The 71103-nt window shown below is 35.0% G+C and overlaps 9 protein-coding genes across 13 annotated transcripts in view; 6 read left to right on the top strand and 3 right to left on the bottom strand.

Annotated features, from left to right (window-relative positions):
- LOC132846115 (carcinoembryonic antigen-related cell adhesion molecule 5-like) overlaps positions 1-7625 on the top strand; it is a 12529-nt gene extending 4904 nt beyond the window's left edge. The window contains exons 5-10 of the mRNA XM_060870657.1: positions 40-321; positions 2639-2768; positions 3213-3250; positions 4442-4464; positions 5302-5409; positions 6784-7625. Coding sequence (XP_060726640.1) covers positions 40-321; positions 2639-2768; positions 3213-3250; positions 4442-4464; positions 5302-5409; positions 6784-6840 — 638 coding nt within the window. The 3' untranslated portion in view covers positions 6841-7625. The remainder of the gene's footprint in view (positions 1-39; positions 322-2638; positions 2769-3212; positions 3251-4441; positions 4465-5301; positions 5410-6783) is intronic.
- Positions 7626-9473: 1848 nt separating this feature from the next.
- On the top strand, positions 9474-17639 carry LOC132846116 (hemicentin-1-like). Of its 2 annotated transcripts, XM_060870658.1 has the most exons (8): positions 9483-9583; positions 10114-10137; positions 13095-13182; positions 13689-13712; positions 13997-14245; positions 14394-14672; positions 14814-15080; positions 16165-17639. In XM_060870658.1, exons 3-8 carry the CDS (start codon positions 13140-13142, stop codon positions 16266-16268), a joined length of 966 nt encoding a protein of 321 aa, XP_060726641.1. In that variant the 5' UTR covers positions 9483-9583; positions 10114-10137; positions 13095-13139; the 3' UTR covers positions 16269-17639. The 2 variants fall into 2 exon arrangements, with proteins under 2 accessions (XP_060726642.1, XP_060726641.1); XM_060870659.1 differs by lacking the exon at positions 13997-14245 and having other exon boundaries at positions 9474-9583.
- A 4346-nt stretch (positions 17640-21985) lies between these two features.
- On the top strand, positions 21986-29524 carry LOC132846114 (carcinoembryonic antigen-related cell adhesion molecule 5-like). Its single transcript, XM_060870656.1, has 9 exons — positions 21986-22126; positions 24055-24354; positions 25246-25521; positions 25678-25941; positions 26079-26354; positions 26950-27201; positions 27382-27657; positions 28105-28335; positions 28497-29524. The coding sequence occupies exons 1-9, from the start codon at positions 22027-22029 to the stop codon at positions 28589-28591; spliced, it is 2070 nt and encodes a 689-aa protein (XP_060726639.1). The 5' UTR covers positions 21986-22026; the 3' UTR covers positions 28592-29524.
- Positions 29525-33208: 3684 nt separating this feature from the next.
- pafah1b3 (platelet-activating factor acetylhydrolase, isoform Ib, gamma subunit) lies at positions 33209-38741 on the bottom strand. The gene is made up of 6 exons (XM_060870655.1): positions 38623-38741; positions 37087-37177; positions 36844-36933; positions 35449-35565; positions 35116-35238; positions 33209-34543 (listed from the first exon to the last, which is right to left on the bottom strand). Exons 2-6 carry the CDS (start codon positions 37165-37167, stop codon positions 34286-34288), a joined length of 669 nt encoding a protein of 222 aa, XP_060726638.1. The 5' UTR covers positions 37168-37177; positions 38623-38741; the 3' UTR covers positions 33209-34285.
- Positions 38742-42451: 3710 nt separating this feature from the next.
- LOC132846049 (uncharacterized) lies at positions 42452-45275 on the top strand. The gene is made up of 3 exons (XM_060870563.1): positions 42452-43737; positions 43826-43956; positions 44715-45275. Exons 1-3 carry the CDS (start codon positions 42501-42503, stop codon positions 45273-45275), a joined length of 1929 nt encoding a protein of 642 aa, XP_060726546.1. The 5' UTR covers positions 42452-42500.
- Positions 45276-45791: 516 nt separating this feature from the next.
- On the bottom strand, positions 45792-53219 carry tlr21 (toll-like receptor 21). 3 transcript variants are annotated; one of them, XM_060870644.1, is made up of 4 exons: positions 53121-53219; positions 52043-52098; positions 50465-50539; positions 45792-49150 (listed from the first exon to the last, which is right to left on the bottom strand). In XM_060870644.1, the coding sequence occupies exon 4, from the start codon at positions 49029-49031 to the stop codon at positions 46080-46082; it is 2952 nt and encodes a 983-aa protein (XP_060726627.1). In that variant the 5' UTR covers positions 49032-49150; positions 50465-50539; positions 52043-52098; positions 53121-53219; the 3' UTR covers positions 45792-46079. The 3 variants fall into 3 exon arrangements, with proteins under 3 accessions (XP_060726627.1, XP_060726628.1, XP_060726629.1); XM_060870645.1 differs by having other exon boundaries at positions 52043-52101; positions 53121-53207; XM_060870646.1 differs by lacking the exon at positions 50465-50539 and having other exon boundaries at positions 53121-53183.
- Positions 53220-53316: 97 nt separating this feature from the next.
- Positions 53317-56021, bottom strand: cnfn (cornifelin). Its single transcript, XM_060870654.1, has 4 exons — positions 55880-56021; positions 55513-55638; positions 54093-54229; positions 53317-53637 (listed from the first exon to the last, which is right to left on the bottom strand). Coding segments are annotated over exons 1-4 (354 nt in total). The 5' UTR covers positions 55881-56021; the 3' UTR covers positions 53317-53547.
- A 2652-nt stretch (positions 56022-58673) lies between these two features.
- Positions 58674-62883, top strand: cxcr3.2 (chemokine (C-X-C motif) receptor 3, tandem duplicate 2). Its single transcript, XM_060870643.1, has 2 exons — positions 58674-58830; positions 60339-62883. Exons 1-2 carry the CDS (start codon positions 58801-58803, stop codon positions 61431-61433), a joined length of 1125 nt encoding a protein of 374 aa, XP_060726626.1. The 5' UTR covers positions 58674-58800; the 3' UTR covers positions 61434-62883.
- A 6879-nt stretch (positions 62884-69762) lies between these two features.
- cxcr3.3 (chemokine (C-X-C motif) receptor 3, tandem duplicate 3) overlaps positions 69763-71103 on the top strand; it is a 4226-nt gene continuing 2885 nt past the window's right edge. Inside the window, exon 1 of one of the 2 annotated variants that reach the window (XM_060870641.1) lies at positions 69763-69925. In XM_060870641.1, the coding sequence (XP_060726624.1) occupies positions 69881-69925 (45 nt within the window). In that variant the 5' untranslated portion in view covers positions 69763-69880. Of the gene's footprint in view, positions 69926-70852 lie in introns of those variants that run through there. The other variant, XM_060870640.1, reaches the window with a different exon arrangement.

Below are 71103 nucleotides of genomic sequence, written 5' to 3'. Positions count from 1 at the left end.
GTCATGTATCTGAGTCCTGTATTACATTTTAATCCCCAGTGCCAGTCTCCAACGTTGCCATAATACCAAGTCTAAAAGAAGTTGAACTCAACAGCACTGTGAGTTTCGTCTGCTCTGCGTCCGGCTCCTCTCTTTCATTTATTTGGCTAAATGGCAGTTCTGCGGTAACGACAGGGGAGCGAGTTCAGCTAACAGACAACAATAGAAATTTGACCATTACCAGTGTGATCAGAGGTGACACAGGCCCATACGAGTGTGAAGCATACAACAGCGTCAGCAGAAAAAAGAGTCTCCCATTCAGCCTCACCATTAAGATTAATGGTGAGTTATTTCATATCAGTTTAACAATTATGCATTGCTGTAATGTGAATAGAATTGATGTGAGAATAAGTCAGATGCTAGAAAAACACACAATATTTAAGAAATTCAGGATCTAAAACAAGTTTTAATCTGGTTTATTACAAATGTAATAATTTCCTGCTATGCAATCCAAATTCCCTCAGAATTCCATGTTTTACTAGAAAAAGGACTAATGTAAATAGATAAAGAAGCCGATCTACAACTAGGAATGGATAAATTCCTTAAAAAATGATAAACTGTACAGTATTTATGCACAGCATTTCAGGTCACTAATATTTATCTTGATCTTACACTTTACATCTTTACATAAAAAACTTTTCCAAGTTATAACCCAGAAAAGTTATAGCACTTGCCACATGGCTTTCTGATCATATTCTGTTCATATGATCGGTTTAACATAGTGGACAAACTCTAATAGATCAGCATTTGAGATTCAGTCACAGGATCAATGTAACATCAACATCTACAACATCTTTTGTAAAGGAACTAATTCCACTTATTTCTTTATCACATATACTTTGTTTAAATGTAATGCATTGGTAAGAATTGGCAAATAAAGAATGGCACAAATTGCATGCATTTTGGCAATCTTGCACTTATGGCTTTAGTTCAGATAATTAAAATATACAATTGGTATTGTGGGAAAATATAATACTAGTAGTACAACAGAAATTTTTTGTGAATCATGTTGTCATTCATTTGTGCTTTGATTGTACATAGTGTGGTCAGTCCAGCAAAATTTACTTTATTCCAAAAAGCATTTTGGGAAGCAAGAATACAGAAGATGATAGATCTTGTTCTTGTTCATTACACCACGACTGTCTGACTGCCGATGATGTATGATAGCTGTGTCACCTAAAAATTTCAGCCCTAGTGTACACATATTGTAGCAATTCTTTCACTGTGATCACAGTGATCATAAACAGTCACTGGCATTCATGATAGTCTGAATCTCCTGCATAGGATTTGGAAGATTTCACCCCCAGCAGCTTTCATACCATTCTGTGTATTTTTCTTACAACCATAAAGACATTAAAGATGTCTGATATGATGTCCTATGATTGATATCAGAGGATGTAAATGTGACTGCGTATAATTATGCTGCACAAGAAGTTCCTCTTTTCTTGTTCTTTCTGCCTTTAAAGCTGAGGGGAAGCACACAATCAACATCAATAGATAAAAATCTAAAATCAGTCATTTCATAATGGAAAAAGTCCCTCTCTCAATATTTGGTGTTTGTGGTTGAAGTGGTATTGATGTGGAGTTGTGTTAAAATACATTGTATTGTTTTGTGATTGTTTTAATATTCAGTTTTAGAGGAAAAAGGTGCTTCTCAAAACACACACACACGCATGCACGCACACACACACAAACACACACAGAGCTAGGCTTTCTCTGTGTTTGTTCTTATAAGTAGACTTTTTAGAGATTATAAGCTGACCCAGTTACGTGTTAAATTAAATTTTTCCATGATTTCATCACTTAAGATCTACAGAATATGTTTTTTGCTTAATTTACCTTTCTGCTAATTCAAATGCCATTTTACACCAGAATGATTTACAACAGGTCCATGCTGTTGCATGAATTCTGCAGCTTACAAAAAGTTAGTATTGTGATATATAAATGATATATTATTATTATTATTGGTACACAGGTGTGGACAAGGTTCTTATGCTTATTTGTCAGTGTAGATAATGTACTCCAGTTTTTAAATGATGAAGTTAAGTTTATGTCATGTTTTATTCTTGCAAAAACTAAAAGTAAACTAAAATGAAATAATTGGATGTAAACCATTCTGACTGGATCAATATATAGTGTACAGTTATTTGATTGATAAAAAAAAAAAAGTACACTGAAGTTCTAACTAATTTATGAAGTATTTTTTTTCTCTTGGAAATGTGATTTAGTAAGTGTGCAAATATACAATAGCTGTTAAAATATATTAATATTTAGTTGAAGCACAAATACCAAAACAATACTTTAGAATTGTAAAATTGCTTTAAAGTATTTCCAGCTCTCTTGGTACCAGTTCTTGAAGGAGATTTTTATCCAATAACTGATTTTAAACATGTCATTGGGTCAAACTGTTTATATCATGATGTACTAATGATTGATATTTCTGCCTTTCAATAAAATCGTATTATACCATTTACTGCAATTGTTCTTCTCTAAGGTCGCTAAATTTTTGTGCATTTAAGCTTATTTTAGCTGATTTATAAGTCTGTTCTTTAATAGAGACTGGGTAAAATAATATGATGATTTGTTTGTGTTCTCATAGACTCAGGGGATGATGGAAGAGTTGTAGGTTCACTGTCTGCAGGAGCGATAGCTGGGATTGTTATTGGAGTTTTATTAGGTGTTGCTGCAATTGCTGGGTTGATTTTCTACTTGGTGAGAGACAAAAAAACGTAAGTAGACTAGTCCATAACTTTGTAATTCTTTTTGTTATTTACCTTTTCACCATTTATGAAATTTGGCTCAGTCCTATATCAGCTTTGATGCGGATCTGTAAGTTGATCAGTTCTTGTATTGGGCCATGCAAAAAAGTTGAGCCTTCTCTGATATGTAAATATCAGAGATGATGCAGATGCAGTGTTAAGTTCTGCCCCAATCTAGTGCATTGTGCATTTCTTGTCTCAGTATTTCAGTCTTTCAGCATTTACTGGTTTGATGTACAGCTTAATAAAGTAGAGCAAATGATTATTTTCATGATTATTTTCATTATTTTCAATGATTACTATCTTATAGTGTGTATAAGACAATTATTTCAATTATATTTTAAATAAATATTGTTATAAACATTTACACTTAATTAATCTGATTTATTGCAAGAAATTGTCTTTAACCTGTAGGTCAGAAACAAACTCCAGTGGAAATAGGCAGAATGGAGGTATGCAGTCTATAAATATGTTTTGAAGGAAAAGTACATAAATGTAATATTGACATGTAGAATAATGTAAAATTATATTTATAGTCTACACTTGTTCTCCACCTTAATAGCCCCAGTCATGTGAGAGCTGCAACGTGCATACAGTCATACAAATACAGTTAATGAGCTTTAATGAATGTTCATATCAATCATCAGAATATGGAAAATTGTGATTGGCTGTTTTGAGTAATTCACACGCAGTCATTAGAGCGAAGGGTCTGAAATGTGTTGTTAATAAGGGAGATAAGAGGAGAAATTTCAGACTGGTCTGAGCTAACAAGAAGTCTATAGTGACTTAAATAAACACTCTTTACAACCATAGTGAGTAGAAAAGCATCTCAATACATACAACAGATCAAACCTTGAGGTGGATCAGGTCCCACTGCTGTCAGCCAAGAACAAAACTCTGAGGTCAAGACTAGACAGTTAAAGACTGGAAAAATACCAGCTGATTTTCTTTTTTTTTTAAATTATTTTCAACTGCCCGGTTTTAATCCAGCCGGTGACCATGATAGCGTCAAATTCATGTTCTTGGCTATTAGGAGAGGAACCTGACGTAGTCTTCTGCTATTGTCACACATTTACCTCAAGGCTTGATGTTTTGTGCATGATGAGGTGCTTTTCTGCTCACCACGGTCATAAAGAGATGAGTTACTATATACTTCCATATATTACTTCCTCTATACTTACTATATACTTCCTTATTTACTTATCTACAAGTTGTTTGCACCCACAGAACTGTTGCTTACTCAGTGTTCTTTTTTTGCACCATTCTGTGTAAACTCTAGAGACTGTTGTGTGTGAAAATCCTAGGAGATCAGCAGTTTCTGAAAAACTTAGCCCATCTGGTAGTGACATCCATGTCTCAATCAAAGTCACAGAGGTCAGATCTTTTCCTCCATTCTGATGTTTGATATGAACATTAAATGAAGCTCTGATCCTGTGCATTATGCTGCTTCCACATGACTGGCTGACTAGATAACAGCATAAAAGTGCAGGTGTACACATCTTAAGGTGGACAGTGAGTGTATATGGTACACACTATGGTATTTCTTGTGCTAAACATAAATAATAAACTTTATTATTGTCTAATGACATCCTAAAATATTTTAATATTCCTTTGCATAATGATAATATTGCTTCCTTCCACAGCAACACCAAATGAAGGACAGCATGTAAGTCACTGTGTTATACTCCATATACTCGTATTTATTACTTCACCATCAAATGACTTTTGGTAGTATTTATAATACAGAAGTAATTAAAATGACAGAGAATCTTCCGGGTAGTGCAAAAAGATATCTCTTATCGTAAGCCACTGAGGACTTTGACCTGATACACCACATAGGCAGAGTTGACACTTGCCACTCTGGTAGATATGGAAACAGTGAACCTTTCCAGTAAATAATATAAGACAATAAGCTATAATAAGAAAATAAGTAATATATCTTCAAATAAAAACTGCATTTTCATGAACCAAAACTCAAGCCTGCTCACAGAACTGCTCATAATTGTTATGCTTTTGCTTTTAATTGTTATTAAAAGAAAAATTTCCATGAACTTTATGCCATTTGAACTTTTAGAGACTATTCCAAGTAGATTCTAAACCAGCAAATATTGCAAATTTTTCTGGAATGTAATAAACACAAAAATAAAGTACAGTAAATGTATGATATTATTAAAAATTAAAATAAACAGTAAAGTAAATATTGTTAGATGTACATTTTCATCTGTAGCTTAGATTGCAGTTTAATTTTATGACAGCTCTGAAACTTATTTAGCTTGTTAAGTCTGAGTCACATTAGATACAAGATGACAAAAACAGTAATTTCCATAACGTGTTTTTTGAAGGAAAGTTTTTTGTTTTTGTAATTTGCAAATGAAAAATGACTTTCATTGTTGTATTGATGCAAAAATATAAAAACAGTTCTGAAATTATTGATCAGTAAACACATACAGATACAGCCACACAAACACAATGCTGACTGATAGCTTCTATCTTTGTGTTATAGGAATTACATTATGCTGAAGTCCGCCACAATCGGAAAAATCAAGGGCAGCCGGGATTATCAGCCACAACAACGGCTCCCACACCTTCTTATGTGCCTGGGAATAATAAGGTAATATAAAAAGTTCTGTTTTGGTTGGTTAAAGTCCCAAAACACGTTGTATCACAGTTATAACAACTAATTTGGTTAATTCACTACTTGAAGTAGAGTGATACACAATACAATAATTTCTGTTTATTTTTTTCATAATCTCCCAGAGGTCAGATTTATCAATGCCTAGCCTCAGAATTAATAACAGTGGACTATTTTCACTACATAACATAAAAAATATACTAGAGGAAGTTAAAATGACAGCATGTGCAGAATATGGTTGTTTCACACGCGTTATTAACATGGTACAAAAGTATTAAAAAGTATTTCGTTTGCGCTGTTTTAATCTATTGTCAGGTTTTCACATGAAAGTAAACTTTATGATTTAAAAAAATGTTAGATGTTTTTTGTTTTAAAGCATCTATACTGTTTTGCTGTTAAAGTCTACAGCATTTCCTATTAGCGGTAATTTGATTGTCTAGCCAATTATGTTACCAACTGGAGTCAGTGCTAATTTAATCTTGCATTTGCAAAGAACACGCTGATTTAAATTAATTTAGGTAGTTAATGTTAGCAAATAAGCTAACATCAACTGACTTTGCTCATTAATCGAGCATAATGAAACTTTTTACTAAAGTAATGCCACAGGCAAGCATCCTCAGCGTCATACGATAGATAGATAGATAGATAGATAGATAGATAGATAGATAGATAGATAGATAGATAGATAGATAGATAGATAGATAGATAATGGAAATTACAGTTGTTTTGCTGTTGTTGTTGTATATTTATTATTCTTTTTAATTAAATATGTAAAGCAACTCCAGTTTGTTTGCTACCAAAACAAACTGGTACACTTTATTTGCAAGGCCTTGTAGAAAGGAAATATGTTCTGAATTACAAAATAACAAAACAGTAAGGCAGAAAATCTTAAACATTTCTAGATCAACTCAGTCAAGTATAATGAAGATGGAAAATGGAGGCAAATAGCTTCTAACTTTTTAATGGTTTGCTAGAACCAGTCATAGATGTACAAAAAAAAAATCAGAATCAGGTTTATTGCCAGGTACTGTAGGGTCTACATGTACAGGAGTTTGTCTTGGTGTGTTGGTGCATATTACTAGTTGAGAAGAAGCATAAATATAAGAAACAAAAAAAATGTGTATAAACATAAAGATTAAAAAAAACAAAAAAACAATTGGATGTAAACAAGAATAGAAACATGAATTGTATTGTAATTGAACTAACCAGGAGCACTTGTTCACTTTCAGCATTGGGAAAACTCAAGAACAGTTTTACTGACTTTATAATATACTTTAAAAGGTTTGATGATGATAAAGATAGAGATGGAAATGCTGGAAAAGATAATAAATGACACTTTATCTTCTCTTCCAGACAGCGACATCTAATCCTGCAGGGCAAATCATTTATTCTGATGTGAGGAATTTGTAGAGTGATGCGACATCATTAGATGTGGATAACACTTCTGAACGCCTCCTAAAAAAATGCACAATTCAGGAATTGTTCAAGAGCCAAATGTAGATTTTATTAACCTGCCATTGACGTGGAAGAGATAATCATCAATCCAAGATCTTAGTTAACTGATTGTTTTTCTCTGCAGATTCTGCTCAATTAGGAACAGGTATATAGATAAAGCCATTTCAGTTCTCTGAGGAACAGACCCTGACTGTGTTTATAACCTTTGGACTCTGTTACTCAGGGAACTGAATTGAGGAAGTAATAAAAGTTAGAAATTAACTGGATGTTTCAAATAAAAAGCAGTGCAATGTTTCCCGGCATAAAGCAATATAAAATCATAAATTTCATACTTTGTTCTAAAAGAAAATGCAAATATTTTTGTAATATATTTTTGTTTCATCTAGGCCTATGTCATTTTGTCCAAAATGTATATACAGTATAATCGTTTTTTTAAAGATTGTATAATAATTGTTTTAACAATGCTAGGAATTCACACAAAACCACAGAAAGTCATCTGAATTTTTATTTAAATTATTAACTCATGCTCTCGGCTCTTTATTTAACATTTAACTACACTTGCCTATATCTGTGACCAATGTTTCATTTATTGATTTATTTAATAATTTATGCTGTTTATTTTCCCTAAACTTACTTTGACTTAACAAACAATAAAGCTTATTTTGGTGTCATTCATAATCAGTTTTGAATACTTATACCTTTAAAAAAAATATTTCATATTAAATATTGTGTGAAAAATATATTTGCTGTTTTTTTTTATAATACTTTGCTGAAATGTTGTTCTAGTTGCATGTCAAGCACTATACTGTATAATACTGATGTTTGATAACATGTCATTATGTTTTTTAATGCTTATAATAATAGTATTTTATAACCTTTATAACTAAAAAAACATAGGTAGATAAACTGCCCGTACTTGTTAATGGACTGGTATCTAACCAGGGTGCATTTCTGGCCCATGGCCAGAGTTTCATTGGGTAGGTTCCAGATGCACCATGATGACCCTTGACCATAAAAAGCAGTTAACGATGATGAATAAATAACTTTTCTAAATAAAGCTTCACAAAGAACAATGAAAATGTCCTGCCATGGCTCCTGAACAAGTCCTCCTATGACACATAGTAAATAGTTTTGTAGACTTCTTAAATAAAGTCTTCTGCAACAAACTTCTATACCAATATAGTTTATTCTGGGAGTCGTCAAATGGATTAAATACAAGTCTGATAGTTTTACAGTATATTATACTCATTATGCTGCAAATGTCATTTAAATCAATTGTTAACTATATCCACTGTCATGGACAGAACATCACATTTTTCCCAACAAAATGCCCAACAAAAACCAAATGTTGTGTTTTAATAGTTTTAACGGTTGTGTTTTAATTGTGCATTTTAAGTGAATGAATCTGGATAGTAGGTCTGTAACTGGACCGGACTGAAAATAGTTTTTGGGGCATTTTCATCTAAACAAGAATAATGGTTTATAAACTTCAAATTAAAAGGTTGAGTGGTAATGAAGTATTGCCATGCAATAAAATTAACATTCACAAACCTTTTCTTGTTGGCTGCAGAATTTAAATAATATTGCATGAACAGCACTCATTACATTAAGGAATCAATATTAGGGCAATATAGGTGGTTGGACTACTGGTTGAAAGGTCATAGGTTCAAATCCCAGGTCCACCAAGCTGCAACTGCTGGGCCCCTGAGCAAGTCCCTTAACGCTCAGTTGTATAAATTGAAATAAAAATGTAAGTCATTCTGGATAAGTGTGTCTGCTAAATGCTGTAAATGTTTTATTTAACCTTTATACATGCCATTTGCTGTCTATCAGAGTAAAGGGTTATGGGAAATGGTTTTAACATCTTTACTGCATTACAACATAAAGCATTACAACATAAAGCATTCATGCACACACACACACACACACACACACACACACACAAATACTGTGTTCTTGTTTCAACCTTTTAATAATCTGTTGCTTAAGTGTTGGCGTAATTTGTGTAATTCGTTGTGCAAAAGGAAATGTGTCTCCATACAGAAAGTCTTTTCACAACTCACCAGGTACAGTGACTAAAAGAACAGAACATTATTGTGGGCCAGATTTAAATCCCCTAGATGTTATTAGTTACAATTTGTCTCAACACTATTCTGCTGTTAAAAGATATCATTTAAAATGTTTTTTTTTTTTTACGTTAGATTTAGCGCATATTAAAATAATTTACATTTCCGAGGCAGACACTATTAGCTGAGGGTTAAGAAGGTCAAACAGTGACTGGGAAAGCATATACTGTAGGTTTACAAGTCAAAGGATTGTGTAAAGGACTAAATAACATGAATGTTTGATGAAATGAACAGTAGGAACATATCGTTCCACTGCAGATTACCAGATCGTGCTTCTGTGGCCATTGCTATGTATTAATAATCTCAAGTACTAAATTCAGTTATTTCCAAATGCATATATTGTGTATTTTTTAAGTGATTAAAATAAACAATTTAAAACTAATAAAAGAATAGCCCCAATGTCCTAATACATTATGTTAGAATATATTGTGCAATCTGGGAATCTCCTAACTTCCTGTGACTTTGTGTACTTATTTTTCTGAAGGTATATCTACAATACTTCCATTCTGAGACAAAAGGAGAGCTAAAGATGCAGCTGGATGTCTGTATAAATCTGCTACTGACAATTACAGGTAAGCTTAATCGGTCCCATATATTATAATTAACAGATATACAGTAGGTGGTGTTTTCTTTTCTGTGAGGGTATTGAAATGTTCAGTAGTAAGAACTAGGTCAATTACATGAAAGGTTGCTTACTTTAATTTGTATGTACTAAAGTTTTTATTGTATAATTAAAGCATAATTGTACTTGTTTTCATATCATTATACATAATGTAGAGTATATAGTGAAAATATCTGTGTTTTATGCATCTGTGGCTGGACTGGTGTAATCTAAAAGCTACTGTGTATGATTGCTTATTTGTAGAATGTCAATAAGTTTATATATTCCTTTGGTGACTTTGCTTACAACAACGTGACGACTTTTAAATAACTTTTATAAGGTTTTGCCAAGTAAGCAGTAACCATGCCTTCATTTTAAACAATAAATTTCACTAATTTATCCGGTTATTTGGATTATTGTTGGTGTTTATGTAAGTATATCTTATTTCATCCTTAATTCAGGAAAAATACATTTTAAAAAAATTATTGTGTTTTATTTCAGGGCTTTTGCAAGTGGTTACTGCAGGTGAGTTATTCTGTTTTGTGTCTTCCATTTTTGCTGTATATTTACATACTTGTGTGTTTGTCTACCTACTTCTCTGTCTGCTTGTATGTCTCATGGCTATCGTTCTGTTCTATGGAATAAAATATGACATAATAAACATTTTTATATGAGACAGTTCATATTAAAAGGTGAGTGATAATGAATTATTGCCATGCAATGAAATAAACATTCACAAATCCCTTCTTGTGGCTGCAGAATTCCAACCCAAACATTCCTAAAATTGCATGAATAGCACTCATTACATTAAGGAGTAAGTATTAGGGCATATTAGTAAATATTAGTCACATGCCGACGGATGAACATGACATGATTTTGGACATGACACATGCCATTTGATGTCTATCAGAGCAAAGGGTTATGGGAAATTATTTTAACATCTTTACAGCATTACAACATAAAGTGTTCACACACACACACAAAAAAAACCTGTCCTTTTTTCAAACTTTTAAAAAAGTGTTGGTTTTGTAATTCGTTGTGCAAAAGGAAATGTGTCTCCATGCCGAAAGTCTTTTCACAACTCACCAGGTACAGTGACTAAAAGAACAGAACATTATTGTGGGCCAGATTTAAATCCCCTAGATGTTATTAGTTACAATTTGTCTCAACACTAATCTTCTGTTAAAAGATATCATTTAAAATGTTGTTGTTGTTTTTTTTTTACGTTAGATTTAGCGCATATTAAAATAATTTGCATTTCCGAGGCAGACACTATTAGCTGAGGGTTAAGAAGGTCAAACAGTGACTGGGAAAGCATATACTGTAGGTTTACAAGTCAAAGGATTGTGTAAAGGACTAAATAACATGAATGTTTGATGAAATGAACAGTAGGAACATATCGTTCCACTGCAGATTACCAGATCATGCTTCTGTGGCCATTGCTATGTATTAATAATCTCAAGTACTAAATTCAGTTATTTCCAAATGCATATATTGTGTATTTTTAAGTGATTAAAATAACAATTTAAAAAATAATACAAGAATAGCCCCAATGTCCTAATACATTATGTTAGAATATATCAGAGATGGGGGACTCGAGTCATACGACTTGACTCGAGTCAGACTTAAGTCGCAAATTTGAGACTTGAGACTTGCTTGACAAATATTAAAAAAAGACTCGACTTGACTTTGACTTGACATTCAAGACTTGAGACTTACGTTAAATGACTCGAAATAACTTGTTTTTCTTTTGTTTTTGTTTTTAATCTGTTTTTGAACGCACGCAAGAGCGTAATCTAATCACGTGACGCAGCAGGCAAGCAGAGGGAGCGCGCGCACTAACTAATAAACCTTAACAGTCGTGACGAAACATGGAAGGCGCTACACCAAAAATAATTTCGGGTACCGGGATTTTGGGGATCCAGTCCCCTTATTCGGTTTAACCACTATTTGGATATTTGTGATGGACAGGACTCCCTGTAGTTTTGGGCTGTGAACAGACACACCCTCCCCTCTTTGTTCAAGGTAGCGGTAAGAGTTATGGCCATCCCTGCATCAAGTGCACCTGTTGAACGTGTATAGCTCACAATTGAGTGACAAAGTTCTATCAAATTAAATTTTTTGCAAGCGCACTGTAGTGTAAATGGTTGGTCACTGTTTATGTGAAAATGTCAGCTTTTTTGCAATAGCACTTATAATGAAAAGCGTATGGATCGTTTATGGGGATGCACACACACACACACACACACACACACACATATATATATATAAACCCTAAGTATAAATATAAAAATAAAAAACTTCAGAGTTGCAAGCAGCCATATTCTTGTCTCGCATGCACACGCACACACATTCAATTTAAAGGGATAGTTCACCGAAAAATTAAAATTCTTTCATCATTTTCTCACCCTCATGATGTTACAAACCTGTATAAATTTCTTTGTTCTGATGAACACGGAGGAAGATATTTTAAGGAGTGTTTGTAACCAAACCATTCATGAGTCCCATTCACTTCCATAGTATTCTTTTCTCCCACTATGGAAGTGAATGGGGCTCGTGAATGGTTTGGTTACAAACAGTCCTCAAAATATCTTCCTCCGTGTTCATCAATACAAAGTAATTTATACAGGTTTGTAACATCATGAGGGTGAGAAAATGATGACAGAATTTTAATTTTTAGGTGAACTATCCCTTTAATATTAATAAATTACACTCACTCCAATCATCTCTCTCTCTCTCTCTCTCTCTCTCTCTCTCTCTCTCTCTCTCTCTCTCCAATAGTTAATTCACTTCAAGGTTTGTGGGATGAAATAATTGACGTGATTGATTGTTGTTATTCTGTTGTTAAAAAGGAAGGATCTAATTTAAGGATGTGTTCATGTCCCATTAAAAGGGAATGCCTGAACAAAAAAATGCCATTTGGTTGCATAGAAACCATTGTACTTTTTTATATATACTTTTCCATGGTCTTTTGCCATGTTTGAGGCATATTGAAACTTTTCATGCTTTTATGTTGCCGTTATTTCAGTTACATTTACATCTTAGGTTTTGTTGTTTTGATTTTTATTCATTTTTAGATTTTTATTCTATTCACAACTCTTGCAACTCTTGCAACTTTTTTGTTGCAAATAAAACTCTTGTAGAGTTTTAAATACTGTAAATACCATAAATACTGTAGATTTAACTTTGTTTAATATATACATTTAGTTAAATCATCAAACATATGTATGACTTGCCAGTGACTTGCTTGACTCAAGCTACGACTTGACTTGAATTGCTTGACATAAAGCAGTGACTTGACTTGACTTGACTTGACTTGACTCTCACAAAAATTGACTCGGACTTGCTTGAGACTTGAAGGTTAAGACTTGAGACTTACTTGTGACTTGCACATGTGTGACTTACTCCCACCTCTGGAATATATTGTGCAATCTGGGAATCTACTGGCTTCCAGTGATTTTTGTGTACTTATTTTTCTGAAGATATATCTACAATACTTCCATTTTGAAACAAAAAGAAAGCTAAAGATGCAGCTGGATGTCTGTATAAATCTGCTACTGACAATTACAGGTAAGCTTAATCTGTCCCATATATTATAATTAACAGATATACAGTAGGTGGTGTTTTCTTTTCTGTGAGGGTATTGAAATGTTCAGTAGTAAAAACTAGGTCATTTACATGAAAGGTTGCTTACTTTAATTTGTATGTACTAAAGCATAATTTGTATGTTTTCATATCATTATACATAATGTAGAGTATATAATGAAAATATCTGTGTTTTATGCATCTGTGGCTGGACTGGTGTAATCTAAAAGCTACTGTATATGATTGCTTATTTGTAGAACGTCAATAAGTTTATATATTCCTTTGGTGACTTTGCTTACAACAACGTGACGACTTTTAAATAACTTTTATAAGGTTTTGCCAAGTAAGCAATAACCATGCCTTCATTTTAAACAATAAATTTCACTAATTTATCCAGTTATGTGGATTATTGTTGGTGTTTATGTAAGTATATCTTATTTCATCCTTAATTCAGGAAAAATACATTTTAAAAAAATTGTGTTTTATTTCAGGGCTTGTGCAAGTGGTTACTGCAGGTGAGTTAATCTGTTTTGTGTCTTCCATTTTTGCTGTATATTTACATACTTGTGTGTTTGTCTACCTACTTATCTGTCTGCTTGTATGTCTCATGGCTATCATTCTGTTTTATGGAATAAAATATGTCATAATAAACTGTATAAACATTTCTATATGAGACAATGATAAATTCACACACTTTTAGAATTAAAAGACCCTTTTCAGAAAGACACGAAGCTAGATCTGGGTGTATATTCTTTGTTTAATAGGTTCTGAGTTCCATGATATATTTTTCTTTTCCTAGCTAAACCACAGATGGTAAGGATCTCAGGTCCTGATGAGGTGGTAGCTGGAGTGAGTACCATCTATGAGTGTTCTGCATTCTGCAGTCGTACCTGCTATTATACCTGGAATGTGAAAGAACAGTCATTTCCTGGAAGCAAACTTACCCTGACTGAAAATGGTGTAGACAATTTCATTTCAATAACATGCACAGTGACAGATGAAGACAATAAGCACTTTGTCAGTGAGGTCAGATCAGTCACAGTGATAAGTAAGTTCATCCTGCTGTCCAGAGTAATCCAATTTCTCTGAATACTTTCATGAGCTTTAATTCAATTCAGTTAAATAACAGTTGACGAACAGTTTTTCATACGCAAGTGTCATCTTTGATTTAGTGATTGTCCTTTGAACTCTTACAGATCCCATTTCTGTGAAGCCATCAACTGATCAGTCAGTACTTCACCAGCAGCCTAAAGTGGGACGGTCATTTCGTTTAACATGTGATGGGGCCTCCCTACCAGTCACTATAACCTGGCTTAAAGATAGTGCACCTCTTACATTAGACTCCAGGATGAGCCTATCCCCAGACAATCTGACTCTGTCTTTTAGCATTTTGAAAGAGTCAGATAGTGGCCAATATCAGTGCAAGGTCCTTAATGGAAGTGCCAGTGTAATAAGCAAGGCATACTGGATTTATCGTAAGTCATTTATTGTATATGTCAAATATTTCCTTATTGTTCCAGTAAAGTCCTGTCATCTAAGATTCAGATAATCAGATCAACATACCTAACCTTTAGAAAAACATATGACCTGATGTTTCACATGACCTCCTTCTGCAGTTGGATATGTTATCATTACCCTGACTGGGACAAACCATGCAGAAGTAGGCATGCAAAGTGAGTACACCTGTGAGGCACAGTGTGGGATGGATTGCACAGTGCAGTGGGCTTTGCATGCAGGCTTTCCAAGAGGAAGATTTATTGCTGAGGGTCCCAGGATTCTCTGGACCCCTTCTGACATCGGACAAACGCAGGTCTTCACTTGCATCACTCTGAACCCGGGAGCAGGAAATATTGGACAGGTCTCCAAAACTGTAACTGTTGTAGGTGAGTAGTTTCCTGTAACAGGACGCTGGGGCCATCTAGTGGTTAAGAGGCAGTACATTATTTCCACACTTTACAGACTGAGTTACATTAGAACTGTTTTTTAAACTATTATTATTATATATATATATATATATATATATATATATATATATATATATATATATATATATATAAAATTAACAAATATAGTGAATATATAGCATGTAAAGTCATGTAATTAAGACACCCCATTGAAAGTCTGTGTTTTTTTTTTTTTTTTAATCATATCGGCATTTTATCTTTATTTTAACAATAATGGAAGATTCAAGTAATATAACTAAACAAATAAAACCAAAGAAAGGTATTTTTATAATTATCTGTAAAATTTTATTTAAAAAACAATCTAAATTGATGTGAGGAAAAAGTAATGACACCCCCACATTTATTTGTACTTAAATTGGATAAAATTAAATACAGGTGCATCACATCAAGTGCAAATTATTTGAACATTGTTACAGAATATTTTGAAGAAAGCTTGTCTTATTTAAATCTCAGACATTTAGATTACTCTTAATTGTTGAAGTGGGAGGTTTTACCATGGTGAGATCCAAATAGCTCTCTGAGGCCTTTAGAAAGAAGTTTGTTGATGCTTATGAGTCTGATAAAAGATATAAAAAGATGTCAAAAGAATTTCTAAACTTTTTTCCAGTTGATATCAGAAACTGGTAGATGGGGAAAGGGGGAAACACTAGCTATTAGGGCGTAGGGTGTGCTAACTTTTTCCTTAGTTGAAATACTCATTTTGTTGATTTCTTTTGTTTAATAAGTGAAAAGTGATTTTTTTTGTTGTTGTTGTTGTTTACAAGAAATAACCGCTTTCTTCTACAGGTAAAAAAACAGATCAGAAATGGACTTGTTGACATTTCCTAATAAAGAACTTAATATTTAATGGAGCGTCTTAATTGTTTCACATGACTGTATATATTTAAACCCCGTTATCAAGCACGCCACTTGGTATATGTTAGGTTCATTAAGTTTTAGATGGATTTTAGTATTGGCAAGCTTTTAATGTTGTGATTAGTAAACAGTATTTTGCTCTTTGCAGAGGCACGGCCACACCCCAAGCCCAGTAATGCTGTATCAACCAAATCCAGTGTAACTGTGGTGAGCAGTGCAACTCTGCTGATGCTGGTTTCTGCTTGTGTTTGAGGATCATCACAGAAGCAGAAGCTATACACACAGGCCAAGTTGCTTTTATTCTGGGTAGAGTAACTTGAGTTTGGTTCACCAAAGTCTTTACAACACATTTGATTGAACTTACTTTGTACTGACATGTACTGTATATTTAAACATAAAACAGGTAAGACTTATTTTCTGGTAAAGCCTAAATGTCTTTGTTTATTTTAGAGATGTTCATAGAATGTTCATATTACTAAACAACTAAGTGGCCTACACGTTCATAGAAACCTTCTTCCAGTTAGATCCCTAAAGAACAAAGGCAAGATGTTACAATGAAAAAACTCCTTGAGTCAACATGAGGAATTAACCTTGAGAAGATTCAAGCTTTTAAGAGACAACAACAATCATTAAATATTTATAAATCATTATTATTCTGAAACTGTACTGTATACTGTAAAGTCAAATGGTATTATATTAGTTAAAAGTATCTTGAAAGGAGTATATTGTGAATAGATTCCTAGGAAGAAAACAGGACAAACCCTATAATCACAACAACAGTGTTTATGTACAAGTCGGCATTATACAGGTGACATCATCATGACATTTGGGCACAAATTTGCTTGCACCCTGACCATCTTTTTGGTCACACACACAAAAAATTCTTTTTGGACTGACAAACTATATTTTTGGACTGATACTTCATGATACTTTAAAATAAGTCATTATTTACTGATTGAAAATAAAATTTTTTTAAAAAGAATTGTCAAACATAAGAGAAATTGCCACATCTAATGGAACAAACTCAATCAACATGGCTAAACATATGGTAGAAATCCTAGGAATGCATATGACTGATAGAACTAAATGTATTTTGGTGCATACATAAATTAACAATCCTGTACAGTTCAACAGGGGCTATGTTTTTAATCCAAATCTGACAACACTATGAGTTGAGTATGAGTATACTTGTGAGCCACAACCAAATATACAAACACATGTTCTGTTCCCCCTCCTCCTACCACACACTCTTGCACAAAGAAATAGTACAATCATGCAAAATGACGTTAAAAAAAAACACACCCTTTAAACAATAGGGTCATCAATCAGAGCAGTCTTCATCCTTAGCAGATAACACAGGAAAAGAAAACACACCCAGAGAGAAAACTTATTTACGCAGCTGACACTGAGAGGTTTCAGTAACAGGTTTCGATGTTCAAGTGCACTTGAAAGAACTGAGTCTTCCATCAATTAACCTTCATGATTGTTTGTAAATAATAAAAGTTTCAAAAATGTATACAATGTCTTAACATAGTCTTAACAGTAACAATCTAAATGCAAATAATGGTATATAAAAATTCTATCTATAAATAGTTGAAAAAATAAAGGTTACTGAACACATCATACAGTTTTTTTGTGTGTGTTTTTTTGCACAGAACAGGCAGTGACAATGTTTGCTCTGTATTGCATGATAGGATTGTCTCCCTCTGGGTGCCCTTTATTCACACATTCTCTTTGATCCTCTATCAGTGATATGCAGTTGTAACTCTGCTCACCCAATGTTAGGTTTGTCTCCTGTTATATGTGTGTGCTGCCTAGGAACAAATGCACACACGTATACTGGTAAATACCGGTTAATAATTGACAGCTTTACTGCTCTGAGGCTCCATTTTGGTTTCATTACTGTGTGCTCTCAACAGCGTCTCTAATAAAAATAAAATATATATGATGTTGTTACACAGGAATGCATTACATATAAAATAGTCCACATGTGCTAAGGGAATGGTAAATATGGTAGTTTTCCCTGAAGATAACATGTGCGACTATTTTGTTCTGTTGTTTTCTAGTTCTAGTGAGGATGGGTTTAATATCCACTAAACATTACAATGTCTTAATTGACATCATGTAAAAAAAATAAAATAAAAAAAAATATGTATACACACACACACACAAGAAAGAGCATGCCAAAAACATCAACAAATCAACAAACATCTGTGAATATTAAAAGTGGAAAATGAAAAATCATTAAGCTCTACAGTGAACTTTATAAATTCATATTCTTCTTCTTCTTCTTCTTCTTCTTCTTCTTCTTCTTCTTCTTCTTATTATTATTATTATTATTATTATTATTATTATTATTATTATTATTATTATAAATGAATAAATAATTCAAAATTTTAGAAAATGAGAAAACCCAAATTGAAAACAAACAAGGTTTAATCTGTCCATTCTTCCAGACATAGTGTATAGAGTGACTTCAGATATTTTGGAACAGTATCTGATTTTCTTTCATGACTAAGGTGTTTACCAATTACTACAATGGATCCTCCAACACATGATCAGTTTAGAAAACCCTCAGGGTGATGTGGATGTTTACAGTGTATTCTAAATAAGCAAAATATAATTTTTAATATCAGCTCCAAATAATATCTCCAAATTCTGTCTCTATGGAGATAAATAAGCATGGTCATAATTAAAACTTACTACTTTTATTGATTTAACTTATTATTACTATTAACATTACTATCAAATGCAAGACTACAAAGTAATCATTTGTGTACATTGTAAGTGATTGTTTTTTTGTGTTAATTAATTTTTATTGATTATTCAGTTGTTAACAAACAATCAACAGCAATGCGTTGGGGATCGGGTTGTGGTGGGGAGGCGTCAATTAACCAAACTAATCACTACATTAAATCTTCAACAAAATCTATAACTGTCCAGTTATTAATTGTTCAAGATGGGCCATGGATCTTAAATTTCTGAATAATATGTGCAACTGTAGGAACATCTAGCTGCTTGGAGATGGTCTTATAGCCTTTACCTTTATCATGCTTGACTATAATTTTCTTTCTAATCTCCTGAGACAACTCTTTCCTTCGCTTCCTCTGGTCCATGTTGAGTGTGGTACACACCATGTCACCAGACAACACAGTGACTACCTGGAGCCCTATACAATATATACTGTAGGCCCACTGACTGATTACAATTTAAGATTGTAGACACCTTTGATGCTATTTAGTGGACACACCTTGAATTAACATGTCCCTTTGGTCACATTATTTTCAGTCTTTTCTAGGGGTACCATCATTTTTGTCTAGGCCTTTTCCATGAGTTTATTTTTTTAAATAATTCTGTTGAAGCATGGTTGAAAAGCAATGTCTGACTTTCATTGGTTAACATTCATAGAATTTTGATTTATTATTACTTTTGTCAGATTAAAGTTTTTTCTGTGACCATTGTGAGTTTTTCTTTCATTGACCGAAGGGTACCAACAATTTTGTCCACGTGTGTAAATTATCATTCAGAGTATGAACATTTTTTTTTTTACCAGAAAGGAGAAACAAGGGCTTTAGAGCCTGTTAATAGGTCATTGTTGTGATTCAATAATGTTTGTATAGCGCTTTAACACTGGAGCATTTTTACAGAAATCTAGTTTCCTGATTTTAGTTCCCTGATTTTAATTTTACTTTTATAGTTTTATCTCTAATGAAAAGTCAGAGGCAACAGTGGTAAGGACAAACTCCCTAAGAAGACATGAGGAGGAATCCCTGAGAGGAAGCTGACAGAAAAGGGAAGCCATTCTCACCTTAGTCACACCAGATTATAAATATTTGTAATTATAAATCATTTCCATATAAATAATTATAATTAGTGCTATAATAAATAATTCCCTTCTATAAATATGGGCTGTATTGTGCAATTGTTCAACTGGCAAAGTGGAGTACATTTTATTAGGTTGTCTCTGCAATCTTATCTGAAGATTAGTAATATAGAAACTGCCAAGCCTTTCCACAGATTCCAATAAACACCTACGCTGTTAGAAAAGCAGGCTGAAAATTTTAGTCATTGCTTTCAGTGGGGAAATCTGTCTTTGTTCATATCTTGATAACCAACATACACACTGAACTTGGTGTAAAACATGTCAAATAAAGCACTCTGCAAATTTACAGAAGCTTAGACTGTACAGCACAACAATATAGACTTTAGAGATACTTTTGTTTGAAGTATTTGTCACCTGAAAATGACCCACATGAAAAGCCGAAATGGGGGCACGATGGCTTAGTGGTTAGCACGTTCGCCTCACACCTCCAGGGTTGGGGGTTCGATTCCCGCCTCCTCCTTGTGTGTGTGGAGTTTGCATGTTCTCCCTGTGCCTCGGGGGTTTCCTCCGGGTACTCCGGTTTCCTCCCCCGGTCCAAAGACATGCATGGTAGGTTGATTGGCATCTCTGGAAAATTGTCCGTAGTGTGTGATTGCATGAGTGAATGAGAATGTGTGTGTGCCCTGTGATGGGTTGGCACTCTGTCCAGGGTGTATCCTGCCTTGATGCCCGATGACGCCTGAGATAGGCACAGGCTCCCCGTGACCCGATGTAGTTCGGATAAGCGGTAGAAGAATGAATGAATGAATGAATGAATGAATGAATGAATGAATGAAAAGCCGAAACATCACTGAGATCAATGAGATTACTCTGGATCGTGCCACACAGATGCCGTATAGATGGCTGTCGATGTTATTCCTTAGTCCTGCATCAGGACTGAATTTCTAAGAACAATTTGCTCTCAAGTCTCCATTGGTGACTGGAATGGAGTTTCATTATATAAATCAGTTAATAACTTTAGTTTCATACAATAGAATTTAGTTAAGTGTGTAATGAATTCGGAAATAACTATGATGCTCATACTCATAAGTCAGCTTATAAAGTCATAGATTTCTGGTTAAAAAAATACAACTTAGTGTTCAGTTAGAGAAGGGAAATGGTTTATAATCACATTATATCATACCTTTTGAGTCTGGTTGCTTTCAAGATTTCTTTCTATCATCTCAGGAAGTTTTTCTTCACCAACATCACCTCTCGATTGTACACAAGGCATAAAATTTATCCATTTTAACTTTCTATTCATAATTTATATTTTTCTGTAAAGCTGCTTGCCAATGATAAACTTGCTATACGAATAAATCTGAAATAAATTGAAATCGGATAAAATTTACATTTTGGAAAATCATTCTGTCAGTTTTCAAATAAGTGCAAATAGTGTCAACATTGCATTAAATATATATACTAAGTATATATATATACAAGTATTTACACACAGTAAGAAGAAATGTAAGATATACTACCTTTGATTATTTTGGCATCCTCATAAATAAGTTAAATAGAATAAGCAGCTTATTATATTTTTGTATGTTTTTTCACTTTAAATAATCCTTAAAAATGAGCATTATAATGAAAATGAATAACACATTTACTAAATAACTGCTGGTTAAACAAATAATGATGATGTAATGTTTTCTTAAACAATATTTTTATAAATAAATTGTAAACAAATAAATAAAGCTGGAAGTTGAAGTTTGAGCCTAAAAAGCCATGCTGGTAAGTGTGTGCGGTGTTCTTTGATGGACTGGTGTCTAAGCCCGAGTGTATTTTTGTCTTACCTCAGTAGTTTAAACTTCAAACCCCTACTTAGACCTAGACTCAGTAGCTATTAAGGTTAGATATTAAATAGTCAGAACAAAAGCTGGCCAGAAACTATAGAGGCTACAAAACCAATGGCTCCTCTCATGCAAATAGACAATTGTCATATCATGTCAGTTCTGATATTTTTCTTATGAACATCATGAGAGGTTGTATTTATTTTATTACATTTTATGTGTGTGTGTGGGGGGTGTGTGTGTGTGTGTGTGTGTGTGTGTGTGTTCCTTTGTTATTATGCAAATATTTGCTGATGTCATATCTGCATATGGTGGGAGCAGTTTAACACCACTAAACTCTGACTCACAGCATCATATGAACCTGAACGAAGCAAGTAAGGAACCTTTTCACCTTTTCAAAATGGAGTCTAATTTATTCTGTTGCTTCACCATTATCATCACAAGCTACATAACAGGTATTTCTAGCATTAATATTCAAATATGTATTACTTCTTTTCTAATCATTATGTATTCTTTTTTTAAATGTTTGTTGATTATATAAAGGGGATGTTTTATTAATTTTTTACATTTTTTTCTTGAACAGAATTATAATGATTTTTGTATTACAGCAATTTTTTTCAAAGTAATTTTGAAAAGTACTTTAATTTATTAAAGTAATTTCTTTTCCTATTAGTAATTCTGAAGTTATTTTGTGCTGCTATAAATCTCATATAGAATAGAACATGAAATTTTATGAGTATAAAGTGCTAAAGTTCTATTTGTGCTGTTTCTTAGACAATATATTCACCATCATTAAAAGTCAGGAATTAGAAACATTACAGAGAACAAAAAAATAAATATATAAATTCACTGGACATGATAAAAAGTGTAAATTATTAAAGGCATAATAGTTTGAGAGGAAATATATTTAATTAATTTAAAATATATTTAATTTAATATATTTAATGTTTAACAACGGTTAACATTATTTTTAATTAGTTCAGTATTCAATAAGTATTGAATTCGGCCATAAAGTTGCATAAAGAAGTTCCACTCTATTGATTTATATGCATTTCTCTGTAAATTGGCAGACTAAATGTTTCTGTAGACTTTTAAGACTATTGCTACCATCAGGAGTTATGATCAGTAAGGTTTAGTGAGTCTGTTCTAGAAGCTGCCAATTTAGCCCAAGCCATGACACTACCACCACCATGTTTCACAGATGAGCTTTTGTATCATCAGCACATCCTTACATTGTCCACACACTGATCTTTCTACACTTTGTAGTACGGCCTCTATATTTCTGCTCTCAAAGTCTTCTTTGAACAGTGGATTGTGGTACCTTCACCCTGGCCCTGTGGAGGGTTATGTCACTTACTTTGTTTTTTTTTTTTTTGTAACAGCTACTTGACTGATATGCTTGTTGTCTGTTGCTCAGTACACCAAAAGCTTCATTCTTTTTCATGACATCCCAAATTTCTCCCATAGACTCTCTGTGATCTTCATGATGGCTTACCCTTTTTAACTACAAAAGCAGGATTGGGCAGGCTCAACAGCTAATCAAGAGACAGAAAGAAAAATGTGACTCTAGCTATGTTTCCATCCACTTTCAGCCATTTACTGATAAAATGGTGCTTGACATGATGGCATTATTAAAAAAAGAATTTGCTGAATAGGTTTTGTTGCATCACAAAAGAAATCTGCCCTTGAGCTGTTTCCATGAATAATTTTGTGTATATTGCAAACTGTGCACCTTTTGCACCCCAATGATAGTTTAATTTATTAAATAATTTCAGATTGTAGAAACTAACAAAGCACAACGTCAAAAATGAACATTTTATCATCTTATAGGGTTCAGAGTAGGTCCCCTTATGAGACAAAGTGCATGGGTCTGGGAGGGTCACACAGTATGGGAGCTAGTGGTAAAAAGACAATTCACAGAAAATCTCTGGCTGCAACATTTGAAATGTTGCACCATCTCAGGTTGTTTCAAACCACCTGTTCATTATGGAACAAAATGGAGGCCATTTAAAGTATAACAGAATTTATGCACTAACCGTACACAAAAAATTAAATTTTAGTGAGCTATAAACTAATCAGTAAAGAGAACAATGCACTAAAAAAGTCCTTGGATGAAAACATGTGAGAATGTAAACAAAACAAATTGGAGTGAAAGACTGTTAATATGCTGTGAGAGTAAAAAGCCTGGTTACAAACCTACAATAGAAAATCTTCCATAGCAAGTATCTTGTGGTATAGAAAATAGAAAATTGCATAGAAAATGTTCAAATTTTCTATGCAGTAGTTTTAAATATCCACCAGAAACAATTGCTGCAAACCTGGGATACAACATTACTACTATTTTAACCAACAATATACAGTACTTAAATATGTCCTTTTTCAGGTGTTGCCTCTCAGACCCTGACAGCATCTGCAAATCCTCTGGTTGTTGGAGGAAATGTCACTCTTACTCTAAAACCTCTGACGAACATCACTGCTGGAAGTTGGTTATTTGATGGGAACATCCTGTTGTTCTGGTACCCAGATAAATTTATAGTGAGTGACAGTCACAAAGGGCGAATATCTTTCAACTTGTCCACAAGTCAGATCACTCTGTATTCAGCACAAGTGAGTGATTCTGGACCGTATGTACTGCAAGGCATGAACCCAATTGTAAAAGCAGAACTTATGCTGTCTGTTCAGGGTGAGTTTCCAAACACACACAACCAAACACATTTCAATAATAGTTTTAATATGCTATACTAGGGAAATGTTAAAAAGGAGGGGGGCTTATTTATCTTTTGGTTTATCTTATACAAAACAAAATTACTTTGTTAGACTGCATGTTCTGTTTCAACACAACAGTGTTGCCCACCTGAAGTTAAGCACAATGTAATGACTCCCCTGGGCTAATAAATCCAATTTATCTCATTGATTAATCATCAAGTTAGTTATATTTGGGAAATAAAGGAACATGATTGTACTGCACACCTGAATGAACAAACTTAGCAAATAGCACAGGGAAGGGTGAGGTTCTGTGTTTATGGGTTCTCTTATAGGAAATCCAACATTACTCATAGTCACATCCTGTATACACTTGGTGTGCTCTATTTGCCCAGACATATCAGATATCTAAAGGTGTATAAATGTATACCAGGAAAGATTGTAAAAAAAATTTTTAAATATGTTTAATTTTAGTTATTTTGAGGGCAATTGGTGAAAAATTAAATTTCAATTCAATCTTATTTGAAATGCACTTTAGACAATAGACATTGTCACAAAGCAGTTTACAATAATATATAAATTCAGGATATAAACTATAAATTCTAAATTTATATGTATCCCTAATGAGCAAACCAGAGGTGGCTAAGGAAAACTCCCTGTCATGAGGAAGAAATCTAGAGAGGAAACAGACTTAAAAAGGAGCCCTTGCTGGGTGACTCTGGTTTGTGTGATGAAGTCTGTCTTGTTTAAGTTATCAACTGATGGAGTGCAAAACTGTTCATGGCAAATAGCAGTTGTATTATATTGATGTTCAACATAGGACGTAAATGGTAGTTTAAAACTAAAAATGTATTTTTTTTCTTACCTTCAGTGCCAATCACAAATGTGTCTCTAACAGTAAGTAAGACACAACTGGTGGAGTTTAATGACAGTGTTGTGTTCACCTGCACTGCCAATGGCACGCCATTAGCGTTCACATGGTATAACGACAGCTCTGAGGTCACAGCAGCTAATGTTGAAATCTATCCTAATGGAAGTGGTCTCATTATTAGCAATGTAACAAGATATGACAGTGGACCTTTTCGCTGTTTCGTGGCGAATGGCATCAGTAATGGAACAAGCAGGTCAATTTCCCTCGATGTCAACTGTGAGTATAGCATTGATTTAAAATGTTTGGTCCATGTCTACAAACAATCATTACTTAACACTACAAATGCACTTGTGTGTTAAAAGTGAGTTTTATTCTTTCCGTATTCAATGGTTTCATTGTTGAATAAATGTAACTAATATTGTATCCCCTTAGATGGTCCCAGCAACCTGACACTGACAGTTCTTCCAAACATGATGAACTACATTTCAGGATCAAACATCACTTTGTCCTGTTCTGGTGAATCTAAACCTGCAGCATTATTCCATTGGTCCTACAATAGTGTTTCTCTTAATATAAACAGCTCAACCTTCAAGCTTACCAATGCTACTCGTAACCAGACAGGAATTTATGCCTGCATTGCACAAAACTCAGTGACTCTCAGATATGCATCCATCACCAGAACCATCATCATCATTGGTGAGATTAGTTTATTAGTAGAGAATTTTTCTTTTTTACAAGCCGATTTTCCACATTTCAGCAGATGGAAATGTTAGCCTTGCAGGAAGGATTTCACCTATAATGTAGAGTAACATCTTTCTTACTTTTTTATTTAGACCCACTATCTGCAGCTCTGGTAGTGCCTGTTGGTGAGCCACCAATATTAAACAATTCATTTGCACTGACCTGTGACATCACTGGACAGTTGGACTCTGTTTATTGGATAAAGGACGGCATTCACCTGGTTCCTGACAGCAGGCTTTCTCTCTCCAACCAAAATAAGACACTCACATTTAATAATCTCATCCTCTCTGATAATGGAAAATATCAGTGTGTAGCAAATAACGCTGTAAGCAATGTGACCAGCATGGCCTATTATCTAACAGTTAATTGTAAGTTTCATTACACGTCTTTAACATTTTCAATCATTATCTGAGGGAACATGTAAAATAATTACTACTGAATTATAACACATGTCCAGTTGTATTATGTCTGTATCAGATTTAGTAGATTTACAGCTACTAGATATATGCTCACTTGACACTTTATAAGGAACATCTGTACACCTTATTCATTCACTTATTCAATTAGTTTATCATGTTGTAGCAGAGCAGTCTACACAATCATGTAGATACAGGTCGTGATTGTGTAGACTGCTCTCCTAGACTGCTCTCCTGTTCACATCAAATGAGGGAGAAAAATGATTTCATTGGTTATGACAGTGACATGATTGTTGGTGATAGATGTGTTGGTTTAAGTAATTCAGAAACTGCTCATCTTTACTTTACTTTGCTTTAATTCATAAGTTAAATGTACTTAGAATTAATGCTCTGATGTAGTACTGACGTGAAATCATTTGAATTAATTTCTCTTGTTTATTGCCCATATAATAAACAACAGATTTGCATGTGCCATAATAAAGTTTAGGTTAATGTATTCAAGATAGTTTGGTTTATATGTGACTTTTCTTTCTTCTTAACTCTTCAGATGGTCCCTGGTCCACTAGGATTTATGGCCCAGCCATAGCTGAAGTAGGTTCTAATGTGACACTAAATTGCTCTGCTTCCTCTCAACCTGCCAGTCAATACAGCTGGTTTTTCCAAGGTTCTAAAGTGGCAGAGGGCTCTGTGTATCAGGCTTACTCTCTTTCACTAAACAGCAGTGGACAATACACTTGCCTGGCCCACAATAACATCACAGGAGGAAACAGCAGCACTACATGGAACTTAACTGTCATTGGTAGGTCTTGACCTCTAGGTTCCTGACCCTTGGTATTCTATCATAAGTTGTCATTTCAACAGTAGAAAAACAGAAACTCTACCACTACATTTTTGTGTGAATTTAGATGTTTTATTTTATTTCTATGGTCTTTCTAATTAGATTGCTATAAAAAACTGTACTGTGTTGTTTTGTCTTCAGTGGGTATTTCCTCAGTGGTGGTGACTCCCAGTACTCTCATCCCTCTGGCCTCTAAGGATATGCAGCTCTTCTGTAACGTAACTGGCTCCTTTAACAGCATCCAGTGGCTAAAAGACAACCAGCCTCTTAATACAACAGCTGCAAAATCCATTTATATGAATGACACCACCATAGATTTCCACCCTCTGCAGATCACTGACGATGGATTGTATAAGTGTGTTGCCACAGATGCTTTTCGACCACATGTTAGCCTGCCGTATAGTTTATTAGTTAATTGTAAGTGACTTGTGCTTCTATCATGGTGAATCATATGTTCTCTGATTATCATGTTCTACTATAAAGAAACTCATTTCTGGACACTAACAGGAGTTAATCTTTTTTAATGTAATTACGCGGTACATGTCACAAAACCAGTCAAATGATGAATTCTGAATTCTAGCCAGTAATATATTTTCAAAACTTTGCATGACTGCATAATCAACTAAAAATCTTCCTAGCAATGTGATTTATTTTATGATCATCATTTCTAATGATTTCATTATATGTGATAGCAGAATGAGTATAAATCTAATTGACTGGTTGTAATCAGATACAGGATAATAGATGTTTAGATTTGATCTAAAATGTTTAGATTTGATGCTGTGAAGCATCATTCTTCAAGCTATGGCTATAGTTTATTGAACAAAAATTAATTACTGAATACAAGATTTTTGTGTTGAATAGATGGGCCATTGGACGTGACTATAACAGCTGATATCAAGGCTGCCACTATCTTATTGTGCAATGCAAAGTCTCAACCACCAAGTGTTTACAACTGGTTCCTCAACAACACTGTCCTTAAAGAGGATGCTGTTTTAGTTTTACCTCTTTTGCCTCCTCTGGGTTATAACTACACATGTGTGGCCATAAACCCTCTGACCAATGACACAATGTCTGCCTCCTATATTATTTCAGGTGAGCAAAGCATTTCCACAATCAAATTGCTGATCTTTAGTAGATATATAGAGAAGTTTAGATAAGTTTAAATAAAAGATGTGAAAATGTCTTGTAGTTTACTGTCATAATTTATTATCAAAAATTTTAAACGTGTACTGATGACTTATGTTCCTTTCCAGAACGCAATGCAGCGGTTCCATTCCAGACTAGCATGTTGTTGACTGCTTTGTGTGCTCTAGTTCTTCCTGTATTTATGTTGATGAAGCCCTTCTGAGCTGCTAATTAAAGCCTGCTACCTGAGTCTATCATCTTAATTTTGTATTACTTTTTTGTTTTCATGAAGCATCATAATATTAAAAATATTGAACTTTGAATTATTTAACAAGTCACATGTTCTCTTTAGTCAAGCAGTGAGCTTGCGAGAGTAGAGGATGCCGAGGATAGATTTAGGTGGAAACCGATGATTCGCTGTGGTGACCCCTAACGGGAAAAGCCAAAAAGCGAGCTCTGGGGTGTGATGGTTGTTTTGTTACAGGCACAAATAACGAAAGACAATCAGATGACTAAGGGCTGTTCTTACTGACACCACATACAGTACCAAAATGACAAGCCTATTCATGTCTCAGTTTATTGCAACACCAATCAACCATCAACCATGCTCTGTTTTTACCTGTGTCAGTGGAGCACATTAATTTTGACAGGACAGGAAAAAAAAACAGTTGTCAGAATGATCTACTTACACAGTACTTCTTATTTTCATTATTTACTGCCATTTTTGCACAGATTATACTAACGCTACTTGTTAGACTTGTCCCTTACAGTACATTTGATAGACAAATAATTAAACCATTGCCCTGTTCTTCTTCAACCCTTTAAAATTCCTCATTATGTACTCCTCATACTAATACTTTATTTATTGCTACCTTTTAACAAATATGAATCATTAACACTTTCAATTTCAAAAATTATTTTGTTTTTTGGTTAATTGAGACTATGCATCAAAGATAATACCCAGAGAATAAACAATACTGATTTATAAGTTTTAATGAGATTTGATTGGATTACATAGTGATAAAGCACAGCTAATGTATAATTTCATTAAAGAAATGTCATCAGAAGGCACTTTGTGAAAACTGTATCTATATTCTACAATCTGTATACTTGTAAATCTGTGTAATATAATGTAGAAAATAAATGATTCATGGTATTGCCAGCATCTTTCTTTTCTAAATGTTATGTCTTAGGATATATCAAAGACTTTTTAGAGAAGAAAATGCTAAATATTGATGCTATTTGATTCAAACTGGGATACTAATGGTTTGGGGCCTATTCTTATATTTCAAAATGAAATTCTTGCATTTTGTGTGTTTGTTAATGCCTTTCTTTGAGCACAGGACCTTGTCCTCCCGACTGAGTCCATCTAAGGAAGGATGAAGAGCATCAGTATTGATAACAGATGACAACAACAAAATTAGAGAGTGAGAGAGAGAGAGAGAGAGAGAGAGAGAGAGAGAGACTTACTGGCCATTTTGCATTGACAGCCTTTCTGTGCCGTACTTTTACCTAAAGACAAATGGAAATAGTTCAATTTGTGCTGAATTTCTGCATTACGAAAATACAACCATAGCTGGAAACCATTTTAAAGCTCCAGCCAGGGGTCCAGCTAAATTAATATCAGCATGTAAAGTTTACATTTTATTAAAACGTTTATTTGTATCTTTCAAGTATCTTTTGGACTTTTAGCATTTGACATCCTTTGGACTTTTTAGCATTTAAATGCTGTTACTGCTGTTGTAAAAACATACTGAAAAATAATTTCAACTAGTGATATCTCAGTTTATAATGACACAGAAGTAATTAATATAAGTTCATTAAAATGTAATAATTCACTTACAATGCTAAATTTCATTTATACAATGCTAATGTTTTAATGGTATGGGATGAGCATGCTTTAAAGAGTGCTCTTTAAAAAAGAAAAGCCAAACAAGACAATTGGGGTAATAGTCCCCAATTTTGTATTATAAAGGAGATTTTATTATAATTAAAATATAGTGTACAACTCCTCAGATTGTGTGCACTATTTCACATTCTTCTCTGGTCCATTTTCTTCTTCTTTTCCTTAGAAACCAGTTTCACTCACCCTGGCAAAGACAGGATCCAGCTTGCTGCTTCATGGGTTTGTTTTGACTTTTAACATCAGCGGGTCTTCTTGCTTTTCCTGAACTGGCTGCCACTGCTATATGCACAAAGTAAAAAAAAACTCCATCAGTAAACCCCTTTCACCTGCCACTACTCCTGAGAAAACTGATTATAAATCCTTTTTTTTTTTTTGGTATTCCATGAAGGCAGTAAAATGCATACCAAGCAAAAAGATTTGTCTAGCACACTCACTTATTGCCCATTTTATTATGAACACTTGTACCCATTCACATATATGCAGATGTACAAGACTTAATTATGTGGTAGCAGCTCAGTGCATAGAATTGTCCAAATTCAAGTCAAGATCGTCAGTTAATGTTCACATCAATCAGCAGGACAAAGAAAAATTGTGACAAACCATGGCATGATTATTTATACTAGGTGGGCTGGTTAGAGAATTTCAAACACACATGAACACACACACACACACACACACACACACACACAAACACTCACTTTCTACCGCTTATCTGAACTACCTCGGGTCACGGGGAGCCTGTGCCTATCTCAGGCATCATTGGGCATCAAGGCAGGATACACCGTGGATGGAGTGCCAACCCATCACAGGGCACACACACTCTCATTCACTCACGCAATCACACACTACGGACAATTTTCCAGAGATGCCAACCGGAATACCCGGAGGAAACCCCCGAGGCACGGGGAGAACATGCAAACTCCACACAATTATATATAATAATTATATATATATACATATGTATATGCATATATATATATATATATATATATATATATATATATATATATATATATATATATATACACACACATATGTATATATATATATATTATTTATTTATTTATTTATTTATTCATTCATCTTTTGGTTACTGTAAGAAATTTTAATTCAACACAACCACAGGCTATTAATGAAATGACTGAATGTAACAAACTTACAGCTTGTGTCTGATACTTGCGAGTCAATAACCTCTGTGAAGACAAAAAAAGCAAAGAGCACAATCGGAGCAGATGAGCAAACGTTTCTTTTTTTTGTGATCAACAAGGTACATTATCCTATGTAATTTATATCATATACAGTAGTTATAGTGTATAAGACACAAGTACAGTACCTTGGCAAATAACACTGAAGCCCACCATGGCAGTGAAGACCAATAGAAACATCACAGATTTCATCTTCTCTCAAAAATGTTCACTTTCAACTTTTAACTTTTAGGTACTTTTTGCTAAAGACTGCAATCTACTGTGTGTTAAAGTAAAGCAGTTCAGTATTTATACACAGAAGCTATTGGTGTCTGCTTTCATGCACCATGCCTGGGCACGCTGTAAGAGAAGCCAAATCAAAGCTGACATGTGGACAATAGGTCCATATTATATTTACATGAGAATGCCAAGTTCTTTCCTTTTCTAATTCCATTTCATTTTTTATTTTTATGCTGGCTTGAAATGAAAGTGGTCTTGTTTGTCTTTGTCGTTCATCATTCCCAAAACTTTAATCATGTAAAAGATTAGAAACACAACACCATTGCAGACAGAGTTCTGTCTTCCATAACCTGGAAAAAGCCTCAAATTGTAAGCATTTTTTTTGTTCAACATCATTTATCGGAACATGATATCTTTGGAATCACATCATAATTCACCTCACAAAAAAAAAGAAAGCATTGAACATCACCAGCCATGAACATTCTTTAACAGTTGATGTATAAGAAAAAAGACCCTTTTGTAACTCTACATGCCCAGCATTTAGCACTTGGTTTGACATGTTGAGATGTACAGATATACTAGAATTCCAAGCACATCACATCAATCTTCTTCCATTTGGGGATTTGATATTCTGGATGTGCTACAATAAAGATGTCTTGTTCTATCATGCCTTTGGCTCTGTCAGTGACAGTAAAGTCCATCTATAACTGTAATCCACTGTTTCCTCATAATAATCCAAAAGGTTCATCATAACAATTGACACTCGCCACTGACCCAATTGTTCTGCGACTATCTAACCTTTGAGCATCAAAACCAACTATGACTCATGGCATGGATTACACAAGATGTTGGACACAAACATTTTGATTCATCAGACCAGGCTACAGATTTTCTAGTCTTCAGCTGTTAATCTTTGGTGAGTTTGGTGTCCCCTGCAGCCTCAGCATTCTGTTCTTGGCTGAAAGAAGTGGAACCTGACGTGGTCTCAAGTTTTGAATTGTGTTGTGCATTCTGAGATGCTTTTCTGCTCAGCACAGTCGTACAGAGTAATCTAAGTTACTGTATGTTTTCTAATCAGCTTAACCATTTTCTGTTGACCTCTCTCATAAACAAGACGTTTGTCCACAGAACTGCTGCTTATTCTGTGTTTTTCTTTATTGCACCATTCTGAGGAAATTCTACAGACTGGTGTGTGTGAAAATCTCAAGAGATCATCAGTTAGATGTTCACAGAAACACAGAAACCTTCCCATCGGTTCCAACAATCATACCATGGACAAAATCACTGTAATAATACTCCATATTCTGTTTGATGTGAACATTATGAAAACGTGCCACATGATAAGCTAATTATACAATTACAAAAAGTTGCTGTTCTTGACATTGTAGCTTTGTAATGCATTTACATGTATCTCCATGAAAGTTCAAGTAGAAGTAGTAGTAGTATACTGCTATAACATTATGGCCAAAAAAGGAACAGTCTGCATTTATGCATTAATTAAGACACCCAGTTGGTTGAATCCATGGTTTTAATACAGCAATTTAAGAGAGAAGGCATTTACATATTGCAGTGTTAAGTCGCAGATTTGGCCAGAATTATTGAAGGAAGCTCTTGAGATTTTTGTTCTTCACAGGCCAGCAGGTTTGAACAGTGACCAAAGGATTCTTTACGAAAAAGGCAGAAAAAGCAAGATGACACTACATTCTCATCAAGAAGCATTGATCATAAATGTGTCACAGTATAGTGTTTAACATTTCCATTGCTCTTATGCATTTGATCTATTTGATCTCCTGAGCAGAATGTGACTTTTCTGTAGTTGTAACAGGTCTGCCAGGGCAAGAAAAACCAAGCAGTTAAACAGAGGTAATGCAGTTTCTTTCACAGACAGGAGTCAGAGAACTGTACTGTCAGGTGGCAGGGGTTATGTACGCATGTCAAATGTATGTTTTACTATAGTAAACTTTGCAGAAAAGAAATTATATACATGTTCCAACTCAAACATACAGCTAGGAGACAGATACTAACTAATGCTTTCTATGCATTTACGACAAACCAACATAAACATTGTACAAAACAAAGAAATCATAAGTGCTTTCAGAAAAAAAAAGTTCAATATACGTGTACTTAAAATTCTTATGTTGTGTGAGCAGAGGTTCACTGTGAGGTCTTAAACTGAATGGCTGCTTTTATTCATTGCTTTGACTTAACTATGACTCATTTGAAACCCAACCCGCTGCTTTTTGTTAACTGTTCAGTGTCCACAAACTTTCCGTATACGTGAGCTAACATCTTTTCCTGGAAAAATTTTTTTGATTTTGCTTGGGATCAACAAAAATAACCAAGTGGCAGTTTTTGTGGTAGTTTCAGCATCAAACTATAGTGAACACAATGATCAGATTATTTGCATAATGTATTAACTGAAATCAATGTATAGTATGTATGTGTTAGTGTACTATATCTAGTGTAAATTGTGACACGTTGGTCCGTAACAGTATTAATGCAAGTGCATGTATTTTGCCGTTGATAATTTCTTTATGTAGGATACATGTCTACAATAATGTATGAAGACTTATTTGCTTTTGTGCACTCAAGGTGCGTGTGTACCTAGCAGAGCTTTAATGCGTGTGTAAATCGGCTGGCACACTTTCTGATAGGCTTGTGCTGTTAGGTGGAGATAATCGTATAGGTCCTGATGAGATATGGAGCCATCTGACTGAACGAAACCAGGATCCACGTCCAGAAAGGAGGCATAGGAGAGAGATGCCAGCTCAGCCTGCACCAAGGTGTTCACTTGTGCGTTACGCTCACGTAGTGGGTTCGGACTCTTCCCTCTCGGCAAAACACCCTAATAAAGATGACGTACAAAAAGAAAGATCAAAATACCAACTTAGAAATTACCTTTTTACCATCTTAACTGTGACAAATAGGTGTCCCCTTAAGGGCACAGCTGCACAGTGGTAAATGTTGGCAGTGTTCTATCTTGATCTTATGTGTATGTGTGTAGAGTTTCTTCTCTGTGTGTCCAACTTCAGTTTCTTCCCACCTCCCAAAAACAGTGCTACGTTGCCCCTAGGTGTGAATTTGTGTGTAAATAGATGTGCGTGTGTGGGGGATGTGTGCAATATGAATCAGCTCTATTTACTGAAAACAGTGAAGATTATAAATTACACAAGAGACTGCACCAGTCAACAACAAAATAAGTTAGAACATGTTTTATCACGTAAATTAAATGTATGTCAAATAAAATAAAAATATGCCTCTATTTTAAGTATTGTAAAATCTACATCTTAAATGTATTTAGTTCTTCAGATACAGCATTGATTAATTATATAACAATCCAACTACACCTACAGTATAGCTGTAGTTCATTATGTTAAGATGCAGAATGTGATGTAGATATTAAAAGAATAAACTGACCAGTACAAGAACGTGAGTTTGAGGAAGGTGATTGTTGATCACGTTAGCAATGGCCACGATGCCTCCACAGATCTGCTCAGGGGTGTGACCGTGATTATTCGTGCCCACCCACAACACTACCACCTAGATGGAGAGGAGAAAAAAAACAAATATTTCTGTGAAACATTTGTGTCTACCACATTCTGGCACATTGAACATAAATATGTGGTATATTAGTGTTTGTTAGAAGTGTGTTTTAATGTATTTAATTATGTAAGTTTAATCACTATGACTCAGCAAAAATGTCTGGCTACAATGAGCAACCTCGGCAATGTTGCATCTGTGAGGCTGTACCTTGGGGCAGATTTGGTCCAGTTCTCCATTAGTGAGTCTCCACAGGACATGCTGTGTTGCATCACCACCAATCCCAAAATTCAGAGAATGGAGTGGGGAGAAGAGCTTTCTCCACACCTTTCAACAGCACACACATTCATGCACAATATGAATGAAAGGATGAATGAAAACAACACTATATGTGTTGTAACCACTATATGTGTGGTGTATTCTCTTTAGTTAAACTATATTATACCATATAACAGTCAGCGCATTAAAATGACAGCTATACTTTCCTTTTTCGTGTCCTGTCTCTTGTTTCCATGTGGAAGTCCCTCATTTTGAACCATACTATGTCATTAAAAAGAGAATGAACAAGCAGCCGAGTGCTCTTTGACCTATTCTTGTCTACATTTCTGATTTGAGCAGCCATTGCACGTTATGGTTTCTGTGTCCAGCTTCCTGTATTAATCACTATTATTGTATCCACAACCTCTTCTTAAATGGCATAGACACTTTTGTTTCTGCACATAACATTAACAGTAAATCACTGTTAACTCTGTTCCATTAAAAAATGAAATGCAAGTGGGACGATAATGATCATAAAAAAAAAGCCCTAAAATCTGCCCATATTTCAACACTGAGAAGACCCAAAGTACACTTATGTAGTCCTCAGCCTTAGATTAATGCAATTCTATATTCCTAGTATGATCGGTCAAACCCTAAATAAGCTGTCAGTCATCACAAAAATCCCTTTACACACACTTTAACAAACACTCTGGATTCCTGACACTTCTCATGTAAAATACCTCTTTAAAATAGCTCAGCATGATCTCAGCTTTCATTACTTGCAATTATGTTAAGTATTTTTAACAATATTTATTATCAAATATGCACATACTGATATCTGCAAAGGAAATATTGCAGATGATATCAAATGGCTTTGCAATCTATTACAGCATGCATACACTGAAAACTTACTCAGTGACCACAGCATTACCCCTGGCCAAACATTTTGAGGTGATATTTAAAAATAAATATATATAGGGCACACACGTACTAAAGTGTTAAAAATCCCCTACTGTACCAGAGCACTAAATAAATGTGACCCAGCATAAATATTCTGGTATACTCTGTTAATACCTGGTACTGATAATGGTACTTACTATTCATTGAATGATAAAAATATGTTACTGGATTACAGGTTTGAGTCTAAACATCATCAAAAAGACCCATTATACAGTATTATAAACCACAACAGTAAAATTTCATGTTCCATTTCTTTATTATAGTATGCCATCATATCGGCATCAAACCACTACAAACAAAATGTTCATGAATAAGCAAATGTGCACGTTTTACATTCTTAATTACAATTGTTCGTCTGTGTAACTGAGTCAAAAGAATAAATCATACCTCAAACTCATGCATAAGTTGGACAAGAGAGTCTCCAACAAAGAGCACGTCCGGTTCCTTTCCTTTACTGTCAGACACAAAACGATTGTGCTGTACAGAGAAATAGAAGTGCATCATTTTTAAACGTAAAACATCATTAAATAAAATGAAAACCAGTCTGCTTTAGAACAGAAAGTCCATAGTGTACAATTCACTGAATATGTATGGTTTTATGTAAGTGGAATGTATAATATGCAAACTGACCAGTGATATCCATCGTCCATCACCGTGTATGTCCTCACAGGGGGTGGGGGTGGCTGCAGGATTGCTGTCTCCGCTGCTCATTACTATTATTCTACAAGTCAATACATTACAAAGGCACATTACAAAGGAGTGTTATGTTTTTCATGTGTAATATCCATTGTCTATATATTGACATTGCATCTGATCAATTAAATGTACTACTTAACTTATCAACTGTATGGACTGCACAGACCTACACCAAATTCACACCATTCCAATATACATCCATGAAACTGTTCACAATGCTGTTTTGCACACTGTTTTTTGCTCTTTGCACATGCTGTCTCACATTTCAGTCGTTTGCTTTAAATTATGTCTTGTAACTGCTGCTATAATACTGTGTTCACTCCAGGATTTCTGCACACACAATACTGTTTGAACATATGGTATTAACACTGGTCGGCACTGTTTTTGTAAAATATGTCTTTTGTGAAATGTCTTGTATTTTTTTTGTATTTTGCACTGTCTTGTCTTGCACTGTTTACACCAGGTTGCACAGATGCACTTTATGTATCTAGGACTAACTTACTACGTCCTTAGCTCTGTCCTTGTTTTATGTAGCACCGTGATCCTGGAGAAACATTGTCTCATTTCACCATGTACTGCAACAGCTATCTATGGTTGAAATGACAATAAAAGCTTCCTGACGAGACCTTTTTTTTAAATAAAAGGAAAAAAAATCAAAACTCTATGAACAAATAAAAAAATAAAGATTATATGTCCATACTTTGCCCTTATAACTACTACCAAAGCTGGTCAGCAGGTCTTTACAGTTTAATATATGACATTAATTTGTTTAGGCAACTTCTTGAACGTTGTTTAATGATATGTATCTAATCGGGTGTTATCTTTATATCTTTGGTTAAAAGAAATCTCGTCGCATTTATAAATGAGTTTTCATGTGATCATGAACACCTCTACACCATTAACTATTTCATTTTTCCTTATTGAGACACAGACACAGCCTTAAAGCTTTGCCCTGTTCAGTATGAGACTATATCAGTTTTCTAAACGATAAAAGAAGACATTCAGCTTTTAATCACTGCTTTAATTTAGTCCTAATTCCGTGATTAAAGCAGTATACAGTTAATATCAGTATCGCTTGTCTTGTCCATCCTGGGCGTATAACATCAAGCTAAATGTGTTGTGTCTGTTTGCAGGGACATGTTGCCTCTGTGCTGTAGCTGATGGGATGCAAATTTTAGTTAATTAGGACGTTTTAAATCACAAATGATAACAAGCTAATGAAGAAGACTGTAATTGAAATGAAGGCTTTGCAATATGGGCGTTAATAATATACAAATGAGACGTCTAGAGATTTCCAGATGTTTATGTAAATATATAGGCCTTTCATTCTGGAAATGTTTTTCCTTTCGGTTCATATAATCACCTTTTTTCAGCGTTTTGAGCAATGACAAAATTGTAAGACATTTTGTCCGAATTTACCATGAAGGAAAAGAGCAACTAAATAAATAAACAAACAGGAATTGTTCTTACCTATCGCTTGCTTCCGCAAACTAGCGACGCGCCAAATACAGGAAATGACGTAGCAACCAAGTTTATCAAGACGTGAGCAGCAGAACTCTGAGCGTCTACACAGAAACAGATGTTAGGGTCCTTTATGTTAGCATGGACTATCTATTAAACATGAAAATGGATTAAATTCTAATATTAGCAGAGTAGAAAATAATTATATTTGCATTGCATTGTTAATGAACCCGGACCTGATCCCAGATCAGCGTTGATTCTCCGTCATAAGCGCTCTTTATAAACCTTATATTGTGACTGCACTTTTAGTTAAATAACTGTTAGTTAAATATCACATCACGCATCTGTAAAACCCCCTATATAATTAATTAATTATACATAGACCAAAACAGATAGACAGATAGATAGATAGATAGATAGATAGATTGATTGATTGATTGATTGATTGATTGATTGATTTACAGGTCTATCTATCTTTTACAGGTCAAATGTGCGCTGCCTTGGTTAATAATAATAATAATAATAATAATAATAATAATAATAATAATAATAATAATAATAATAATAATAATAGTAATAATATTACTACTAATAATAATTTAATAACATAATGATAATAATAGGGGGGCATGGTGGCTTAGTGATTAGCACGTTCGCCTCACACCTCCAGGGTTGGGGGTTTGATTCCCGCCTCCACCTTGTGTGTGTGTGGAGTTTGCATGTTCTCCTCGTGCCTCGGGGGTTTCCTCCGGGTACTCCGGTTTCCTCCCCCGGTCCAAAGACATGCATGGTAGGTTGATTGGCATCTCTGGAAAATTGTCCGTAGTGTGTGAGTGCGTGAGTGAATGAGAGTGTGTGTGTGCGTGCCCTGCGATGGGTTGGCACTCCGTCCAGGGTGTATCCTGCCTTGATGCCCTATGACGCCTGAGATAGGCACAGGCTCCCCGTGACCCAAGGTAGTTCGGATAAGCGGTAGAAAATGAGTGAGAGTGAGTGATAATAATAATAATAATAATAATAATAATAATAATAATAATAATAATAATAATATGTTCTAGTGAATTATATAGATTCTCAGGGCTCTCAAGTCATTCATTTCGGTCTTTTGTCACGCTCTCCCACCACACATTGTATTTGTCACGCAGAAAAACTTACTATTTATCATATATTTAATATACGCAACAACCAATGAAAAAAAGGCATATCCTGGAATTGTACAGCATCATCCTCGTTCACCCGCAGAGAAAACCACTGGAGCTGTTACCTGTTATAATGTTACAACAAATTCACAACTTGCTTGATACAAACAATAACATTTTGACTGCTGTTAGAGAATGTTTCCCCAAAAATCAGTTTTACAGCCTGTTTACAGCCAGTGGTTCTCAACCTGGGGGCCCCGAGATGCTGCCAGGGGGCCCCAGTTTTATGACATTTTATAAAATAATGAATTTATCCTAAATTCTGTGTAATTAAATCTCAGAAAAATAAGGCTACTAATCAACAGCACTACATTGTATAATTTAATATGTTTCATGGGTATGGATGAACTGTATACAAGGCAGGCACATCGAAATAGTTTGAGAACCACTGGTCTAGGCCTAGTCTTATTTTTTTTTTATCACACGATATCTGACATTTTATGACCGGTTTAATTGCTTCTACATTCTAATGCTGATGCCGAGAGGGTATTTTTGATGGTCGGTTTGAACAAAACCTCAACACAAAAGTGCTTGTCTCTGGACGGGACATTGTCCTCAATCATGACCCTAAAAATTGCTGGGCTTGAGCCGAACTGTTTTAAATGGGAGCAACATTACATACGATAAAGGAGTCCAAAAAGGCAACAGACACTTACAATAAACAACACCAGTCATACTCTCTCTCTCTCTCTCTCTCTCTCTCTCTCACACACACAAACACACACACACACACACACACACACACACACAAACACAAATTAATAAATGGAAATTGAATAAATACTTTGTATTTGGTTAAAATGTGTTAAGTGATAATTACCAAACACAACAACACCCCCATTGCTGTATTTGGGTCGGGGGTTGGAGATGTCACTCTTGCCTGTCTTCAAAACCTGAGAGCCCTGTATGTAGGTGATCTAAAAAATGTTCCTCTAAAAGTGACACACATGGTATTTCACACACACACACACACACACACACACACACACACACACACACACACACACACACACACACACGGAAGAAAAAGTATTATATATTATATGTATTATATATATATACACACATTTTTTTCCCAGTATTCCATTTCCAATGTTTTGCCTCGTGGTTTGTCAGTTTCCTTTTTATTTTACGTTCCACATGAGAACGATTCTGCTGTGGCAAAATCTGGCCACCAGATGGCGCTATGTGCAAAAGATGCAGGTAATGGTATTTGCATTAAAATTACAGCATTCTAATGGTCTGGTAAATCCGACGCCTATATTTGTTGTTTATTTAACAGCTTCATCGTTGTTTGTTGATTTGTTTCAGCCGCTCTGTGAATAATTAAAAGCCTACTACTGTTTAGTTCAGTTTGTTTTAGACCTCATTTATCAAAGGATCCGTGAAACTTGCAGAGTAAAATAAAGGACGGGTTTCAACTTATTTTGAACGGAGATCATGTTTAATTTAGCCAGCATACCTATATGACGTCCTAATCGATGGGAAATGACTAACTAGCATTACTTTATTAACTAGTACTCTGGCTATATGAGACTTAAGGCTTACAGACAGTATAATGTGAACATAAATATATACAAAAACATATCTATTACTGGATCCCTTTTCCAGAATTGTATATACCGCTATCATTATACAAACAAAAGATCCTAAAATCCGAAGTAAACAATGTTTTGATTTTGAACACCTTGTTGCCAGGTAACAGGTTGTTCAGGTTAATTGCATGTAGACGTTAACTCAAATCAGACAGCAGGCTGGTTTACGACATTAAATCATACAACTGGCTCGAGAAGAGACTTTACCGGAGGTAGGATCACACATATTGACGACAAAAAGGATTGTTATCAAAACGCATTTATTAACTGGATGTTAGAAGCAAAGCTATTAAGACTGCAAGCTAGCTAGTTAGCCTAGCTTAATAACGACTAGCGCCCGAATATCAACACTGAACGTTTTATTGAAAGTCGGTTCCTGGCTATTAATATTGACTAATGCTGTGAAAACAGAAGAGTAAACGTCAATTTACAGAATGTAAGAGTAAAAAAGAGAACAGTTTTAGAATGAGAATGAAATTATGTATGGAATATTTTCATTCTAGTTCAGTAGAAGTAAAAGAAGCAGCACCAGCTGAACAGGTGGTCCATGATTGGTGGTTAAATAAGCGATTGGTATCAGTTACTTATTTATTACATATATTACATAAAAACAATGAATGTATTATTAATGAAACCTACACATCGAGTCGATGAGAAGTTAACTGAAAATAAATGAGATGTTAATGAGATGTTTTCTGTTTTCAAATAAGTTCCAATGGAATTGTTGAATTGAATTAAAGTGAATTAATGTTGCCTTAATGTAATGTAATAGGTGCATATACAATGAGTCCATATAGAAATGTAAATTATGGAGGAAAATGTGGTTGGTAATGGGGTGCATCATTATGTTACTTTTTTGAGTCACCTTTGTGTTCAGGTTAAACATGTTTTGTTTAAATGATCTCTTAGTCCAGCTAATTTATTTTTATTTGTGTGTATTTAACTAGCATGCCTACTATGATACATCATAACAGATAAACATTGTCTGACAACCAGAATTTCCCAAACAACAGCAATGGAAAGGCCAAGGTGAAACTCTGCTCATTGCCACAGTTCAGTTTGTATTAAAAATAAAACAAAGGAGCTTTACAGCATGCCTCATAAGACGAAACGTCTTAAAACCATCAAACAAAGAAACCAAATTCGAAGGCAGAACAGCACCAGATCTAACCAGCACCATCAACACTGTGAAAGACGAAGCAAAGACAAAAGACCATGTAGTGATTGTCAGGATTGCAGTTGCTCACTCAAACGTTCCATAAAAGAAAAGCCATTTGCTAAGCCATTTCCTACACAGAAGCCAAGCATTATCACTGAAGGTCGTCTTACATCTATCAGAGGCCTCTTCAGCCATGAGGTCAGGTCTGTGGACATTGAAAGACTGATAGAGGAAAAGAAAAATCAAAAGCACACAGAAAAGCGTGAAACACAAGCCACTGCAAGTAATTCCCCTTCTCCTTCCTGTGTAATTCCCCATTCAACACCCCCTGCTGTGATTGCTGAAACAAGTGAGAACGGCATTTCTGCATGTACAAATAAAGAGGAAATACATAATTTACAGACTAATTTAGAAGAGACTGACCCTATGACTATGCACGGTGAAGATGAAAATCACAGGTATAACCAGACATCAAAAGCTACTGATAATACTGCCAGGTCTGCAAGCCCATCGGGTCAGAAAGGAATTCAAGAAGCTGTGATTTTGTCTTCATCAGAAAGTGATAGTGCACATAAGTCTTTTCCAACATCCTTCAAAGTCACCCCAAATGGCCATAAAGCCACACCTAAAAAGAAAAGCGCACACATTCAAAAGCAAACAAAGAAGACAATTGCTTTAATGGATGTGCAACCTGATTTTGTAAATTCTGAAAGACTTTGCATCCCTGTGGATGCGCCACAATTTAATCCTAGTCCTCCAATCGTCCCATTTTCTTCACCCACACTGGATCGGAAAATAAGGGCATTGAGAGATGAAAGTCTGCACAGTAAACCTGGTTTTTCATCCAACGATGAAGCGGTGAGTAGAATCGCAGCTCGGCTCTGTCGTGAGCTAAGCCCTTTTCCAATTCAGCGCTGCTGCCCTCTGCTGACAGACTGCAGTGAAGTGCTCCTGCAACACCTGCATGAACGACATGGGTCTCAGCTGCATCACAACCTGCACAGGCTTCAGTCACTCCTCAGTGTCGAGGGGTTACATTCCTCACAACCTGCAAAGAAAGTGTGGCCCAGAAACGATATGCAAAAATATTTAGACAACACACATCTGTATTTCAGCTATACAAGAAAACATGAAGATGATCAACCGAAAGAGATAATGGAACTTCAGACAGGTATGTCACCTTTGCAGTAAGTGGTCATATTACATTTAGTATATACACATAATGTTTATATTACAGTGTTTTTTATTGTCTGTGCTAGATAATCGCTTGCAAAATGAGGGCTATTGTGAGAATGTGGACATGGGAGCAGCCAATAAGAGGCAAAGGAAACAAGCCTGGGGGATATACTCACCTCAGAATTTTGTCACAAAACAACCATGCAAAGATACGGTATGCCTTTGTTGTTACAGACTCGCACAGCGCATACAGAGACAAACAACATGCTCTTTTACTACCAACACACAGAAATAAAAGCAACTGCTACTGGCTACAGTTGAAACGTTCATGTCTATTAATAAAATTGATACAAGGTTTGTAAAATGTAAGCTATAAGGTTTGTGAAATGCATCATATCACAAGATTTTGATAGCATAACAAGGATGATGGTGCAAACTGGGGCAAAATGCACACACACACATTTCAACACAGCTGCATTCATGATTTCTGAGTGTCTGGAATCTGTAATGATGTAATGGGTTCATTCTATGTTTCCGCCGAATACTAAGCATACAAAAAAAAGCTGATCATCATGCTTCTGCATTTGTCTGCAAAATGGACTGAAAATTATCATCCAAAAACGAAATTAATATATACATAAATATATAATATAAATAAATTAATAGCTTTATATTAAAGCTATTAATATAAGCTTTTTGTACTATATTTCTTACTATATCTATAAATAAAATCGAATTAAATTGAAGTGAATCGAAATGTCTTTGTGAAACTTAAACCTATTGGCAAATTTATACCAGCCTCACTTACTACTATTATTGTTACTATTATATTATTTCACTTAAAGACTTAGTATTGTACATATACACATTTCAAGTACAACAAAAGGGTCTAAAATAAAGTTGGTATGAATTGTAACACAATACTGCTACAGGGAAGTAGTAGTTCATTAGCTTTGTTTTCTCTGCCTTTAGATAAGCCAGTGGAATTTAACAGCACCGTCTCAAGAGTCTCTTACAGCAAAGCAGCACTCCAAATCCCAGACATTCTCCCTGCACCAGGCCTTCAGTAGGTCTCAAACTTCAACACCAATGTCTTGCACAGGCCAGATTTTGTACCCCTTTTTCCTGGAGCCTCAAAAGCAAGTACAATTAAGCAGTAGTGAAAACAGGAGACACAACACTGCACTGCCACTGCTAGAACAGTGGAGAAATGACCCTGATTTAAATTTTCTGTTCCAAGACGAGAATTCAACGAGAACCCATACATTATTAGATCCTCTAACAGAGCTGAAAAATCATTCTCCTGACCCCAACATTGAGAATGTCAATGAGAGAATGCATTTTGGTGCTTCCAGTACTGTTTCAGCGTTCTTTCCTCCCGAAGGTTTTTGTTATGAACCTTACTATCGATTTCCACATCCATCCAACTCCTTTAACAGGTCTGAAATCTCTAGTATGAGTCTTTACACTCAGCCAGATGTTGAAAAGAGGGGTCTGGGTCTATCCTTGCACTCAACCAATCCTTATTTATAGCATTGGCCATAAGCTAAGTTACATATAGCTATATATTTTATATATACTGTAGCATTTATTGGGATGCAGTAACTTTGAGTATCATCATTAGATGTTTAAATAAAAGTAAAAGATACGTATGGAAAAACATGTAATAGTGAAAATGTTCACTTTTCTTTACAAATGTGTACTTCAACTCTGTAATTTGAGCTTTGGGCCAAACCAGATGACTCCACTATATGTCTTAACTGTATTGCAAAATTAATTTGCTCAGATGCATATCTGTAAACCTGACAGATGATTCCTGGTCATTTCAGTTTGATTGACATGTCACAATTTTGTATTATTGTGATATGGACAGCATAAAAGAATGGATGAACACACAGAGTAACATGTGATGTATAGAATTTGTTTTCTGTAGGTTCTTATGGCAGTACATCAGCTTCTTGTTTGGGTTTTTGATAGACCAGTGTACATGTGCAATAACAATGCATAATATAACATGAAGTTATAGTCAAATTTAAACAAGAATGCAGATTTGCAATAAAGCGTCATTTTATTTACATCTTTGTTTCTTACAAAATCTTTTTGTGGTTTCTTTTTACTTATTTTTTGTCTGACTTATCTTATTTAAAAGGATTTATGGTATTTTCATTCTGTTCATTGTTAATTCTCTTACCAGTACATAGTGAAGAAAACAATCATTAAAAGAAAATGTTATTAATAAAGAAATTGATGCCATCTATCTGCAGACTTATATAGGCTTATTTTCATTAATAATTTCCTCAGAAGTTAAGAGATAAGACATGAATCACAAATCTGTTGTTAGGGCATTAGGTAATATGGATCATCAACCATTTGTGGCTGGTTCTTGATATGTTCTCTTTCCTCTGCTCTTGCATGCTGCTCTTTCTGAACATTCTCCTCCATCTGTTCTTCATCTTGACCTCTACAGTTGCTGCTTCTTAAAGCTCTCTTAAGCTGCTTCCAGAACAGCCCCTTTGCCTTGGCAGGATCTGTGCATTTGAGTCCTGGCCACTGCAGATAAGTCTTTTTCAGCATAACCTTTCTCATACGGTGATAGGCAGAGAGCTGTCGCTCATGGATGGACTCCAAAAAGACCAGTAAGAGCACGTCCTGCATCTCATCAAAAAGTCGGTAGCTGGCCAATTGGATCTCAAGGGAGCACCACTCACTACGGAGGAAGTTTTGGCTGACCACACACACTGTTTTGCGGCTGTTGTAAACCGCTGCCACAATGTTATCGACTATGTTGCGTCCTGGCTCAAAGTCCCTATGGTGGAGGCAAACTCGGAATCCACTCCCTTCAAGGTTTGGGAGAAGCTCCTCCATCACCCATTCCAAATCTGCCGAGTTGTAGGAGATAAAAGCATCGTACGTGCATTTCTCTTCCTCTTCCCTAATTCGACGCCACTGCTCCCCAAACCAAGAGCGGAAGACGTAGTAACCATATTTAAATTTCCAGTAGAGCTTAACATAAAGTAGTGGCATTAATGTTAGTAGCAGTGTTACAACATAAGTGGAGGCAAAGCAATACACTGCAATATCCGAACATACATTGGTTTGAAAGTTGTAAAAGTTTGAATTATTGACACCTGGACAGGTCAGGTTGTAAAGATATATAAGCTGGACTCTTTGGTTGGTTTTTGCCCAATTCTGGAGCTCGCTATTGGGACAATTGCAACTGAGGGGAGTATTTCTAACATCTAGATACTGTAGATTAGTTAGATTTTTCAGCAAGTCCACGTCCAAAGTCTGCATGGCATTGTGGTTGAGATGCAATACTTTCAGTCCTGTAAGGTTGCCAAACACCTCTTTTGAGAATGAATCAATGCCCATGTTCTCAACCATTAATATCTCTAGCTTGCGAAGATTTTTAAAAACTCCTGGCTTGAGTTGAGTTATGCCAACACACGAGTCATCTAATGTTAAAAATTTTAAGTTTGTTAGGTCATCAAATGTGTCAGTGCTGAGAAAAGAGATATGATTGTTACTTAGGTAAAGACTTTTCAGGGATGTGAGACCACGAAAAAATGCATGAGGTAATAAGTTGATGCCATATGGCATCTGTCGATCTAACTTTAAGTCAGTCAGCTTTGTTAAATTAACAAATGGAGAGTGTACATGTTCTTTATTGTAATGGATGACATTGCCATGTAAATCTAACACATGCAATGTGCGATGCAGGCTTCCAATCAGCTGACCATCAATTTTTGCTAGACGATTGCGGTCCAAGTAAAGATTGTTCAAGCTGTCTAGCCCTACAAATGCTAGAGGCATTAATTGTGTTATCTTGTTCCCCCCTAAATCTAAAATGCTCAACTGACTGAGGGAGTAGAATGTGTTGTTGAATATGACAGAAATTTGGTTATTGCGTAAATTTAGTGTCCGAAGACTTTGAAGGTCCTCAAAGCTCTCATTATAGATATCAGACAGAAGGTTGTTGTCCAAGCGAAGTGTAATGAGGTCTTTAAGTCCAGTGAGTGCTTTGCGATCCAAGTACGCAATTATGTTTATATTCAGTTGAAGAGTTGTCAGATTTGGTGTATGACTGAAGGCAAAGGAATTCACTTTAAGAATGCGATTGTAGCGGTAGCTCAGTTCCTTCAAGTGGAGAAATTTCTTGCCATTGTTGCAACTTAAAAGCTCTGAAAAGTGGTTATGTTCAATTCTGAGTCTCGCAAGATGTTTTTGTCTTTCAAGGAATTGGAAACAGCCTATGGTTTTCAGCTGATTGATTGAAAGGTCCAAAATATCAGTGATCGTGGGACAGTCAGATAATGTTAAGATCTTCAGATCTTTTAGCTCATTGTTCTGAAGGATCATTTTTTTAATATGTTTGTTTGGATAGTATGACAGTTGTTTGCACAGTGAAATCATTTGGGGCTCTGTTAATCCCAAACCTGAGAAGTCTACGTGCCACGGACTCACATTAGTATGATTAAGGAGTGTTATGATAGAAATGTTGGTGAATTGCAGACGTAGGTATGTCAGACTGCTCAGGTTTAGACCAAAGAAAGCTTGGGCAGACAGACCTCTATTGTGAGAGAGATCCAGAACTTTAACGTTACTTAGAAAGTCATTTCTGCATTCAAGTGTGGTCAGCTCATTATTACCAAGATAAACATGGGAAAGTGACTGTGGCAAGTTGGCTGAGTGTAGCAAAGTGATAAGTCTGTTGGAGGAAATGTCCAGTTTCTTCAGAACTTTTAGGTTTGATATGGAATTCACCACTGCTGAGAAGTCCTTTAACTGGTTCTTTCGTAGATCTAGAATCTCTAATTTTGACAAACTAGAAAACAGTTCAGATGATATATTTGTCAATCTGTTGTTAGCCAGGAGCAAAGTGCTGAGGTTCTGGACGCCTTGGAAAATGGACGAATCCAGATAAACTATGTCATTGCTGGACAGATTCAGTGTGTGAAGATAGTGTAGCTTAGCAAAGGCTTCTTTATGAATGTGCTTAATGTGATTGTTGTTGAGTAGCAGAACTTTGAGCTGTGACTGTTTACTGAAGCTACCTGAATCAATACTGACAAGTGTGCAGTAAGAGATTGAAACGTTTGTAGCAGAATCATCTGGAATGTCAACCAAAATGTTCACAATTGTCTGAGCTAGGCGTCTAGTGCAAGTGAAGGTTGTATTGTTTGAGCCAGCGGTTTCTATACAATTCATGAAACTGTAGCTCATGCTCAACTGAAACACTGAAATGATTATCGTCACTGAGATCAGTGCTTGGTTCCTGTATCGTGCCATAACTTGTAGAGCTGTGAATGTCCCAAAAGCTGTTCAATAACAGATTTTCAGGTCTTTTTTGGTATGGTATTTTTTAGAATATAGAAGGCTTGGACTCTCTTATGGTTAGCCATATTTGTCTGGAAAGAAAGTAGAAAGAAAAGCTGTTAGATGTTCAACAACAACAACGGTCAGTTTTTACTTTCAAACATCTTTTTGACTATTTCGTTCCTGAAAGTTATACCTGAAAAAAGCTAAAAAATAAATAAGAAAGAAAACAAAAGTACATAGACATAGATACAACAAATAATAATAAATAAATATATATGCTTATGTGTTATGACGAAGACACTATAGCTATGTTTGTCAGCTGTAATAAAATTTGAATCCTTCTTTCTATAAACAGTATAATTTATTCATTATAAGTCATTTCCATTTGCTGTTCTTTCTTAAAAGGTTATATTAGAAGCTTATCTTGGCTGAAACACAGGGAGGCACAAGTTACTAAGAATTAAATATTATAGTACTTCTAGTGTAGATAGTTGTCTAAAGAACATTGAAGAAGCATGGGATCCAATATTAGATAGATTACTGGCTAAATATCAGTCTTCTTGCAAGAAAAAGATTTTTCAGAGATGCCAAAACAGTTTTATAAAATCATTTGACTTTAAAATCAGAATAGTAGTGGTATTATTATTATTATTATTATTATTATTATTATTATTATTATTATTATTATTATCATTATTATTATTATTATCCCCAAAGAATTATGTTTAGGTAGGGTTGTAAAGTAAAATATATATTTTGCAGGTTTAACCTGTCCTGCTATTTGCAATTCCTGAAATTGTATTAAACTCTTAATGCCAAATTAAGTTAAATGTTTAGTAACAGTCTTATTAACTGTAAGGGGCAAATGTTAAAAATGTAAATTAATTCAAAGACACTTCAAGGGCTCAAATAACCACCCCAAGCCATCTATTGCTGTGACTATTGCTGCCGCATTTCCAGACATAAGATTTTTAATCAATTTGCTGAAATGTTGCTTCAGCAGTTTTCTTTGCCTGCTATTGATGCAGGTTCCTGTTTTTGGCTGACAGAAGTGGAAGCTGATGTTGAAATCTGATGATTTATTTTAACCCTCCCATCCCGGCAGGGTGGGTGAAATTAAGTGGGGGTTGCAGCAGTTTCTGAATACTCCTAAAACTACTGGCTGGTACCAGCAACCATGCCACAGTCAAACTCAAATAATTAGGTTTTTTCTCCACTCTAATGCTTGATGTGGTCCAAAAAGGCCTAAGCCATGCTTACAAAGAAAACAATAAAACCAAACCAAGTGGCATTTATTTAAATGAAGATACCGTTAGATACCATTTCATATAAAGCATGTCTCAAAAAATAGATGATATGTTGACAGAGACAAAATAAAGACAAAGAATTATTTGTACGCTTACAATTCTTTTGGTCTTCACAGTTAATCCATGGTTAATTTGATGGCCTGCACCATGTTGTTACTCTGCTTGGGGGACCTGTATGAAATTGAAAATAATTTAACACATACATCCACTATGAATTATTTTGGGACCAGCTGATTGAAAGTAATTGCAAATATGTGTCTCGTAGCATCTGTTTGCACAAAGAAGGGCACTCTATTCTCCAGATAAGCAAATAGAAGGCCAAAGGTTAATGAAAACTGACAGTACAGGCAGAACCATAAAGGCACCAGTACCAACATCTGAGTTTACTTTTTCTACAGTGATGCTGATGGGATTCTGTTCATTGATGGCATTAAGAATGCAGAATTATTCATGCTCTAGAGTATCTATGGGATTATATGAAGAATAAATTAGCAGATTGTCAGCAGATAGTTTGCTGGAACTGCTCCTTGGACCTGTTTGATCCATCCGGATGTCCTACTTCCGGATGGATCAAACCTACGAGTTCTTATAACTTTATCACCACTCACTGCTGCTGAGGATGAACAAGTTGATATGGAGCTCGCAGCTTGAATAACAAGTTGACTGTGGATGATATCACTTAGAAACCAGGAAGATGTTTTTATTTTTCTTAACTGCAGTTGATATAGTTAATTTTGTAATAATGGCTTAGGACTTCAAGTTATAATATAGCTTTTGTACTGAAAATGTCATAAACTGTTTTTTATACAAGTGCATGAATTGCACTTTTCGACCATGAAGTACAATTATAGAAGCGAATTATTTATAATCGCACCATCTGTTACCACAAAGCTGAGCTTTTTTTTAATTTGGTTCCTCACAATTCTCTTCCTCCTCACCACTGTCACCTCTGACTTTCTCACAAGGAATAAATTGATATATTTATGAATTTAAAAAAAGCCATTTATTTCTACAAAGTTGCTTTGTGTCCATTGTTAAAATTGGTTATACTAATAAAATTGAATCAAATGAACTAGAAGGTTTGTAAGTTGAAACCTCCATTTCACCTGTTAAAGAAACTGGCTGAGTTCATGCTCTGCTCAACTTGAGTGTTTAACTAAACACTAAAACACTGTAACCGTGATTTTTCGCAAAGCCAATACTGAGCATAAATTTTGTTTACAAAATTATGCCAGCAGTTACTTTTATATCTTTAAAAATTAACTATGGTTTGGGAAAAAAATGAAAAAGATGTCATTACTTGACATTGTCAAAAGAGCACATTCAGAAGGTGAACAAACACAAGCAGTCCTCAGCCATTCTTTGCAGGAATATCCAAGTGAGGATGCTTAAACACACAGTTAACGAATAATCAATAATCAGTGCTATTCACTTTGAATTTACATTCACCATGCACTATATTTAGCACCAAGCACTAAATTACAGTCACCCGTACATTTAAACATTAATGCAATTATCTAATCAGTCAAACATGCTGCAGCAGTGCAGTGCATATAATCGTGTAGATATGGGTCATGGTGAGAAGAAAAGCTTGAAGAGTTTGCGCTACAACAGCAGAAGACTAATCTGTCAATCAAAAACAGAAAACTGAGGCTGCAGTGGGCACAGACTCACCAAAGTGGATGGATGAAGACTGGAAAAATGTAGCCTGGTCTGATGAATCTGGATTTCTGCTGAGGAACACAGATGATATGGTCAGAATTTGCAGAAACGGCATGAATTCATGGACCATCCTGCCTTATGTCAGCAGTCAAGGCTGTAGGTAGGTGGTTTAATGGTGGGTAGGTGGTATAATGGTGTGGGAAAGGTTTTCTTGCGACACTTTGTCCGGTTAATACCAATCGATCTTCACCTGAGTGCAACATGATTATTTGAGCTTTTTTGCTAATCATGCGCTTCGCTTCATGTCTACAATTTATCTACTAATGGCTACTTTCAGCATAATAAAGCACCCTGTCTCAAATCAAAAGGCTGGTCTCATGAACATAACAATGAGTTCAGTGATATTGAGTCACCTTCCCATTCACCGGATCTGATGCCAGTAGATCACCTTTGGGATGTGGAATAACAGGAGATTTGCAGCATGAAAATTAAAAAAAAGTTTTAATATCTGATGAATTTAATGATGAAGTAATTTCAATATGATGCAGAAACCCAAACGAACATTTCCAACATCTTGTGGAATACATGTCTTGAAGAAATGAAACTTATAAGAGCAACGGAAAGCTCTGACCAGATTTAATGTCCTAATATTCTAGTTTTCTATCAAACCTTAATAAAACTAGTACTCCTAATAAAGTGAATGAATTTTAAATATAGTCTATATTCATGTTTGATAGTTTGCCTACTTGGTTTTGCTTTTTTTTTTCCTCAAAACATGTGAGTATACCTCTAACCTTAGGTTGCTTGTAAAATTTAATTAAATATATTCATGCCTTCTTAATGCTGGATTTGTAGATACTCATCAAGTGGTAATCAAGATACTTGAAAATGATAAACAATTTATTCTTTACATAAAGCTGTTTAGCTAAAAACTTGTTTCAGCTTAAAAATGATCTGGCACTTCAAATGAAAGTGAATTATGCTGATGGTCGCAGTGATAAAATGAAAAACAATTAAAATGTCTCTCACGGTAAGAAATCTGCTGGCTAATTTAGTACAAACCTTTGCGTATTATATTTGTACACCTTACCTTTTTTAAGATGTTGCTGCATAAATCTTTGAGAAGTGAATAGGACTCTGTCTGCATTAGCGTTTCTGACTCTCTTTGTCTTTTCTTCAGGAAAAGACCACAATTACTTTCAGCAGAACAGAAAGAGGAAGCAAGATGAATGTTCACAACTGGAAACTTTGCACTGTGATTAAACCACACTCAAAGCACTGACAAATGCACTTCAAAACAAATGTTTTATTGAAATAGATATTCAAAATGAATAATAATAATAAGAATAATAAGAATAATAAGAATAAATGTATGTTTATTATTATATTGCCTAAAAATAACATTGTACAAGGCAATGTACAATACAGCACTCCTATATCTATAAATTAACATGTGGAAGAAGAGGTTTTGTCGTCAGGAAGCCACCAGTCATCCTATCTCTGCCTTTCTGGATTCCTCAGCCCCTCATCTTCTGTTCTCGAGCCATCTGACAGAGACCACATAACGGGCAGCAGGACATGATCAGCCAGTCATCACAGATGGACCCCTGTGTAAATATGTACAGTACAGCCAATCACATACTGCATACACTCTTATACTGCCTGTACTGTTGTATTAATCTGTATTAGATACCATTCAAACTTGATGTGTAAAAGTAAATTTTAGAACATTTTTAGTCAAACAACAAAATATACATAAGATTTCATTTATGTGTGTACAAATATGCAATATGTGCTTAAAACCATTCTGAAAATTCATGACTATTTTTTTGTGAAAAATTTATAACCCTTGGAAAAATTACTTGTGGTTTATTTATTTATTTATTTATTTATTTATTTATTTATTTATTTATATTCCTTGCACATAATGCACTATAAAGTGATTATTAACAATACACTTGGACAAAGGACAAACTAAAAATTGCAATTTCTGAAAATTTCTGCCTCATAACATTTAAGTTTTTTTTAAGTGAGCACATCTGTTTATTACAGATAAACTTACATGGATGCGGTATTTGTCACGAATACTGGTTCGTAACGCAATCATGGCTCCAGGAAGAAAGGGTAGACAGCAGGTATCACCATGGTCCTGTGCCACCTTACAGCCAAGGATGCAGGGGATAAATGCACCACAAAGACCTGTAAAGAGTCAGACATACATTGCAGCCATTCTTGTACAGGGAATAAATAATCACCTTGAAATTCTAGTCTTACATTGTATATGACCTACCACTTCTGATTATATACAGTTTTACAATGAACTGTAAATATCACTTCATTTGGAAAATTTTCCATTTAAAAGACGCATACTGAACATCCTTCATTTATTAAATCTGAATTAGTCATCATTTAATTCAAACATAATTTGTTTGAGGCTCTTTGCAAAAATTCTTGGTTATATCCACACATCTAAAATTTAACCCTTATATGTTGTTTGGGTCTGTGGGACCCATATTCATAAATATCAATAGTTTTGGAAAAACTTTGCTACCTTGTAAATTTGTTGATTGTTTTCCAGTCATAACTTGATTAAATTTGATTTTCTTTTTTTTTATTACATTTTATTAAAAAACAACTTGTGATGTAAAAATTGTGATGTAATAAAGGTAAAGGGCAAATATTGACCATATATGCTATTTATATTGCATGTAATTGGGATGAAGTAAACATCTGTATAGCATTTTAACATAAAATTTTTGATTGTGTTGAATTAAAAACCCAAAAATGCAGCGGATCCACCAGACCCACGAACACTGGCTGAGTAACAAAAATACGAACACCATACAAGGGTTAAAAGCAGGCAGAATTTAAACCTGATGTTGTTAGAAGTTCTTAATAAACAATCACACATTCCCCAGCTATTAGTAAGGACAGTATCCACAGTTCCATGAAACAGGATCTGAGTTCAGAGTAACACATCAGCCATAATAATGCTAACCTCACTGTTTGCCAGTATTACCAGTAATACTTACTATTGCCACCTATATTAATAGTAATAATTAATATTCAGTAAGCCCTTTTTCCAAGAGGGGTATAATGAATCTAAAGTCTAGCACAGGAACGCCATGGATAGGAAGCTAGCCCAATGCTAGGCACCATGCACACACTCACATTTATACCTAGGGGCAATGTAGAGTAGCTAGTCCAACAACCATCATGTTTTTGAGAGATGGGAGGAAACCCACACAGGCACAATATGTGAAACACACAAACACACAAACACACACACACACACAATATCCTAAGCTGAAAATCAAACCAGGAACCCTGGGGTTCAGCTGAGATGGCAGCTTCCCTCTGCAACACCATGTTGCCCATTAATAATGTTAATACTGTTATAAATAAAAACAACTGCATGCAAAAACAAATTAATTCCTCCCTCTTTCTAATTTACACATATAGACAGACATAAGCCCACTTACATATGCCACAGTCATCACAGCAATCACAGAGGTTGGAGCTCCAGTCAGAGGAACCAGTGGAAACAGTATAACTGGTGACTGACACCTGAGGCTGTGTGTTGACCACTTCAGTTTGATATGTCATCACTGCCACAAACACACATAAATTATAAAAATGCTAATGTCTAAAATGCTATGGTACTCACTAAGCGTCAATAGTTATGATGTGATAGGTTTATTTAGAGACATACCCAATGCATAATACTTAAACCAGGGTCTAAGTTATCTGATAAATGTTCTATAATACCTAATATCAGTTAATGAACTCTGGTGATGTACTTCAAACCTCAAAATATCTCAAATATTTTTGTTATATTAGGAAACTTACTCTTGATCCGTGTCAGGTTGTAGATCTCGGTGAACGTGGGAGCTTACAGCCAGCAGTGCAAATGGGTGGAGAAAAGAGATCCTTACCGTTTATACTAATAATGATGTCACAGTCTGGTTCGCAGTGCTAAGGCAACCTGTTACCTTGATAAGAAGTACTGGGTGGGTGTACTCACCTGCATTGTTAAAAAACAAAACACTGTTTGATTTTGGGGCGAGTTAGGTTTCTGTTTATTTTTCATGAATATAGTATATACAGTATGTGTAGAACATTTCTGGTGCTTATGTGTGCATATGGAGGTGGTTTTTACATTAAAGGGTATTGAATAATTCAGATTCTGTAACCTCTGACACACTTTTACAAACAATATTATTCGCTTTAACGTCTATGTTGAGACGTTATATGAGACTATGTCTATATATATATATATATATATATATATATATATATATATATATATATATATATATATATATTTATATATGTGTGTGTGTGTGTATGTATATGTTATATATGTATGTATTCGTGCGTGTTTGTGTGTTTTCCCCAGATGTTACATACTGCTTTCTTTATTGAAAATCTATTAGAATTTTCTTCTATTATATTATAAATCTATTGCAACACAGATTTCTAACCTCTATTGCAAGACAAATTCATCATGAATACTGTATTTTTACCCTAACCCTAACCGCATCACTCACAGCTTGCTAAGATGTATAAGAACAAACACTTCATTTTTCATTATCTTTTCTGCCATTTTATTGACAGTCTGCGTGTTCTTCTCATACATGTTGTAACCAGTTCAACAGAATACACGCTAGTTTTGTCGAATGGTTTCAAAGTATATAAGGAATCACAAGACCAGCCTCTTAAATACGTCCAAGCAGGGCAGGTCCATGTTCTCCCTATACTGTATCAATCGTTTACTTTAGGGATAAACAGATGTGTAATTCAGGTTAAGTACATAAGTAATGGATAAATAAATTATCTATACTGTATAATCCAACATGCACAAAACAGGAATGACCTACTGTATATAGCAACCACACTAATACACAATACACCTTTGTTTAAAGAATAAAATTAGTCACATGTGATCCTTGTATGCCTGAGGTGCAAAATAGAGCACATGGACAAAAGTATATGATTTGTATAAATGAGTAATAAGAAGGGCTTATCAGTGAAGTGACTTTTTAGATGTTTGACTTTATTATTTACTTACCAAGGCATGTCACCTAGTGTTCACTTAGGATATCAGTTATGTTTTTTTTCATACTCTGAATGCAGTAATGGCATTATAAAGTTCTGAAGCATATCTCAACACATCATTTGATAACCATAAAATGCTTTTATTCTTTTGGAGCGGTTTGAACAGTGCACTGACAGGAAGGGCTGTTTTATTGTTCAACACTGTGACCACCCCAAAAATGTAATACTACAGTACTGTATATCCACAGACAAAACATACCAGTTTAGTTGAAATAATGTTTCTGAGGAAATCATGCTGAGGATTCTGTTCTGCTCTCACATCCCATTTGCACTATGTGCTCATTTTCATGAAATCGCTTTCATTTGTTTTACAAAAGAGTAAGTTCTATATAGTAAACCTGTCCAGCACTACTGCTAAATCCCACTACTGTGGCTTATACGTCTTATTATGTAGGCTTACATACATAATTTACTTTTTCTTGAATTGAATTTTGCTCCTTTCTAATGTTAGTTATTCACCTAACAACAAAAACAATTAGACATAAATACAGCAAAAACTGTAATGACTTTTGCTTAGAAAAACAACAACAGTGAATTAAATATGGTATCCTGTAATATGAAAAACAAAATTACATTGTTCTATATATGTTCTTGTTGATTAGCTTGTCCATAACTAATAAAGAAACCAGTCACTAGACTACACGTTTAAACAGTTGTGCAAGCAGTCGCTAGAACACAATCAGAAGCACTTCTGCAACATGTTACTGCAAGAGCATGTACTAAGGTCAAAATTACACATTTCTGAGTAACTGCAGTTGAAATGCATCCATTTTATATTAGTAAAGCAACAGTGCCACTCTGTGCTATATGAAGACACTACAGAAATGAAATCTTGAGATTAAGAAGTTGCATGGGCTGATTTCACTAAATTTGAAAATAAATCTAAAATGATTTTGAGCAGTTAAAAATATACAATCATACAGTTATTTGGAAAGACTTGCATACCAAATATGAACTGATAAGACATGTCATTTGCCAAGCAAACACAAATCAGGAAGAAGAAAAAAGTCACTGCTATTACCTAATGGCACAGCAGAGCTTGTGGCCAGACGTGTAAACGTGCAGCTTCAGTTAAGCAATCTTCTAAGCCATCCTTTTTCTGTCTGCGACTTCAGCTTTTTCACTTCTCCTGTCCGCAGATGTTTCTGGCAATTCTGAAGCCAATAGTCGTGAAACGTGCTTCAACAACCTCTTTTTACAGTTTACAAATTCATGCAATCATTTTCTCTCTCATTTGACATTATGACTTTACTACACTGATACAACAGTCATCCCTTGTTCATTTCTCTGTCACTTTTTAACAGACAACAAATTACATTTACAAAGTAAAAAAATCTATCTACTGTGTCTATCTATCTTTATGTCTGTTTGTCTGTTTGTACATACAAACATTTTATTTTTCCATATTTGGTTGCTTTGCAAACGATTTGTTGTTGTTTTGCTATAACCTTTCTCTTTATGTGTTCTTGTATCAATTTCCCATCAATATGTGTGGCAAAAACCACTTCCCTTTGTAATGTTTATGCATTTCGTAAGGATTCTGCCGTAGTCCTCACTTCCTTTTACTCTATATCACTCTATCTTTCTGTGTAATATGTGCTGAACAGACAGCAGATACAGTGAGACCACTTTTGAGACTTGAATGTTTAGACATGGTGGCAATTACAACTCTTGCAGACGACGTAAGTTCAATTGTAAATTGTCATTATTTTACATTAATATATTTATTCTTATTAGGGTAAATTGTAGATCGCTCGTTGGTGTTTGGATTTGTTCATTGGTATTTGTATAGTCTGTGAATTGCAAATCGAACATATTTGACTTGACCAGATTTGATTTAAAATGGTTTAGTTAAAATTAAAATTAATATTGCATTATTTATAGCAAATGCAGGGAACTCCCTACTCCCTGTAGTTTCAGGGAAAGCACACAGGGAGGGATATTTCTTGAAAGCACATGTGTGGGGAAAAAAAAAAAAACTGTAGATTTTCATCATTCCTAATAAAAATATAGGTTTAATGGCAAACAGCAGAGGGAGGTTTATTGGTATAGATGAGAAAACATGATAAAATAATGGTGATTTACATAATTTTACATACATATATATATGTATGCATCACAATGATATATATTATTTTATTTTTTTATTTACATTTATAGCATTTGTCATTAACCGAGGTATGAAGATTGTCACTATAAGTGAAACATTTTAGTATTAAAGCTACGTCACATCTCTAATCAAATTCTTACATCTGGTCCCAGTCTTCTGATTACTAATGAAACTGGAACTGGTTGTAAATATATAAGACTCAGTGTTGTGGAAGCTGTTTTAACTTAACTATCTGTTACTTAATTATATTTTCCTGTAAAGCAGCTTTGATACAACATCCAGATGTACAGATAGAATTAAATTGAATTGAACTGGATAAATTCTGAAGGTACTTTATCAACCTGAAAAAAAAAAAACTGTAATATTCCACAGCAAAGAGATATCGGTTTCTAACTGAAATGTCTGGCAAGTTAAGATAACAGAATTGCTAGTTGTAGTAAGCTACACCCTGATAACACTGATAACTAAATACATATTGAGTTCTGACCAAACACTGTTGGGTTAGAATAATATTTTTTACAGGAATATATATTCTGGAATGAGTTCCATATTTATTTTTTTTAGAACTTGTGCAAATAATATTTTTTTAAAAAAAAAAAAAAAAAAAAAAAAAAAGATTCTCAAGTTATTCTCGTTACCATTAAATGAAAAAAAAAAAACAATCCACAAATTTAAATATTTCTGTTCATTACGCATAAGATTTGATGTAGGACACACTTAAAAACTAGCTATTGTCATGTTACAATATGCAGGTAATAATATCATTTCAAATCTATTGCAAGCCTTACAAAAAATTATCTTAGTGGCTTCCTCATTTCTTAATGATAATGGAAAATCCCATCTAATTCTAAAATGAGATGATATGATCTCAGGGCCAGGGATGAAAACTAGGACAATCATGCCAAAATATTAAAGATTTTCATATATCTGCTCATCAAGGCAAACAAAACGTTCACCTTTTTGTTATTATAAGGCACATTAATAAACCAGCCAGACATGTGTAAAGTATGTGGTCTACATTTTCAACTATTATATTCATGATATAAAAATAACCCTAATCTTGATGTGTTTGTGTTTTAGAGTTACTCGTCAGATTATGTGGACTATAATGACACAGATGATAGTGCATCACCCTGCGAAATAGAAAGGACATTGGATTTCTTTGATCTGTTTGCACCTGTAGCCTACACTGTGATCTTCATTCCGGCTGTGCTGGGAAACGTGCTAGTGCTGTTTGTAATCCGCCGCTATCGTCAGTCCCGCCACAATCCCTGCAGCTTCTCATTGACCGACACGTTCCTGCTCCACCTGGCCATCTCTGACCTTCTTCTAGCCTTTACACTGCCCTTATTTGCTACCCAATGGATCACTGGGTGGGTGTTCACAGTAGGCATGTGTAAGTTGTCAGGTGCACTCTTTTCACTGAATATCTACTGTGGAATACTCTTCCTTGCCTGCATCAGCTTTGATCGCTACTTGGCCATAGTCCATGCCGTCCATACCAGCTGGAGGCACAATACGTGCCTGGCTCAGGTTGTCTGTGTTGTGATCTGGATCTGCTGCATCGGTCTTTCTGCCATTGATTTCCATTTCCGAAATGTTACAGTGCTACCCGGCTTTACTGTTCAAGTGTGCCATGTACAATTCAACCAAGACACTTCTGAACAATGGCAGATTAGCATGCAGCTCCTTGGCTTGTTGCTAGGCTTTGGCCTCCCACTGCTGATAATGCTCTATTGCTACTTACGCATTTTCCATGCATTATGCTACAAAAGCACACGCAGGCAGAAGCGACGCTCTCTCAGGCTCATTATCTCCCTAGTGGCTGTATTTCTGATTTGCTGGGCACCGTTCAACATCTTCAAGATGATTGACAGTCTGTTGACACTGAAAATACTGAGCCCCAGCTGCACACTAAACTATGTGCTTGATGTCAGCATCCTAGTGACAGAAACCATGGGACTGGCTCACAGCGCCCTCAACCCACTCCTATATGGCTTTGTTGGAGTCAAGTTCCGCCGTGAGCTTTTCCAAATGTTCAAATCAGCTCTGAGTTCTTCCTGGTGCTTCAGGATGTCCGGTCGTGTGCAGAGTCATGGAATGAGTCGCAGGCCTACAGGGTCCTTCAGCTCTGTGGACAGTGAGAACACCTCCTTCTTCTCAGTTGTGGCATAAGTTAAATGATTTCTGGGGATTTCTTTGTTGTTTTGCTTGTTTTCATTTCATTTAAGAGCAAAAAAATACATATTATTTGTAAAACAAAACTTATTTTCATAAACCAAATATTATATTATAAATTTGTTATATAAACAAGTTTGGCATTTTCCACATTTTTAAATAGTTTAACTTTTCATCCTTTAAACCTTTATCTTAATTAAAAAGAGATATATATTTCATGTTTCGTGTTTTACTGATAGTTAAATATGTATAAATACAACTGCTAAATAATATTGTCTTAAGCAGGAAGTGAAACAATTTCAAGACTTTCATTTGAATTTTCTGTATTTTTTGAATTTTTTGTTTAGCTAAGCATGTTTCCAATAATCTCATATAGAAGCTTAGTCATCAGTTCTGTATATAGGTTTTGTTTTATTTGAACAGGCGCTTGTACATTTCCCTGGTTCTTAACTCCTTAAGTACAATATGAATTTTAAAGCTGGTGTCTGCCATTTTCTGCACAGGAAGTGCATGTAGGCCTATTTCTATGTTCTACTTTCTGTTTTTCCTGTTAGGGGTCACCACAGCAAATCATTCTCTATTCAACTATTCAAATCAACTCTATTTTCAGCGTCCTCTACTCACGCACGAATTAGCGTCATGTCCTCTTTCAACACATCTATATATCTCCTCTTTGGTCTTCCTCTTGACCTCTTACCTGGCAGCTTCATCTCCACCATCCTTCTACCAATATAACCATCTCCCTCGTCTGTACATGTCCAAACCATCTCAATCTAGCCTCTCTGACCTTGTCCCCAAAACAGCCAACCTGAGCTGTCCCTCTGATGTGCTCATTCATAATTCTGTCCATCCTCGTCACTCCTAAAGAGAACCTCAACATCCTCATCTCTGCTACCTCCATCTCTGCTACAGACTCTAACCCATACAGCATAGCTGGTCTCACTACTGTCTTCTACACCTTTTCTTTTCTTTGATTCTTGCTTCTGTCACGCAACACTATTTTCTGACACTCTTCTTTCTCCACCAACTCTAACCCGCTTGCACTCACCTCTTCACCTCACTTCCTGTCACACTTGATGGTTGACCCCAAATAACTTCTGCATGTTCTTGACCTCAGCCCTCTGTAACGTCACTGTATTGTTCACTTCCCTCCCTCTCGTTCAAACATATGTACAGTATGTAGACCTATTTGTATGTTTTTCCATATGTTATTTTCTATGATATATTTTTCCAGAAGAACAAGTTTGATTAATTATTTTTGCGGTAAGGCACACACGAATAAGCTTTGGAGCTTTGACTTTTTTTTTTTCCATAAAAGAAAGCATGGGTTGAATTCCATTATAAATCATGGGTTGAAAATTCTTGAATTTCTACTGTCTGAAAGTCTTTGATGAATGTAAGGTTTGAACAGTTATATTAAATAAAATAATCAGTGTTTAAACATAAAGTGTCTTAGTAAGATGTTGTGATTTTTATCCTCATTTGTAGAAATATGCTATTGCCTGTTGGTATTAATGGAGAAACTTTTTATAGCATGATTTGCTCTGTTTCATGGCACTAGCTATAGGCAGAGCAGGCAATTGCCTACGGCCTCGAGCTTGGAGACGGGGCCTCCATAACAAACCTATAAACTACTTCACCAATCAAGACTGGCAGTGTAAGACTAGGCTTTTTGTTCATTGGATATAAAATAACTGTCACTCACCTGAAGAGGAATCAGTTTATATCAATTAACAGTTAATATAGTTTTCTAATAATAAAGTCCTGCTGATTTAGTCAGTGTGTCTATGTAAGTAATTTCTAATAAAATTATAATCTTAAACTTACAAAAGTTATATTTTTATTGTAATGAGAGAAACATTATCAAAACAAATTATTACAGTGTAGCCTAGATAATGACATTACTTGTCAAACACTACCTGTTGTAGGATTGCTGATGAGGTTTTTAAAAAGAAGTGGCAAGACAGAAAAACAACAGGGCAAAGAGAGAGATGAGCAAGAGAGTAGCCTTGAGGTAGAGAATGAACAGGTCAAAGAAAGTGAAGAGAGAGTGATTATGAGGAAGACCAAGTACAGGGCAAAGAGATTGTTGGACCAGAGATTGTTTATGAGGAACTCAGAAAAGAGAGTGAAGGGCCAGAGAGTAGTAGGAAACAGTAATGAAATGAGTAATGAGTAAACAGTAGTAGGAAACAGTAATGAAAGGCTAGAAGTCAGATGTAATGTCAGAGAGAGTTATTTATTTTCAAAAAACACATGGACGAGCCTTTACACACAGTCAGTTTTATAGAAAAATGCCTAATGGTGAAAGAGACAAAATATCATGGTTGTCATATTCAGAGGTGAATGATACAGACTTTTGCTACAGCTGCAAACATTTCTCTACCCAAGTAGTTAAGCTCATTAAAGAAGGATTAAAAGACCTTGGAAGAACATTCACACCATCTTGCACAGCCATGAGCATATAAGCACTATGCAGAAGTGAAAGAGTTACAAATTAAAGTCGGTTAAACCATAGAACAGCAACAGATGACCATTTTGGAGGTAGAAAGACAAAGATGGCGAAATGTTCTCACAATGCTGTTAGAAATGATACAGTCTCTTCAATTCAATTCAATTCAATTCAAGTTTATTTGTATAGCGCTTTTTACAACTGACATTGTCTCAAAGCAGCTTTACAGAACATAAACATAGAACAAAAGTTTATTATAAAAAAATAATATAAAGATTAATAGAATACAAAATTCAAGATTAATATTAGATAGATTTAGTTCACAATATATATGTATATATCCCCAATGAGCAAGTCTGAGGTGACTCAGGCAGCAGTGGCAAGGAAAATCTCCCTTAGTTGGTAAGGAAGAAACCTTGAGAGGAACCAGACTCAAAGGGGAACCCATCCTCATATAGGTGACACTGGAGGGTGTGATTATAAATATACAGTCAAACAGATGTTGTATAGATGCAAAAGATCACATGGAGTTCACATCTTTTAGTATAGCAGAGTCTAACTGTAGCTAGTAGATCTCTAGATGCCTCAGGATTCGCTGGGTCGGCCTCATGTCAGTGGTCCAAAATCTTCATCGCACGGAAGACGATCAGAGCTGGTACAATTTCTGGATGCCTTTGGATGGGTAGAAAGAGAGAAGCAGTGGAGAGGGATTAACATATCTGCTGTTCATAATATTTGCAAGTCTGATATAATAGTGCACAGTATTATGGGATGTATTATGTGTACGCCTGACTAAACAGATGAGTTTTTAATCTACATTTAAACTGGGAAAGTGTGTCTGAGCACTGAACACTATCACTAGTCTCTTGCTGAGAGGAATCTTGAATTTAGAGAATCCAATGACAAACTCTATGTTTCTGAGCTTCTGGAAAAATTTGATCCAGTCATGCAGGAGCACTTGGCTAAAATCAAAGATGGAAGTACACACACTACTTGGGTAAAGACATACAAAATGAGCTATTGAATTTCATAAGTAGTCAACTGACCAAAGAAATAGTTGCAAAAATCCACAGGAACAGATATCTATCATTGTACGCATTGTGGAACTACAGCCAGAGCCAGAAATAAATGAATATTTTCTGGGATTCTTGGTTTTGGAACAGACAACTGCCAAATATCTGTTAAGTGTGACTTTATGGATTGTTGAGGTGAGTCATATGACAATGGTTCTAACATGAATGGCAGAAGCAAGGTGTACAATTCAGGCTGCTTGAAACTAACACAAGAGCGCTGTTTGTCCCGTGTGGGGCAAACACATTAAACATGGTTCTGGCAGATGCTGCAAGAGCTTCAAAGGATGCCATTAGATTCTTTGGACATCTGCAAAAACTATTCAGCTTTTTTTCAGGATCTACTCAGAGGTGGTCTGTTTTGTAAAAATATGTGGACCTCAATTTTAAGTCATGGAGTGTCACAAGGTGATCACAAGATTACAAATTGTTCAAGCTGTCAGGTTCCAGGTTACCCAAATCAGGGAAGCACTCATAGAAGTATGGCAGAGTTTGTCTGACCCTGTTTTTAAAGTGGAGGCCCACGCTCTTGCTGTATTATTAGGGTTTTATCGCTGTTTGATTTGCTCTACCTGGTTCTGACACTTGTCAACCAGGTCAATAAGCTGCTCCAGTAATCCTCTATGCAACTGGTTGTTGCTTCAAACCTGATTACTTCCACCTAAACAGCACTCTCACAGAATAGGGCCTCTGACTTTATTGCAGCACAAGCAAATGCAAAAAATCTCTGTGAGGAAATGAACACTGTGGCAGTTCTCAAACTGAAGAGACCATGTAAAACCAGGAAGCAGCTCTCTTATGAGGCTGCTGATGAGCCTCTGATTTAGCCACTACGAAACCTGGAAGTGACATTTTTAACACAGTTAAAACACACGTTTGGTATCAAATGTCAGGCACACGTTTGGTATCATTTTAAATTTTAAGGATGTTGCAACCATGTCAAGAGGTACAGTGAGGAAACACTGTGAAGACATTGAGAAAACACTCAGCAAGGAAAGACATGCAGATATCTCAGGAATAGAAAAGGCAGAAGAAATCCTCAAACTTCAACCATTACCATTAAAAAAACACAGCCATGGAGCTTCTGAGATTTCTTCAGAAGCAACTGCAGCAGATATGTCTAAATCTCTGGATTGCGCTCAGAATTGCAATTACCTTGCCAGTAACTGTAGCAGCTGCCGAGAGAAGTTTCTCACAACTGAAGCTTGTAAAAAATTACCTGGCCATGGCCAAGAAAGAAGAAGAATTGGTCCAGATGACCTTTCATATATTTTGTTTTCATTGTTGATGATATTTAAAATTTCACTAACATTCAAATAGAAAAGTACTGATAGGTTTTGAATAAATAAAACGGTTAGAAATTCTGTGTTTCAAGCACTTTTTATTTATTTTGAAAGCTGGAGAGAAGGAGGCCTCCAAATGTCTAGAACTGGCCCTGCTGCACTATTACTTTATTACTTTATTGTGTGGACTATTACAGTTTTACAACACAACTCTATTTATAATCTGACATTTCACACTCTGAATTCCTAAACCATAATTCAATGCAATTATTTACACATTTGACACATTGGTGTCAACGACCATGACTGAATAAACAGCGCACGACCACTTAAAAAAAGGCTTATCTCGCACATTCGCATCAGTGAGAAAAAAGGGCAGGTCTGTCTTTCTGTACCCAAATTTAATTATGATATGAGGCACGTGCTGTTAACTAAATCATTCTACACACTTTTGGCACCACAGTGTCGGTTAACAGCACAAAAGCTGCTATTACCTTGCTTCAGAAAAGGGTTTCATAAACCCTGTAATGAAATTAACCCGAGTTAAACGTTTCTTAAGCCCGGGGTTAAATGCAAGGTTTAGGACTATGACAACCTTTGGTAAGGCGCGGTGTCTAAAGCCCAAAATAACGGGAATCTTTCTAATCTGTCCACTGGATGGCCATCTTGACAATGTTCTTAGGCAGTTAAATAACTCCTGTCTACCTGAATTGGGGAAGACCTACATACCAGAACAAGATCAATATAAACATTCAAACTTGGATTTGAAATGGCTGTAAAGTGGAGTAACCACTTTTATGTGGACTTTGGATCAAAAAACAAGGAAACACAAACATTTTTAAGGTTGCTGTATGCATGCATATTTTTCCATAGCACACATATTTGTAAATGCCTCAGTTAGAATCTGTAGAAACTCATTTTCTGACCTTCAACAAGGAAAACCAAAGAATACCACCCTCCCAAAGATGGTATTCCAAATTGGAAATCATTTGAGTTCAATTTATAATGTTTAGGCAACATAGAGGTTTTGAAATAAGTACATACATCATAAATAAATATATACACTCATGATGTTAGCTGGCTAGCTTGTTCCTAACAAAACTCTTTTCTTTGTTTTTTTATTTTTGGAGGAAATAACAGAATATAGCTAAAATATTAACCTTTATTAAAGGCCCCAGTCACATTAAGTAGTGAGATATATTTGTGTCAATTATATATATATTACAAATTATTTGGGAAAATAACAACAAAGTACATATCAATTCTCATGGCTGGATGAGCAAGTTGCCACAATTTTGCAATGGGCAAGCAATTGTGCAGATGTTATTTCTTTTGTTTTTAAAAACAAAACAAAATAAAAAGAATAATGTCCATCAGAAAAGTTAACATTTTTATAATAATATTTAATAGTTGTAATATGGTGTATATAATTGTTTGTAGGTATATATGATATTTCAGTGTTTCACTAATGTTACCACTAGATGGTGCTACTGTAGTTTCATTACCAAGAATCACTCTCTGTGTACAGAGATACGGAATATAGAGTAGAGCAATTTAAAAGGTATATTGTTCATTGAAGACTAAACATGTCATTAACAGTTTAACTAACTGTATGGAGTTCATGTCTGTTATGTAACATACACAGTTTATTTTTATGAGTCTTCTAAGGCACTTACAAACTACGAGGAACCAGTAGTTCTAAAAAAGAATGCATTTAGAAATTCAAGTAATTTATTGTATATGTTGTATTATGAGAAGTCGTCATGTATGAATATATCATCATATTTTGCATCATATTTTTCTACTGTTGCATCATATTTTCTATAGACTGGAGAGTGTGTATTGACAAAGATGGCAGAGTATAGGGTTGTAATAAATTTAAAACAAACCCTTTTAATGTGTCTTTGTGTACTTATACAAATTATCCAGAAGCCTAGAAGGAATCCTATATCTAAAAGTGAGCTTAAAAATTATACATCTTTTTTATGCAACTTAATCTATATCTAAGATTAATTTTTAAAATTGAGACTAGGATTCTCTATTTCATATGATTTGACATACTAATTTCTTTCCTTTCCACACACACCACACATTTCCTTCTGGTGTCCCAGAGTTGTTGTTTTTTTTTGTTTTTTTTCAAGATTTATGTTGTTGTAAATGACAAGTAAGTTGTAAAGGACTTAGTAAGTTAGTCCTAGATACATAAAGTGCATCTGTGCAATCTGGTGTACACATTGCAAGACAAAAGACAAAAAGACAGAGCAGGACAAAAGACACTGCAAACAAAAAATACAAGACATTACACAAAAGCAGTGCCAACCAGTGTAAATACTGTATGTTAGATATTGCATGTGCAGAAATACTGGAATGAACACATTAGTATTATAGCATCAGCTACATAAGGTATCGTAATGTATTATGCAAAACAGCAAACGACTGAAATATGAAAGACAGCATGTGCAAAGAGCAAAAACTGTGTAAAAGCATCATGTAAACACTTTGATATAGTGGTTCTGTAGACATGGATATACATTGGAAGAGTGAGTATTTGATTTAGGTCATTGCAGTCCATACATCAAGGTCGCTCAAATCTTTACACTTTTTATCTTTTATACCTGCTTCTAACCAATTAACGTGGCTCAGATCTTTTTTGTCTCTTTACCCAAAAAGATTCATTGAGTGACTTTTTCCCAAAGTTACATTGAGCCAGTAGATGGCGCCAGTGAGCGTCATTTTAGATTTTATGGGTAAGTTACAATTGTTTTATTCATTCAATACAGTCACTTAAAAACGCCAAGTTTCCAAGAGACACTTTTTGTATTATGGTTTATTAACGTGTATATATATATATATATATATATATATATATATATATATATATATATATATATATATATATATATATATATGGTTTGTCTACAAAGAAAAAATATGTATTTTGAAAGGGAAAACATTTTTATATACGCACATGAAGTGCAATGGTAAGATAATTTTAAAAATACCTATCAGTCATATTTACACATAAATGTATAGTGGTTTTATGATTGTGGTACAAATAACAACAAGACATAAGACTTGTCTTGGTACTACGTACTTTGCGACACACTTTGCGACGCATTTTACGGCTTTCTCTTATGGTTGAAACGGTGGCGGAAGCAGTCACGTGTTTAATTTAACCACGAAAGAGATTAAGTTCATGAAAGTTAAAAATCAACACCGATTCATTCATATCCCACTCCTTAAGCCAGATAAGCAATGTTATTCACGTCAGATGTCAGTGGTCATGAAAGTTACAGCTGATAACTGTGTGTGTTTTAAGAAATAACTTACTGTCCAAACAAGAGAGCTGTCACTTTATTATACAAATAAACAGCTTAACTGTCTTCCTTATATAAATACAAACACCTTTTAATATAAGTCTAATATTCATCTTGGATTTTTGCATCGTATTCATCTTTGTATGATGTTTCTTATGTTCTGTAAAACGTCATCGGCGCGTGCGCATGCGCACTAAAGGGAAATTCTCTAGGAACGCTTGTATAAAAACAACAGGAGCTGTAATGGACATTGACATAATGGACATTGATCCTGTTTCCTTGGTATGTATTCGAAGTGAAAGTGCAGCCGAGTGAATGAAGTATGCACAGAAGATTGAGAAAGAAAACTGAAAACATGGATGAAGGGGTGAGTTTCCTCCTCTTCCTCTATACACACTTCTTAAAGATACATCTGTTTATGTTTCTTACACACACACACACACACACACACACACACACTTATTAAAGATACACCAGTTTATGTTTCTTACACACACACACCCTTATTAAAGATACATCTGTTTTGTTTCTTACACACACATACACACACACACACACACACACACACACACACACACACACACACTTATTAAAGATACGCCTGTTCATGTTTCCTACTCACACACATTTGTTCTCTATTGATTTAAGACTTCAAGGTGGCACTTTAATTGTTCCACGTAAAGTGATTTGAAACAAAACAGAGTAAAAGTGTTTGAAGGTCAATGTTTACAATGTGATACAACAGCACTGAACTAGTGGTAGTAATAGTGGCACACTGCATAGACAATGACAGCAAATCAAAGCAATTAATAAGTAAAAAGGCAAATGATGGGGTTGTTTATGAATTGATGTATAATTTATAGTTGATTCTGTTTTACGATGATCTTTTTTACGAAGTCTTAAGACTTAAGTTTTACTTTCTGTTTGTCTAAAAGCCTTGTTTACATTGACTGGTTTCCTTACATGTCATATGACTACCTGCTGATGAAATCCCCAGCTGTGTACAATGAAGTTTCTACCACTGGTTGCTATAGTAATAGTGTTTATTATTGAATGGTGCAAGTAGCATTCCTCTTGAAAACAAACCACTAAATTGAAACATTCTGGATAGAGATTTTTTTTTTCTGGATAGAGATTAGAAAAAATTCACCAGTGTATACTGTACAATCATCATATCATACGAAATGTGGGAGAAGTAAAATAGAAAATAGATTTCTTGAAATAGAAATTTCTTGACGTGAAATAGAATTTTTTTCAGGAAGTGTACTGTGAAATAAAACTATACAGTATAATATGAAACTATATAAGAACACTTTGGGTGGATGCATGTGTTTATCTCATTGTTTTTCGTGTTGTGGTCAGCTGTTATACTCATACTCAGGAAGCTCTCTGTAACTAGTTGACTCAGATTGGGAAACCCAATCATGTGACATGTGACTGGTGTTAAATACTCTCACATAAATCCACACCCAACACATCACACACACTTTTCATGCAGTGCTCTTCTCTGATTACATATTATTGTCTTTTTTTATTGTTAAATAT

The sequence above is a fragment of the Tachysurus vachellii genome, chromosome 5 (genome assembly GCF_030014155.1).
Source record: "Tachysurus vachellii isolate PV-2020 chromosome 5, HZAU_Pvac_v1, whole genome shotgun sequence".
In the NCBI taxonomy this organism is placed as follows: domain Eukaryota; kingdom Metazoa; phylum Chordata; class Actinopteri; order Siluriformes; family Bagridae; genus Tachysurus; species Tachysurus vachellii.
This window is presented reverse-complemented; position numbering and strand designations above follow the sequence as displayed.

Bases quoted from the DNA above. Each gene is read 5' to 3' on its own strand.
- tlr21 (XM_060870644.1), bottom strand. From the start codon at position 49,031: ATGGCACGATACAGGAACCAAGCACTGATCTCAGTGACGATAATCATT.
- cxcr3.2 (XM_060870643.1), top strand. From the start codon at position 58,801: ATGGTGGCAATTACAACTCTTGCAGACGAC. The intron at 58,831-60,338 runs GTAAGTTCAATT...TTTGTGTTTTAG, and splicing joins TTACAACTCTTGCAGACGAC to AGTTACTCGTCAGATTATGT.
- LOC132846116 (XM_060870658.1), top strand. From the start codon at position 13,140: ATGCAGCTGGATGTCTGTATAAATCTGCTACTGACAATTACAG. The intron at 13,713-13,996 runs GTGAGTTAATCT...TTCTTTTCCTAG, and splicing joins TGTGCAAGTGGTTACTGCAG to CTAAACCACAGATGGTAAGG. The intron at 14,673-14,813 runs GTAAGTCATTTA...CTCCTTCTGCAG, and splicing joins CAAGGCATACTGGATTTATC to TTGGATATGTTATCATTACC.
- LOC132846049 (XM_060870563.1), top strand. From the start codon at position 42,501: ATGCCTCATAAGACGAAACGTCTTAAAACCATCAAACAAAGAAACCAA. The intron at 43,738-43,825 runs GTATGTCACCTT...TGTCTGTGCTAG, and splicing joins GATAATGGAACTTCAGACAG to ATAATCGCTTGCAAAATGAG. The intron at 43,957-44,714 runs GTATGCCTTTGT...CTCTGCCTTTAG, and splicing joins AACAACCATGCAAAGATACG to ATAAGCCAGTGGAATTTAAC.
- cnfn (XM_060870654.1), bottom strand. The intron at 54,230-55,512 runs GTAAGTGGGCTT...GACTCTTTACAG, and splicing joins CTGTGATGACTGTGGCATAT to GTCTTTGTGGTGCATTTATC. The intron at 53,638-54,092 runs GTAAGTTTATCT...ATATTTACACAG, and splicing joins GTGACAAATACCGCATCCAT to GGGTCCATCTGTGATGACTG.
- LOC132846114 (XM_060870656.1), top strand. From the start codon at position 22,027: ATGAACCTGAACGAAGCAAGTAAGGAACCTTTTCACCTTTTCAAAATG. The intron at 24,355-25,245 runs GTGAGTTTCCAA...TCTTACCTTCAG, and splicing joins ACTTATGCTGTCTGTTCAGG to TGCCAATCACAAATGTGTCT. The intron at 27,202-27,381 runs GTAGGTCTTGAC...TTTTGTCTTCAG, and splicing joins ATGGAACTTAACTGTCATTG to TGGGTATTTCCTCAGTGGTG.
- pafah1b3 (XM_060870655.1), bottom strand. From the start codon at position 37,167: ATGAGCAGCGGAGACAGCAATCCTGCAGCCACCCCCACCCCCTGTGAG. The intron at 35,566-36,843 runs GTATGATTTATT...TGCTGTTGAAAG, and splicing joins AACTTATGCATGAGTTTGAG to GTGTGGAGAAAGCTCTTCTC. The intron at 35,239-35,448 runs GTACAGCCTCAC...CTCTCCATCTAG, and splicing joins TGGACCAAATCTGCCCCAAG to GTGGTAGTGTTGTGGGTGGG.